This window comes from Myxocyprinus asiaticus, chromosome 1 (assembly GCF_019703515.2).
Source record: "Myxocyprinus asiaticus isolate MX2 ecotype Aquarium Trade chromosome 1, UBuf_Myxa_2, whole genome shotgun sequence".
NCBI lineage: Eukaryota > Metazoa > Chordata > Actinopteri > Cypriniformes > Catostomidae > Myxocyprinus > Myxocyprinus asiaticus.
Genome location: NC_059344.1, coordinates 48,530,029 through 48,602,117, shown reverse-complemented (window position 1 = coordinate 48,602,117; position 72,089 = coordinate 48,530,029). Strand labels below are relative to the sequence as shown.

The 72,089-nt window shown below is 38.2% G+C and overlaps 1 pseudogene; it reads left to right on the top strand.

The window, feature by feature from the left end:
- Positions 1 to 20,269: 20,269 nt before the first annotated feature.
- LOC127440035 (uncharacterized) lies at positions 20,270 to 36,719 on the top strand (annotated as a pseudogene).
- Positions 36,720 to 72,089: the final 35,370 nt, after the last annotated feature.

Sequence of the window (72,089 nt, the reverse complement as noted above, 5' to 3'; positions counted from 1 at the left end):
AAGTTTGTCACTAAATTAGACTTATTAAAGGGCTATTGGCAGGTGCCTTTGACTTCACATGCATGTGAAATCTCTGCATTTGTAACCACTGACAACTTCCTACAGTACAGGAGAGAGACAGGAGAGGAGAGCTCTTGGTTTGCCTGTAAGTTGTTGTTGTTGGGTGTGTATTTTTTTTTATATATAATATATTTTCGGTTCATAAGTTTCCTTGATGCCCTCTCCCCAACCCTAGACTGGGGAGGCATATAACATGTACGCAAAAACAAGAGCAGGAGAAATTGAGAGGCGATCAAATAAAATGCTAAATATTATTCTGGTTGCCCAACAAAACATGCGAGTATTTATCTAGATGCGTTACTTGAAGAGAACAAGCTTAAAGATGTTGAACTTTGACACAGTAACACTGAATTCAACATGTTTCTTATAGAAAACACCATGCCATGTGTTCCTCTACTAGACTATTCATAGTAGTTGACAAATTATAATTAATATAATAACATTATAATGAATGTTAATAAAAATATTTATTAAAATGGTTGTATTTATTCTTGTAGTGTTTACTACAAAGCAGGAAATAGGAAAATACATATTCTTTGGTGTATGAAATAGAAATTGCTAGAATTTAACTGAACATGAATATTAATAGTAATACAAGTATATCATTATCATTTCAAAACATGGTATGGATATGAGATTGATTATTTTGCACTCTCTATATTTTAGTTTCTGTACTTGTAAAACATGAAACAATTAAGTCAAGAATGTTTGAAGGTGAATTTAATTTGGTCAGTGCTAAGGGTTAGTCTCCATCTCAGACAGCATGAAATGGCCACAGGTGCACAATGAGCACCTCTGTGGAAGAACTGTAGCTGAAAACTACTTGACTTTTCATTAGATTTACCAAAGCTTGCAAAAAAAGAAAAAAAAGAAAAAAAAAAATAAAAGTTAAGAATACTGCTTTAAACAGAGTGTTAAAACAATTATTTGAATGAGCTACCACTTTGTATGTCATGCCACATTAAATAATAAAATAAAAACATTTGGGGTGCCTCCAAAAAAAAAAAATTGCCTAGGGCCCCTCAGTGTCTAGAACAAGCCCTAAATCACAGATTGCTGTGTAGATAGACATAGGCATAATAAAGTAGGGTGACCACAGTTTATTAAATTAATATGTAAGATGCAATTATTCCATTAATGATTTGCTGGAACATTTTTTTATTTTATTTAATATTGTATGGTGAAATCAGAGCCTTGTTTTATTCATTTATTTGCATTTCCTGAACTGTCAATATCTGCATATTAATGTCCAGTGCTGAAGTAAATAATTCCAAAAAACCAAGGACTTCTATGCAGTCGAGGATTTTTAAAATCAGAAATGTAATTGACAGACAATTTATTATTTTGTTTTTAATAAAAATTCAAATAATCTTATCTAGGCTAACAGTATATTAATTTCTAGCAGAGACATATCTGCCTATCTTCATTTGTAAAAGCCAAAGTTCAGTTTTCATCTTTCCTAATTTAGATTAAAATTTTTTTCCCTGGGATAGGATCCAGTACATTCACGACCTTACATAGAATAAGTGGGAATAAAATAATGTGTTTTATTTATTTATTTATTTATTTATTTTTACAAATATATATTTTTCATAGAGAACGCCTGTTTCCCAAAACAGCACTTAGAATGCTTGTTATAAAGTAGAACTTAAATGCTTTGTTACGGGAGCTGTCCGGTCCAATGCTGAAACCTTGGCAAATATGTCCAGGAGTTTGTCTTCTCAACATGACAAAAATAATGCAGAAATACTGACAAGCATGGAAATGATATGTAACCTTGTCGAGATGCCGAGAGTTAATGACGATCACAGCATTTAATTAAATAATGATGACTTTGGTAAGATGGGGTTTCAGATTGATGCTCAACTTTATAGAGATCAATGATAGAAATGTACACATGTGAATGCATGCAATGTGAATTATAATAAGGGTCTCTAATTTTGCCAAAAGTTTATTTATTTTGCTGGAAACTGAATGCACACGGTATTTTCATTTTTCTATTTCATAAAATGCATCACATTTATTTATTTTCCTAAAAGTTTTTGAATCGGTGAATGTAAAACCCGGTGTAGTACTTTTTGTCATTTAGTGCAAATTGTCCCTTCATTTACCTGTGCATTTGTCTTCTGGATTTCTGAAAATAATTATGTAACATTCTAAAATAATATGACTAAATATTAAGCCTAATATTTGGATATATTAACAGGCCTACCAACTCCATTGATAAAAGTGTCATTAATTTGTTTAGGCTAATAAATTCATTATAATGTATATAACGCAGGACTAAATAGAAAAGAATCACTAAAAAATCACTTTTGTGCTTCAGTTCTTGAACACAGTTGTCCCTTGGCACACCCAAAGCCTTGTTTCTGGCTATGGCTTTCCAATGATCCAAATATATCAAGAGTTATTAAACATTCCTTATTTTTTGATAAACTGTGAAAATGTGAGAAAGATACATTTAAGTTGGACTTATGACTTTAGTGCGGTTCAAAACCCTCTTTAATTTACGAAGTTTTAACTTTACTACTTTGATGCTTTTTGGGAAATGCGGCGAAGAGATTAAGTACTACTTTAGTGATACTAACCTTCTACTTTGTGCCACGGGAAACCCAGCCATTGACAAATAAGTGAAATGAGACAAAAAAAAGTTTCCAATTTGGGACTGGTCACCCTACTACATTATACATAATGCCTACCTACAATCAGCGCTTCAAACATCTGAGTTATGTAATAACCTGGACAATGTATCGGCAATCTTTTTATAAAAAAAATGTAAAAGCCAATGCATTCCACATACTGATCTGCGCTTCACTACAACGTAAATGCGTCCAATGGGTTGCGCTGCACGCAGCTTTGCCACACCTTTTGATAGAGATTTTGATAGCTGACAGCTAAATAAAACAAGCTGTGTGTCTAAGAAGTAGGCTAAGACATTTTGCATGCAGATGCGAGGGACATCAATAGGCTATTATTAAAACAGACAACTAATATTTCTCTGGCACACGTAGGTTGCAGAACCAATGCCTACGCAGAAGAAAGTTGGCATGAAGCCGTGTCTATAGACCCTTCCCTAACTAGTACGGTTTGTTTCACAGGCATTCCTTAGTCCGATTGCTTAATGAGGGAAAGATAATATGTAGTTGCATTAAAAGTTGAGCAGCGGTGTATAATTATTCCAAGGGCATAGGTTTGATTTTGACATTAGTGGGGACGTAAAAGCAGTCCGCAGAGATTTTTGCATTTATGACAGACTTTTGACCGCAATTTAATGTCATCTAATGCCTTTATTTATAGATATGGTAGCCAACACACTCATAAAGGGAGTTTTTATGTCAGTATGTTCCTGAGACAATAATTACACAATTTTGATTATGTAAACCAACAACATTACAATTTAGCTTTCTGTACTTCATGATAGAATATCTAAACAAGCATACAATCATAACTGAAAAAACATTGTTCAGGGATTGACATTAAGGTTTTTAGTCCGTATTGACTACAAGAATGTTAATTAGTAAATTTGGTAATGTTATATGTTAAAGGTAACTAATGATGACAAGGAGGCAGTTTAACAGAGACTTAACTTTAACTTTACTCTGTCCATAGTGCAATCGTCAACATCTCTCATACATCAGCATCAGAGTACATATACATAATGTATGGAGAGCACTTACAGGCATAACCTGGTATTGTAGTCCACGGAACCAATAACCAAGTACCGTAATCGCAGAACACAAGAAATTCTTTACTCAAATTTGACAGCTGAATGGAACCTTGAAGGACACATTTTAAGTACTCCTACCTTTTGAAACCAGTGATCTGTAAATATATATTTACATCTAAACATAAAAAATACTGTTATCTATATCCACACCCTAAATACACACAGCTCCGAGTCCACTGTCTTGTCCCTTGCTATTTGAAGAAGCCAGTCTTTAACAGACATGAACTGTTGGCATATTTGTTTCACATCAATATTGTCCAGTTTGTCCTGGTGGACATGGCACACAGCAATATCGTTCAGTCTCACTTGTATCGTTGTTCTGACCAAACAAATATCTACCTTTTACTCTTATCATGTTGTAAAAACAATTCAAGGGGGGTGGTGCTGTCAAAGATCATATTTATTTGGGGGGGGTGTCTTATACTTATGGGTCATTGACAAATAAGACTGTCCAAATAAGAAGTCTTTTAAAGATCTAGTTTAGAACATGTGTCAAATTCTTGGAAATCTAGTCTTTGTGTCTGATTTGGTTTCATACATTTCTAAAAAATTTACTTATTTACTTTTTTACAGAAATATTTAAAAATTTCAAATTGTCATATGGTGTAACCATCAAGTAAAAAATATAATAATACTTTCTTTGCACCTTGAATACATGAGTGTAAACTTAATCATTAATTTCCAAAAGGTTTTCAAACTAATTTTTCAAGGTACATTTCTATATATAAAAATATTATGAATTTGACTAAAAAAATATAAAGTTTTCTTAGGGTTACACCACATATTTTGAACAAAATGTGCCTTTTCATAAAAATATCAAAATAATATCAGATGATTTTTAAAACGTTGTGCTCAGTCTTGAGGGTCTAAAGGTGTCCACTCTGTTTTATGGTTTTTATGGTCCGCATAAACAACAAAATGGCTACCTACATTTTGGTTACACCACGACTTTGATTTGGTGGACAAAAAGCATTTTAAAATATGAATCATATTATAAAACACAATTGTTTCACTGCTTATTTTAAGAAATAATAATAAAAGATTATTCTCCACTAGTCATGCCAAACATTATTTTAAAAACATTTTTTTTTCTAGATTGCTCGCCCACTGTCACAAACACACATATTTTCTACTCCAGTAACTGAACTAGTAAAGGAAGTTTGGTCTGTTTCTATAAAGGATGCTTAAACAGTGGTGTAGAAAAGTTGTTCTACACACAAGCATTTTATGGGCGAAACCCTGAAAATTAAAACATGTACAAGTTGTAACTGCAAACTTGTCATCCCTTACATTCTGTTCTCTTTTTTTAAAAGAAAAACAATATATAATATATTATATAAATTGCGCAAAACTTTTGAAAACTTGCATTACCTTCAGCGGTGCAAGTTTCATGTGAACACAAGGAAGGACAAGTCAAACTCCGACATACCTGTTTGCCAGTGTTAAAGAAAACAAACAAACAAACAAACAAACAAACAAACAAACAAACAAAAAAAACTACGCCTTTTAGAATATATCCCAACTGTACAAGTGTCCAGATCTGATTGGGGAATTTCACCTATAGAAATCTGGCAACCCCAAACATGTTGAAATCTAATTTTGCCGGCAAATTGCCATTATTTAAAGTATGTTATTTATCAAATGTGGAACAATTTATATTTTACTTGCATAATTAGCAATACATAACACAATTGATCTAAAGGGGATGTAAGGGGGGGATGGTGGTTTTACAAGGGGGATGCTTTTTCATATTTATTGCAACAAGGAGGATGGCATTCCCTCGCATCCCCCTCAACTCGAGCCCTGGTTGTTACAAGCCTAGGCCTCACCTGTGACCCTGCCTCTCCACCTGCCTCTCTTCCTGCTCTGTCTGAGCTACTACCTGGCAGGACTACTGCTGTCACCTGATAAAATAACACATTGATGCATGCCATATGAACAATGAGACAACAACATGTGCCTATTCAAAGCTCTCATTTCAAACACACATTGATGAAGCATACAGTACATCATCAACCTAACATTTGTCACAATACTGAATCTTACTACTAACATATCACCATGCCATTGTTCGACCTCACCTGTGACCCTGCCTCTCCACCTGCCTCTCTTCCTGCTCTGTCTGTGGTACTACCTGGCAGGACTGCTTCTGTCACCTGACCTGACAAAATAACACATTGATGCATGCCATATGAACTGTGAGGAAAAACATTTATGGCTTAGTTAAGCATTATTATTACATTATTGTTGACTCTACACATTAGCAACTGAGAAAATATTTTAAGTTTACTTGCACTTTGACTTGTTGTGTAGTAGCTCCTTATGTCCACCTTTCTTTTTTTGGCTGCCATCCTGACTCAGCATATCACCAAATTAGCCTAATTGCCAAACACACACACACACACACACACACACACACACACACACACACACACACACACACACACACACACACAAACTAACATTTAGGCTTGCCACTCATCCTGTGATTGAAAAAATGCACTGTCCCTGAATCAATATGAGATGCGATTTGTCCCGTATTTTCATGCACAGAACTGCTGGTATAACGATGGTGTCTTCCTCACTTACCTGCCTGCATGATGATGTGCATCTAGTTGACGGAGCTTTGGCACTTCGTACAACCAGATGTAGCTACAGCCTCTCACACGTTAGCAAGAAATGGCAAAGCCAATCCTATTAGCGACGTGGGCTAGGGAGGTGGGACTCGTAGTAGAGAATGAGATCTGTTAACCGTTTGTGTGATGCTGCCTCTCTGGGCCAGGACACTCTTGTAAAAGAGATTCTTAATCTCAGTGAGATTTTTCCTGGTTAAATAAAATAAATAAATAAATAAAAACCACAAGACACTGACGGACAACAGTGGTTATACATTTTAATTGTTTGATCAAAATTATTGTTAGGGACAATTCAGTAGTTGCTGGATATTGGTAGGGACATGTCCCTAGCGTCCCTACTAAATTCTAAGCCCTTGAATTATTCTGTTGCACGGCACTGAGGAACTGATGATGACGTGGGTTGACCAATCAATGGAAAGGTGCGTTTCATGTCCACCCACAAGAGCAAATCAAATATGTATCTGTTTTCTACTCAAGAACAATTTTGAAAAAACAAATTATCAAAATGTACACGGCTGTTCTCTCTACCTGTAGCTTTGGTCTTCAGCTGTCAGCACCTGATCACACTGCACCACCTACTGGTGAGAACGAATAGCACCAGGTTGAGATTGTGCAACCAATTTGAACCACTGAATTTGAGGATGCATATTTTGTTAAGTGAAATAGAACGGGCTAAATTTTAAATGTCGAAAAATCAAGATGGTATTTTCAAATGAACTGAATATTTTGGAAAGAACTTTGGAAGGTGAATATTTATTTTTACATTTGTAATAATGAAATTTGTTGTGAAATGTTTCCAAATTAAATATTCAATGCTTAAAAATACAACCATTTGTAAAATTGGAGCCTCCCAAAATGCAAGCACTGTAAATGCAAGCATTGTAAATTCAATGCATTTAAATGCAAGCACTGATAATACAATGCATTTCTTTTTTCGATTAGAGCAATTCAACATGCTTTATTTGAATATTCAAAGACTTAAGTCATGAATTTAGCACAATAGAATTATGACTGAAAATGCTCCAATGCGCTTTCATTGCTTAGCGTACTTAAGGGACCGTCTGAAAATTCCACTCACTATTAAACACAGGCGGTGTCCAATCACTCATTCAGTTGACGTGCAAGTTAAACATAAAACATTAAAAGTACACTTTTACATTCCAAATGTTGTAGTAGGTTGCCAGTTAAAAGACTGAGCTACTACAAGTGAGATTTTTACTGTAAATCTGATTATATGAATACAGTATTAGATTATTTAAAATAAATAATAATTCACCAAAATGTTATTTTCACATTCCAAAGGTTGTAGTAATTTCCCAGTGGATAGACTGTCATCCTACAGATGAGCTGTTTACAGTAAGTCCAATAAAGAGTACAGTACAAGATTATTTTAGAAATTACTAGAATGTAGTAAATTCCCAGTACATAGACTGATAAATCTCACCTGTAGTAAGTCAGTCTGCCCACTGGAAACTTACTACAACTTTTGGAATGTGAAAATAATGTTTTTATTAATTTTAATGATTTTTTTATTTCATAATATAAGTGAATACTATACATTCATACAGGGCAGTAACCCCCAATAATCAGATATGGCCAGATTGTCCCCCCAATATCTGATGTCCTTGTTGCTGTTCTGCTGCACCGCTCGTCAATGTCATATGAGATCAATCAAATCGATGAAGGCAGGACTCAAGTTTAAGACGGTAAGTGGGAACCTCGTGGATTATCCCAGCACTGCGCATCAGCAAGCAGTTCAGGTTAAGAGTGTTTGTGTTGTGCAGTATTGGGTAAATTACTCTAAAAAAAAAAAAAGTAATTAATTACTAACTACTAATTGCATCTTCTACAGTGTAATTAGATTACTGTACTAATTACTCTTTCTGGAAAGTAATTGCATTACATATTACTAATTGTTATTAAATGAATTGAATTGAAGTGGATCTCCTCGCCCCTGGGTCGCCCGTCTTGGGGGCGCTTCAAAGTCTTCCTCGAGTTCTTAGCGGCCGGCCGCAAGACGGGTGGCGTCTGCTTCCTGTGGAGGGCTCCACGCCGGAGCCGGGCCATGGGGGTGGCTGCGGTGGAGCCGGTGTTGTTGCTGCAGGAGGACGCCCTTGGCGACAAGTAGACAGGGTGCGGGGTCTTAAGCCGCGCCGGGGCAGGATATGTTGTAAAACCTCCGTCTGCTTCTTCACCGCCGAGAACTGCTGGGAAAAGTCCTCGACGGTGTCGCCAAACAGGCCAACCAGGGAACATGGGGTGTCAAGGAACCGTGCCTTGTCCGCTTCTCCCATCTCAACCAATTTGAGCCAAAGGTGGCGCTCCTGGACCACCAGGGTGGACATCGCCTGTGAACTTCGTCGCCTGGAGAGCGAGGTCGGTCGCCGAGCGCAGTTCCTGCATCAATCCCGTGTCAGAACTACCCAGACTGACTGCGTCAGACTGGATGAGCCCGCTCTCTGATGCTGCGTTCGTTAACTCATTGTCTTCCGGAGCTCCGAACGAGAAGTCGAACTCGCGCTGAGATGAGCTGCCAGTCTCATGCGAGAGCCCGATCGGGGCAAGCGAGCGTGCTGGGGAATGGGAGGTCCGTGGGGGGATACCCGGCAGAGGTGGTCCCATTAATGTCCCCAAATTGCCCCCAGTGCTAACCGACGCGGCCTCAAACCCGTAGGTAGAAGGACCGGTTCGGGGAGCCGCTGGCGACCACAACGTTGCCTTGGTCATGTTCTCGCAATGAGGACATGACTCATCCACGAACGATGTCTCCGCATGGGCAGTGCCCAGACACGTAAGACAGCGTTCGTGGCCATCGGAAGCGGAGAGATAATGACCGCAACCAGGAATAACACACAAATGGAAAGGCATCTTTAAAAAGACGCATCTTTAAAAAGATGTTCCGTGTGTGCTGCTCTTTCAGAAAGAAAATATACTCATTTAGAATACTCTTGACACTTTTGTCTGTACCACGTGCAAATGCGAGATAACGGGGTGTAACTTAACTTCTCTGGTTAGTTTAATAGAAAGGCTTTGCAATGGCAAAAGAGGGGCTAGAACTTCCTGTTCAATACAAAACCAGGGAGGGGCTCTCTCAGGTGGAAGCGACCAATGAGCCAAATATCTGAGACCAAATGCATAATAATAAAACAAAATCTTGGGTAGGCCTAGCCCACCTTTGTCAATCGTACTATGTAATTTATTGAAATGTAATCTGGGATGTTTACCATTCCCAATGAAGGACTTCGCTATACTATCAAATTGCTTGAAATAAGAGAGGGGGACATCTACAGGGAGAGATTGTAGCAGGTAGTTGAATTTTGGAATACAATTCATTTTAATAACATTAACCTTCCCAATCATAGATAAATGTAATGAAGCCCACCTGCCCACAACGCTCAAACCTTTTTATTAAGGGGTCAAAATTAACTAACTAAATCACACAATTTTGCTGGGAATAAAATGCCCAAATACTTAATGCCCTGTTAAGGCCACTTGGAAGGCGCCCCGCTGAAAAGCCGTTACTGGGCAGTATGCTGTCAAAGCCAAAGCTTCGGATTTATATTTATCAATGGGATGCGGCACTACAGTCACTTCAAAATCATACAATCTTATTAAAAATACAAATAATATATAATAGACCAACTCCCAATCAGCAGATGGCCAAGTGATGTGGCTTGTGATCTCTCATGCCACATCATTAGAGGCAACACCTCGCAACAACACCATGATGTGCCAAGCATAATTTAATGAAAATTGAGACAAATTTGCAGAGCAATCCCAACTCTAATTCTGGTTTATAGGATTAAGGCAGTACAGAAGACTGGGTGGGTTCACCAATCAGATTAAAGGGGGGTTTACATGCCGCTCACATGTGCATATCAAATATTAAAGCCATAAATTATTTTTTAAACAATGAAAGAAAATGAAAATTGAGCCATTTCCACCTTTCTCATTATACCTTTTTAAATAAAAAATGAAATAGTCAACAGAAAATTAGTTTGTATCTGCTTATTCTATTCACCAGTGTTAAAACCAATAAAGAAGAAACTGCATTTTTCATTTTTCATTTTTGGATTTAAAAAGTAAAAAAGAATGGACGCAAAAGTACACAGATTCTTTATGGTCCGTGTAATGCTTTGCAGTTGATTTTTCAGACAATATCAATCCAACAACAAAAATAGAAAAACGGGTTGAAACTTTCATTATTCCTTTTTTCCGGTTACTTTATGAATGGATAACTGACTTTTTCCTCTTCTTTTCTCCAATATTACTTTTCTAAACTGTGACATAAGAAATTATTTTTTGAATATATGACTTGTCACCAATGTACTATTTTAAATTTTTTTGCATCTTGCAAGTTACGCTGTGGGCTGTACCATTACCACGGGGTTGGGGATGTGTGTGGGCTGGGGAACAGACTGCTTATTACTGCAAGGATATTCAGGAATAGCTTAAAAGGATGCAGGGGATGGAAACCTATTGGCACACGGGCGATAACGAGAAGCCGCCTGGCTGACAAAAGCCCCCACTGACGGATCATATGATTCAGTCCACCTTTTACAATAATAAGCATTCTTACAATAAACGGTGGTGATCTCTCCAGAATGGCTATTAATTTCCTTTTTTAATTTAGGATTATTGATAATTTCTTATGAATTAAGGCCTTTGTATTAAGCTTTCTTGCAAACTGATTTCTCCTTGTACGATATTCAATACTAACTGGAAGAAAACTGCCTCATGGTGGCTGGCCGATTAAAGAGCCCAGAATTCTGAAAATTCATTGCAGGTTCTTATAAAGTAGTTAACAGGCTATATAATAGATCCATTATAATAAATTAATGTATTTATTTTGGAACAATAAGTGCAAAAATCTGGGACTCTTTAATGCAATAGTGGCTGGCTGGACTAGCCAACCAAAACGGCAGTTCGGTAATTAATAGACTGCTGTAATGAAAACTTAATTCCATAAAAAAGTATTAATACACCAGAATAGATCCAAGGGAATAGATAAATGTAATTCTTTGGAGTGAGAGTGTAAGGAGGTTTGTCTGCTCTCTCGCTATTGCCCGTGTGCCAATAATTACTACATTGCGTGCCAATGGTGTCACGCTTGCCATAGGTCTCCGACACCTGCATCCTTTTAAGCTACTCCTGAACATCCCTGCAGTAATAAGCAGGGATGGTACAGCCCACAGTGCAAAAATTAAAAAATTTAAAATTGATGACAAGTCATATATTCAAAAAAATAATTTCTTAAGTCACAATTTAGAAAAAGTAAAATTGGAGAAAAGGAGAGGAAAAAGTCAGTTATCCTTTTGTAAAGTAACTGGAAAAAGGAATAATGAAAGTTTCAAACCATTTTTCTGTTTTTGTATTTGGATTGGTATGGTCTGAAAAATCAACAGCAAAGCATTACACACCCTTTATAATCACCTTTCCATTTTAAAATGGTATTTTATTATAGAACAAGTGGAGTGTGGAACTGATGTCTCACTCATGGGAAGAGCTCTCTGGTCATGGTCTGAAATAATTTCACTCTGTCTCGATATTTCCTGTGAAATTCTGGGAGAATGAAGCCTTTAGACAATTAGCTTCTGATAGGTGGTGTACTGAATTGGAGGTGCACCTGTGTACATATTTTAAGGCCTACCTTCAAACTCTGTGCCTCTTTGCTTGACATCATGGGAAAATCAAAAGAAATCAGTCAAGACCACAGAAAAGAAATTGTGGACCACCACAAGTCTGGTTCATCCTTAGGAGCAATTTCCAAATGCCTGAAGGTACCACATTCATCTGTACAGACAATAGTACGCAAGTATAAACACCATGGGTCCATGCAGCCATCACACCACTCATGAAGGAGATGCACTCTGTCTGCTAGAGATGAACATAGTTTGGTGCTAAAAGTGCAAATCAATCCCAGAACAACAGCAAAGGACCTTGTGAAGATGCTGGAGGAAACAGGTAGACATGTATCTATATCCACAGTAAAAAAGAGTCCTATATCGGCATAACCTGAAAGGCTGCTCAGCAAGGAAGAAGCCACTGCTCCAAAACCACCATAAAAAAGACAGGCTACAGTTTGCAAGTGCATATGGGGACAAAGATATTACTTTTTGGAGAAATGTCCTCTGGTCTTATGAAACAAAAATTTAACTGTTTGGCCATAATGACCTTGTTATGTTTCGAGGAAAAAGGGAGAGGCCTGCAAGCCGAAGGACACCATCCCAACAGTGAAGCATGGGGGTGGCAGCATCATGCTGTGGCCGTGCTTTGCTGCAGGAGTAATAAAATGAGGAGAAAGAAACAAACTACAAGCAATAGAAACTAATTAAAACAATCAAGTAATATAAGTAATACAAATTAAGAAAACTTAGCTTTAGGCTTAGTTTTTCACAGCAGTGTCAAGTATTCAAGTACATTTAGAATTCTAGTTAAATGTGATATACATCTACATATTCAGTATTATTGGTCTTTATGAATACTGAATACATGAATACTTTTTAAAGGCACTACATTAATCTAGCCAAGAGCAGTGAGTGGTTTCTTGTTGTTGTTTTTTTATTAATATTAACAACATTCTAGACAGCGGCAGATCCGGCTACAGAACCGAAGAAATAAAAAGTAAATTTTTAAGATTTTCTGTATTTATGTGGTTCCTCTCTCTAATCTCTTTTTCTTTTGACCTGTTATCGAGATCGACCAGTGGTTGTCTTGTGATCGACTGGTTGATTGATGTAATAAGCAGCCCTTCAGTACTGACTTTTCTTGAGATAAAGTTGGTCTGTACTTACTAGTGATGGGTCGTTCATGAACGATTCGTTCATTTTGAACGAGTCTTTTATGTGACTCAGAAGAACGAGTAGTCTCAGAGAGTGATTCGTTCATTTTGTGTTGGCCACGCATGTGCATTGTGCAACCTCCGTTTGTTTGTTACGTGAAAACCGCATAGGCGCTGTACAGGAAACAGAAATGACTAGTTCACCTCTCGAGTCTTCTGGTCCGAGTCGTTCGTTCTTTTGTCACATGACAGCCGTATACACAATGCATTGCTCACACAGGAAACAGAAATGATTAGTTCACCTCTCAAGTCTTCTGGTCCAAGTCGTTCGTTCATTTGTCATGTGACAGCCGTATATGCTATGTATTGCTCAACGTTTACGTAAGTAGACGTGTTGGGGGGATTTGACTATTGAAAATGTAACATTTTAATTTAATTCTGCTCAAATTAACGAAATTAACAAAATTACTTGAATAAAGATTTGTTCATTTTGCTGAACGAGACTCAAAGATTCAAGTCAGTAAAATGATCCGATCTTCCCATCACTAGTACTTACCAAAATTCAAAGCACTGCCCCCAGTGGCCAAAGTGGGAAGTGGTTTGCATGTAAGAGCACATGTGAGCTTCAGCTTCCGGGTGAGGGACACGTAAAGCAAGTTGTTTTACCTGTAAAGAATGCTATACAGTGAAAAGGAATGCATATTTTATTAACTCTACCCCCAAACCCAAAACCTAAAGCTTACCATCAGAGGAGTAAAAATGTATTATTAGAGGAAAAATGCACCATCCGAATCGCGTTCGTCAGTGATTCTGCGAACGAGATTACTTCCTAGTGTCAACATGGGACAAGAGCCTACAGTAGGTCTCCCACGTGGTTGATGCAACATGCTTCGGACACGCCACAGGAAAAGTTAAACACTTAATTCGATGCAAAATGTCTGATGGGAGATTGTCAGTAAGTCGGCATAATGGGGCCGATGCCAAAGTATTGGAACATTCGGAAGCAACATGACAACACAACAAGCCGTGTGATCATATTGTTTGAGCATGTGAAGAGAAAAAAAAAATGTATGTGAAAGAAAGAAAACACTGTACTCCCCAAACTTGTGCTGTGTGAATCGTGGAATAGTACAGTCTTTGGAATAATGTACCTGAATACTCTAGCTCTATAAAATGCCTTTGCTCTCTGAATATTGCTTTTTCATAAATAAATGACATTGCACTGCACTGCATTCTGCCCCAATCCCCATCTCCCCCATTCTCTTTCTCTCTCACTCGCTTGCTCTATTGACTCAAGAACACGCGAGGACACGAGGGGACAGTCTAGACTACAAATCAGATCTCTAGTCCATATATCCTGAAAATAACTAAGGCTTTCAGACTCTCATCCATGTTATCAATGAAAACAGACATTTCTTTTCTACCCTATTTGCAAAAAAAACATAAGTTCTAATTAGACTGTATAACTTCTGGACCCAAAGATAGGGGAACTTCCATGACAATTTTCAAATTTACACATGCTTTTGCTGTTTGGGGAGACTGATCTCACTTAGAATTCAGCAACAGAAGGTCAAAGCTCGAAAGTTGTTTTTAGCTAAACCCAGTCTGTGCTACCCAAAATTTAAACCACTGCCCCCAATGGCAGAATCGGGAAGTGTTTTAGAACATATGGGCACCTGTGAGCTTACGTTTCCAGGTTAAATATATCCACAGAGGGGTGCCAAAAGTGAGTTGTAAAGCAAGATGTTTTTAGTTGTAAATTATGTAATACTGTGAAGAGGAATGCAGATTTTATTAACCCAACCCCCAATCCAAAATCTAACCGTTAGTGGAGTAAAAATGTAATCTTGGAGGGAAAAACGGAACCTCAGTCGCGGTCGTAATTGTGTGATCGTGATTACTTGCTGGTTTCCACACAGGACCCGAACCCGTGTCCCTGAGGCTGCTGACACAATGCGCTATCAGTTGTGCCACAGGAAAAGGAAACACACTTGAACTGATGCAAAAATGTTTTATGGGACATGCCGCTTCTCAGTAACTCGTTATAATGGGGTCGATGTTAGGGTACTGGAACATTTGTTAGCAACACGTCGACTTCCCGCATTATCATGTTGGTGTGTTATTATTTTAAGTGTATGTGATTTATTTTTTCCATGTAACTCCTTTAATGGAATGTTCAAAATGTACAGTAATACACTGCCAATGTGATGAAGCTGTTTTGGTTTAAGAAGCAAGAGGATCTTGTACTCAGAGATGCTTAGAGAGCATTGTCCCATGCCCTAAACTGTTCCTCCTTCCTGAAAAATGCCTCTCAGCACAGACTGTCTGTCCTCAACAAACTACCACTTCAAGAATGTGGAAGTGGCCCATCAATGAATGGGAATCTGAGATAAAACTCTTATATGATTGCTCAGTATTTGAACTCCCTGGCCTTTACTTTGGCCTCTTTTGAAATAATAAGAATCCTTTGTGATGTGCTCATCCATCATAGGGTGGAGTGGCTGGAGGAGAGACTCCCTGGCTGATCTCAGCACTAGATGATGGATGTCCTCCTCCTTGGCCTCTTGAAAGCCCAGAGACTCAGTCAGGTCCTCCTACTGCCATCATGCCTAAATCAAAATGCAGGCACCCATTCTTCCTCCATTTCCCCTCAGTCTGGACAGGGAAGGACGGACTGGTGACAGAAGACACTTTCATCAGTTTAATCAGACCCAGTGGTGACACAGTTCCAGATACATGACATCGGCATAAACTGACAGCAGATTCAAATCCAGCCCAGCAGATTGGAAAGCAACAGAACTATAAGTTCTGTGGAGGCAAATATATCTATACAACTGAACACTTAGTGGTCCAATAGTGATTCTGAATCTTGTCTAAAATTTATACCATTTGTATCTTAACATCTTAACAAGACATATAAACATGGATGTCCAAGAGTCATGCTAAATCTAATAACTGTAGTATTTGTTTTTATCATTAAAGGAATAGTTCACCCAAAAATTAAAATTCTATCATAATTTACTCACCCTTTTTTTGTTCCAAACTTGAACTGTATGACTTTCTTTTTTAATGCGGAACACAAAAGGAGATGTTTTAATAAATATTACTATCCATCTTTTCAATACAAAGACAGTGATGTTGGAAGGGTCGAGGAGGTCGATTGCACCACCTTTAGTGAGCCGCTGGCACCCCCCTTTACATGGCGCCCCTATGCATTACATACCTTGCATATATGATTTTTGCGCCTCTGCATATGACTTGTGCATCATATTCCAAGTCTTCTGCAGGCATACAATATATTTTGGTGAAAAACCTGAAATTTAAATAATTTTTCAGTGAAAATCTTGACATCTGTTGGCTTTTATTTGCTCATTCACAGTGGTATGTGTGTGTCGGTTTTAGTGTGTGAACAAGCTACTCTGAGATGTCAAAATTTTCACTGTAAAATGACAAATTTCCATTTGTGTTTTGCATAAGATAGAAAGTCATACAGGTTTGGAACAAATTGAAGGTGAGTAAAATTTGACATAATTTTCATTTTTGGGTGAACTATTCCTTTAAGGTACTGAAAAACAACAAGGTACAGTACTATGCTAAAGCATCCACAGATGTGTGTAATCTTTTAAATGCATCATAATCAAATGTATTCTAAATACTCCAGAGAGCAAAATGATCTAGTGTGACCTATATTAGAGCAAGGAAATGCAAATTCTATAAGTAATTAATTTTAGGTTGTGAAAATGCACAATTTTATTGCAACTGTTATGGGAGCAGCACAGAGCTACAGACTGAATGAAATGCCCACAGAACAATACTGCCTTACCATTAAGCACACCACATAGACACCCGGACTATTCTAGCATCTTTTAGCATTTCATAGAGTCATAGCACAGTGCTCAATGACTATTTAATTTGGATGCACTCTTAGTAACCCATATGTCAAATGGCTCTAGAAGTCATTTTTAATTTTGCAAAATGAGGTGAAATGAAGTGACAAGCAGTAGTGGGTTTTAACCACCACACAAAACCATGCAATTGCGTGGGGCCCTGGAAATCGGGGAGGCCCCCGCCCCGGTAGGAGAGCTCTGTACAAGCCGCTTGAGGGGTGACATGATGGTCTGGGTTCACACACAAATACGCTGTTGTCAGCGTTCTTAGAGCGGTCCACGTTAGAGGTCCGCCCGGTTCGGGTCAGTTTTTCAAATAGGACTTTGTGTTCGGGTTTTAATTTATGTAAAAATATACAGGACTTCCGAACTTGTTTCGCCCATGAGTTAGGGCCGTTCACACCGAACGCGTTTTTGCGTGCATCTGCTCTGTTTTTCCATTGTTTTCCTATGTAAACACGCGCTTGACTGCTGCACCGTGTCACGCAGGGCCAGCACATTTTTAGACACAGTGTCAAGTTAAAAATAATTTAAGGTCTCAAAAATGCACGTTGAGACACCTGCGTTCTGTTTCATTCGTTGCGCTGTGTCTAGATTGTTTTTAGCGCAGATGTCACAAAGATTTAACAAGTTCAGGTTGCAAAGAGGTGACTGTTTACTGTTACAATGTTTAACATTATTCCAGATTATTCTGCACCAAGCAAAGTTTCAGCGCTTGATAAACGGAAATGTTTTTTTCCCCTTCTGCTTTAGTGTGTTGAGGGGCTGCCATGCCTTGTATGTTTACTGTTCCTGTTATGATGTTGCCTATGATGCTTACATAAAATACAGCCTTTTGCAACATGATGAACAACACACTGCAGCATTAGAATATAAGCTCCAGATGAAAGTAAATAAGACAGAAATATATTACTATTGTATACAACAAATCCTCAAAGTAATAATAATAATAATACTGTATCATACTGTATTATAATAAAAAACAGGAAAACAATTAATAATTGTTGGGTTATAATAATAATAAATTACAAATGAATTCCAAAATGTTAGTGAATGAAGTAGTAGGTTTTACACATCCTGTTCACAATATATATATATATATATATATATATATATATATATATATATATATATATATATATATATATATATATGTAGGTAAATACTGTTATTTTTAATACTATATTGTCGAAAAAAATGGAAAACATGCATTAATTATCTTGAACTAGAATTTTATTTAATTAAACATTTTGAATGTACTTGGCTACAACGGCTGATAGGATGAATGTAAAATTATGATTTAAAATCAATTTTATGTAATTTAAGCAACATTTTTAAAATGGGGTTCTGGGTTGGTAGGTTGCTTCGGGCCTCAGAAACTATAAACCCTCCCCTGCTGACAAGTCTTAAAGAGATGACATTTTCTAATTTTCTCATCCTCTCAACAGCAATAGAGATGTTCAGGTTGTTGCCCAAAAACCCAGAAGACAATTAGCATTTTCAAGCTATGGGTTTCCTCAGGAATTTCCTGTTTTTTTATTTTTATTTTTTTATTTTTTATTTTTTATATAATGTTAGTTTTGGATATATGTAAGGAATAATTGATGATGGACCGTTGAATTATTGAAAACTAATACACACCCTGAGGTGGTAATTCAACAGACCAGAGTCAATTATTCTGCTTATTCCATGGTTACCACACCTTAAGACATTGTTTGGGGTTTTATCAAGACATTTTCTGGTTTTGTCCCTAAAACGCTCTTATGAGTGGAACTACTTTCTTCCGCCACAGATTTAGCATGAAGTTTTGATACTGCCCAAGGCTTCATTGCTAGTTTGAAAACATCACTTTAGAACTAGTAATGGAGACTTGTGAGGCTTGCACTACTTTAGGCTTGTGCGTGTGAGCGAAAACGAGCAAAAGAAAGAAAGAAAACAAAGAGATTATGTGTTGGATTACCTGTGTTTGTGACTTGTCAGCAGAAACATCTCTTCAAAATCGCCAAGATGTAAGTTTTAGTATACTTCTCAGTGTCACTATTTACATTGTGCTTGCGCACACTACATTGAAACACCTGTGCATTTACATTGTGTTTGTGCATACACAAGGAACCTGTACAATCAGCACTGGTGCTCCCCAGGGATGTGTGCTCTCCCCACTACTCTTCTCCCTCTTCACCAACGACTGCATCGCCAAGGACCCCTCTGTCAAGCTCCTGAAGTTTGCAGATGACACCACTGTCATCGGCCTCATCTGAGATGATGATGTGTGTACATACAGAAGGGAGGTTAAACAGCTGGCTGTCTGGTGCAGTCAAAACAACCTTGAGCTGAACACGCTCAAAATGGTGGAGATAATTGTGGACTTTAGGAGGAACACCACAACACTGTCCCCCCTCACCATTCTAAACAGCACTGTGGCAGCAGTGGAGTCATTCAGGTTCCTGGGCACTATCATCTCACAGGACCTGAAGTGGGAGACCCAGCAGAGGTTGTACTCCCTTCGCCAGTTGAGGAAGTTCAACCTGCCACAGGTGCTGCTGATACAGTTTTACTCAGCAGTCATTGAGTCTGTCCTCTGCACTTCAGTAACTGTCTGGTTTGGTTCAGCTACTAAATCGGATATCAGAAGACTACAAAGGACAGTTCGGACTGCTGAGAGGATTATTGGTTGCCCCCTGCCCTCCCTTCAGGAACTATACATTTCCAGAGTGAGGAAAAAGTCTGGAAAAATCACTCTGGACCCCACTCACCCTACCTACTACCTTTTTGAACTGTTGCCTTCTGGCCGACGCTTCAGAGCTCTGAACACCAGAACCGTCAGGCACAGGAACAGTTTTTACCCTCAGGCTATCCTTCTCATGAACAGATAAAACTGCTCCATTGAGCAATAATTAATGTGCAATATACAGCTTAGTCTTTTTATATTATCCAACACATACAACTTCTTCTGCCATTACATTCCCTTGCACTGTATATAACAGATTTGTATTTAGATTTGCACTACATATTGGTATGTGTGTGTCTCTGTGTGTATGTATGTATGTATGTATGTATGTGTGTATGCACATACTAAATTATCACATTTAGAATAATAGTAAAATCATCAAAACTATGGAATAACATAAATGGAACTATGGGAATTATGTTGTGACTAAACAAAATCCAAAATAAATCAAAACTGTGTTATAATTTAGCATCTTCAAAGTAGTCACCCTTTCCCTAGAATTTGCAGACATGTACTCTTGACATTTTCTCAACCAGCTTCTTGAGGTATCACCCTGGGATGATTTTTAAACAGTACTGAAGGAGTTCCCATCTATGTTGGGCACTTATTGGCTACTTTTCTTTATTATTTGGTCCAAGTCATCAATTTCAAAAACTGTTTTTTTTAAATAAAATTTTAGTTTTATAATGAAATAAATTAATGTGGTGGCACAATTATATTTTTGTCTACAAAACTAATTTCAAACATTTAAGCATATATATATATATATATATTGTCTATTGTGTATTCTATATATACTTTATTTTCTTTTCAATATTAATTTCTTTTTTATTCTTTTTTAAATACTTTTTAAAAGTCTTGTTGCTGTTTTGTATTGTTGTGTACTGGAAGCTCCTGTCACCAGGACAAATTCGTTGTATGTGTAAGCATACTTGGCAATAAAGCTCGTTCTGATTCTGAACATGTGCGGTTATATAGATTATCCTTACACTGATACTACTTGTGAATATACAGCACTTTGACATATTCTGCTCTCATGTGCGCTTGAGTGTGTGTGTGTGAGAGAGAGAGAGGTGTGTGTGTGTTTGTGTTTGAGAGAGGTCAAGAGTTTCACAGTAAGGGTTCAGTGAAAAAACTGCATCTGGCAGGAGGAAGTGCCTGCCAATGACTTTTAGAAGAGTAGGAGGAACCTGCGGATTGGCATTTATGACAATTATTACCATCCAAACAGAGACAGCAGCCAATCAAAGAGTAACGGATGACAACAGCAAACAGGCGATTATTAGCCAGTGTCAGCAGTTGGGTTCGTTTTGTAAAATAATTATAACATATTTATTTAATCATATGTATTAAGATTCTACGCTATTATTAAAAGTCTTGTATTCTGAGTTAGATAATTTCATATTACAACTGCACTACACAATGTGAAACTGAACTTGAAATGTTCGCATTCAGCAATAAAATATTATAAGGTGAAATAAATGTCTTTGGACAACAAAATGCTGTCATCCTTCATTTAGACAACAGGTACAGTAGGCTATTCCTATTTAGTATGAAAAATGACTAAACTATATTACACAGGATTTCTGCCCAAAATTAATATGTTATGGTCTGAAAAAGACATGCAGTGGTGATGAGAGGCAAATGTCAAGATAATTAAAAACAATGTTTTTGTTTTATGTTTAGTTAACTATTTACTTAAGCTTAATTTTACTGCCCCCAGTAAATAAACTGGGGTTTACTGATCAGCGTGTGTGAGTGTTGGTGTGGATGAGATGAGAGTGGAGACTACAAGTACCATGAGCATGCAATCTACATGCTTTATGAAATGGACAACTGTTGTAGTTCTTATTTTGCAATGGGTTAGCAACATGAATTTTTAAAAGCCACAATTAAGTTTTGACTATGTGTTATTTATGTTCTAGAACAAAACCTAAACTTCAAGTTCACCACAGATCTCATTTTACTCGTAATTGAAACCAACTGTGAATGAGCCTTCCGGGTTTGCCTACAAATTGATGTCACAGTTGAACAGCTATATAACACATCATTTCATCAATGGGTTTGGGTCACCTGAGGGAGTCAGACACATTTATGATTACAAATCAACATAATCTGATTCCTAGATGCTCACCAGTTCCACCAGGTCCATAGCATCGTATCAACTGCAGAATCAAAGAAAGACTATTGTTTTGGGATTATTCAAACATGTCTTATTCATTATTTGCTTTGCTCAAGTGAAATTAGCAAGTGCTGCCTTGGAATGTAAACATCTCCATGAGTTCTCGCTAAACAGAATGCTTGATTTGGCAATAAACCTGTGGAATTATAATCTCAGAGGCTTTCTACACCTTTGGGACTTTCAATCACTCATGACTTAAATCATATGCGGTGCTACCTCATTTCCATTATCTCAGTCTTATGGTGGGCTATGCAAGCTGTCTACTACCCAGAGACAGAAATGGTCCCCACAGAGCAAAAACACCTTCCGAAGCTAATTGACAAACACATTGTTCTCTGCAAGAGGGAACAGACCCCAGGGTGAATGAGGGGAGAATGGAAATGATTGTTACACATCAAGCTCTCTGACGCATTGCTCGCAATAGGCGCCTCTGAGTAGACATCACTGTCTTTTATCAACATGCCGTTTAGAAATTTGCAATCTCTGTCTTTGAGATCAAATTTCAAATTTTGCAGAGTGTTGCCACGCAGTCAGGAAGAAGGGAAAAGCTAAACTGTTTCTCGATGATGAATTAAATGTTGTACTATTAACTTGACAAGAACTCTACAAGGGATTTGGCTGAATTCAGAACAGTGTTGGGTACGTTTTATTGAAACTGTAGCTTTCAAAGCTACAAGCTACTCGTAACATAAAAAATACTTTTTACTCTTTTAAAAAAGTAGTTGACTACATTGAAGCTATGTAAAGAAGAAAATATTTTAGATATATAACAATCAAATGATATTATTTCAAATTCAATAATATCACCTCATAGTTATAATATACTGTATTTAATTAGGGTGACATTCCCTTTATTTTACCAAGGTTTTATTACAATAACCATATACCATTGTATTTGTAGTAAAACAATATAACCACAAAATCATCAATGACTACTATATGGACACTATAGTAATACTGTAGTAAAACCATGATTAATTGTAGGGCCTAAAAAAAACATGGTTTCCGCCAAAATAAAACTTGGTTATGACAGTCATGGTTAATACCATCCTGGTTACTACAGTCATGGTTACTACAATAATACAATAATAAAAACATGGTTTCTGCCAAAAACAAACAAACAAATAAACAAACATGGTTACTACAGTCACAGTTTTAATGGTACTGTTATAATAAGAGTTAAACAAATAGGGTGACAACATTAAATTTAACATAATTTTATGCTTAGCCTAATTTACACTAATAAACTTGAAAACACAGTGCCGGTGCTAGCAACAGTATAGGCTGACTATGCAGTTGCCTAGGGCCTCCGCATTGCCAGGGGGCCTCCAACAGACATGTGAACTTGGTAATTAGCCTGGGCAGTGCTCGATAAGTTTAATTATTAGCGCTTGGAAAATCCACAAATGACGGCTATTATCAGCAAACAAATAACATTTCAAATGAGTCTGAGGTCTACTTTGCTAGAACAATTTCTCGAGTGCTCAAACTTTAGCGCATTGTCAAGGACATGTTTCAGGGTCGAGGTAATGTTCCCTCTGCGCTGCGTGTGCCACAAAACAAGAGCAGCAAAAATTGAGGCGAACAAATAAAAAGCTAGATATTATTCTGTTTGCCCACAATTCTGTGAGTATCTAGATGCTTGACTTATAGAGAACGAGCTTAAAGATGGTGAGCTTTTGGATCAGAAACACTGAGTCAGTGTTTTTCTAAGAAAAACACCATGTGATGCATTCCTCTAATAGACATTTCAGATTAGTGGTTGACAGATAAGGAGTTTTCAGTGAATGTTGAATAAATGTTAACTGAAACCTTTATGAAATGTTTTTATTTATGTAGCTTGTGGGTTCAAAATAATCACCACAGAGTACAAAAATATCTTTTGGGGTTTTATTCTGACGACTGTTTATTAAAAAGGAAAAAAACAGTGGTTGATGGGGCCGTATTAATATACATATAAAAAAAGAGTCAAATGGAAAATATGGTTCAACTAAATATGGTAGAGGCTAATGTCAAAAGAAAATACAATCAGGCCATTAGCCTACCTATATGCGTCAGCATACATCACCTTAATACATGCTATATTATTCACAGCATTTCATGCATTTAACACATGCTCAAATCACTCAAAGCACCTCACGCAGTTTTAACCAAGCTTTAAGGACATGTGTAACAGCTTAAAAATAAAATTCTCATTACACATATTTTCACATATAACACGAACCACGCCTGGAAAACACTCTGGGCTACAAATCACCAAACAAGACACAATAAATTCCAAATTCACACACCCCGTCCTTGCATGTGTACCAAAATGTGGTAAAACTCCTCAAAAACAACGCACAACAAACACCCAACCCCAACATATGACTCTTGAGAACACATATTTAATGCAATTTAACAACATTTTGTTCAGAATTCTACATCTACCCAAAGAATTCTCAACCGATGAACAAAATCAGGAGCTCTCTTGCACAATATATGTTTTCACACTTCTAACACGAGAAAGTGCCAGAAAGCAGGTGCCGCAAAACTCCGGTGTCACTAAAGCCTGGTTCTCAAAGGGGCCACGTCCAATCCATGACCAGAGTTAAATTACATATAATTTCTCCACTTTGCTAAATGTATTTATATTAGTGTTTATTACAAAGCAGGAAATAAGAAAATGCATTTTCTTTGGTGTGTTATAATTGGTTTGTAACAAGAATATGAATACAAATTCAAATATGTCATCACATCAAAATGTGTTATGGATATGGGATTGATTATTTTGCACTCCCTTATGTTTTAGTTGCTGTATTTGTAAAACACGAAATAGTCTCAGACAGCATGCCCGTGAAATACCCACACACCAAAGCAAGCAATGCATGATGCATTTAAGCAGGCTCGAGTAACCCTGCTGCTGAAGTAACCCACACTTCACCCCACACAAATAGAACACTACAGACCAGTCTCTTTCATCCCATTCATGGCAAAAACACTTGAAAGGGCAGTTTTCAATCAAATCTCTGCCTATCTCTCACAGAACAAGCTGCTGGATGACAATCAGTCAGGCTTCAAAAGTGGACACTCCACCAAGACTGCCCTGCTGTCTGTCACTGAGTCGCTGAGACAGGCGAAAGCTGAATCGAGATCATCCATCCTGATTCTGCTGGACCTTTCTGCAGCCTTTGACACAGTCAACCATCAGATCTTACTCTCTACCCTCTCCTCGCTGGGCATCACAGGAGCTGTGCTTGACTGGTTTAACTCCTATCTCTCAGGTAGGTCCTTCAAGGTAGCCTGGAGAGGTGAGGTATCCAAGCCACATCAGCTACTTACTGGGGTACCTCAGGGATCAGAGCTTGGGCCACTTCTCTTCTCTATATACACAACACTGGGACCCATCATTCAGGCAAATGGTTTCTCTTACCACTGCTACGCTGATGACACGCAACTCTACTTGTCTTTCCAGCTCAATGACACCACAGTGACTGATCGAATTTCAGCCTGCCTGGAAGATATCTCGGCCTGGATGAAGGAACACCACCTGCAACTCAACCCAGCCAAGACTGAACTCCTTGTCTTTCCAGCCAACCCTGCTGTTGAGCACAACATCACTGTGCAGCTGGGTGCAACTACATTAACGCCTTATAAATGGTCAGAAATCTAGGGGTAACCATCGACAGACTAAATTTCACAGACCACATCTCAAAGACCTCAAGATCATGTAGATTTACACTCTACAATATCAGGAAGATAAGACCCTTCCTCTCTGAACATGCCACACATATGCTTGTCCAGTCACTTGTCATAACTAGACTGGACTACTGTAATGGTCTCATTGCAGGCCTCCCTGCATGTGCAGTTAGACCCCTGCAAAGGATCCAGAATGCAGCAGCACATCTGGTCTTTAATGAACCAAAGAGAGAGCATGTTACACCACTCCTTGTCTCTCTCCACTGGCTGCCAGTTGATGCACGTATCAAATTCAAGGCTCTGATGCTGGCATACAGAACAGTCACTGGGTCTGCTCCAGCATACCTAAAATCATTTATGCAGAGCTACGCGCCCACTAGAAGCCTGCGGTCAGCTAAGGAATGTCGCCTTGTTGTACCAACACAGAGAGGCACAAAAACACTTTCCCGGACTTTCAGCTTCATCATACCATGATGGTGGAATGACCTTCCCAACTCCATCCGTGAAGCTGACTCACTCTCTATCTTCAAAAAACGACTAAAAACACATCTTTCCATGAGCACTTAACCAGTCATTAATAAAAAAATAAAAAATAAAATAAAATAAAAAATTCTTGTTGCACTTTTAATCTGTTTTGAATACTATTCTGATGCTAGTGAAACTTTGTAGTATGGCACTTTTCATATCACTGTCTCAAGATGATTCGCTTTTGTTTTCCTCTTTTGTAAGTTGCTTTGGATAAAAGCGTCTGCCAAATGAATAAATGTAAATGTAAATTATGCATATTGAAGCAAAAATGGCAAGAGCTGGAACAAAATCCATTTTGATTGGCTTGCTGCGATGCAAATCTTGTAAGCAGGTTTTTATCAGTTTATCAGGTAACAATTTGTTTAGAAGTTACCAGGCTGCTACAATGAGCACCTCTGAGGAAGAACAAGTCGAAAATTATTAATGTTTTTTTTTTTTTTTTTTTTTTTTTGATTTGCCAAAGCTTGCAAAGTTTATGGCATTGAATCTTTGAAAGAAATTATACTGTTTGAAACAGATTATGTGATTTAGTGATTATTTGAATGAACTACCACTTTCTTGCATGACACATCAATTTTTAATAATAATACTAAAACATTTGACCATTCGAAAAAATGTCTAACCAAAATGCATTACTTCTAGTCAGGCACCGATCAGTCTGTGAAGGCCTGCATAAAGCTGAACAAACCTACTGAAACATCAGTTAACTGTGTGAATGACTCTGAAGTAAAACTGATGTTTACATTACTGCTCTAACATAATGGATTTTATTTAGTTTCCAACATAAATTTTGCCTAGGGTCTCTTAGGGCTCTATTTTCATGAGCGCACAAAGCGCAGTGCTTACGCACAATGACCGTGTGCAACGTCTTATCCAATTATCGTGAGTTTTTGTGCCAGCGCAAAGCACAAGTGGGCGTAGGAGGGAGTGTTTGCGCTATTGTGGGTGTATGTGTGCAATGTAAATGAAGTTGCGCAAAGCGCAATTTGCTATTTTCCTGAGAAATTAGCGCAAAGTTTAAAGATTCTGCATTTGCAGTTTGGAGATTCCACCAGCAGGTGGTAATAAAGTTCATGTCCAAACTGAAATATAGTGGAACATCAAATTATGTCCCTGATGATCAGAGTTGTAGCCATCTTATATGAAACAAAAATGTATGAAATTGTGTTAAACAATAGGTCATGGTTTATTTTTCAATTATTATTATTATGTTTAAATTTACAACTGTTTGTATGGTCTAATGGTCTAAAGGTATTTTTCCACCTGTTGTCGTAGAGTGATTTTTAAGTAACTGCAAAACGGGCCGGTGGAAGATGTTGGAGTGAGTAAAATGTTTTTGAATTGGTATAATTTTTTGACCACTTCGTTATTTTGATTATATTTTCGTTTCATTTGAAGTGTAATTTAAATGTATAAATATTTTTGGTTCAATCTTTTCATGTTTCAATAAATTAATTACATTTTTCTAAATCGACTGGTAGAAGTGAAGTTCGTGCCAATACAATCACTGTTAATACTAGCCATGATTTGTGTGTCAGTATATGAAAATGATTAATAATACTTACATTCTCTATAATTTAACTGAGTCTATAATCAAATTCTGATGAGAATAACATTTTCCATGCATATAAAAGGAGCGTGTCACTGTCATAGAAATATGCCAGACAATCATCAACGACGCAGTTAATGCACAAAAGAACATAATTTTCAATTCTTCCAATTCTTTGCATACAGTCCATTTACACTACCAACTTCTTATGAATATGCTGTCTTGGTTTATATCACTGGTGCTTGAGGGAATTAACAGGACACAGACGGTGGAATAATAATCGGAGAAAACCTCATTTGCATGTTTCATGTGCGATTTCGCCAAACCTACTTGCGCCTAGACTTAGTGCATGCCTGCACAAATATACCAAAACTTCATGGCTATGCCCACTGACTTTGTGCTTATGACTTATGGCATAGCTAGCACTAGCACTCTTAAAATAGGGCCCGTAATGTCTAGAAATGGCCCTGAGAAACCCCCTATTTTATATAGCTAAATCAAAATATAGTGATAAACAGTAGCAATTAAATAATTTATTTCAAATAGAAAAAGTCCATTAAAGCCTGCACAGGGACTCAAGTGAATCAATGAACCATTTATGTGAGCTGTAGTTCATTTAGATGAATCATTAAAAAAAAAAAAAAAACCTCAAATGAATCAGAGATCCCAACACTAAATATTTTAACTGGTTCACATGAACTGTCTGAAAGAACCAATTCAATTCTATTAATTTTGGCTTTCCCAGCAATACATGAGAGAGAGAGGGCAGTTTCGGCTCCATTACATAAAATCTAGAGTTCTGACAAACTTGCCGCAAATGTCCCACTCATTATTTCCACATGCAAATGAGCTCATGATTCGTCGCAGATGTTTGCTGCTCTTCACCGGTAGTGGTGATCCTTTAGGAAACCTTTAGTTACAATGAAGGCATTTTGCAGCAAGTTTGCCAGAACCTTCGATTTTTGTAAGCTTCTTTCGCAATTCAATGTAACAAAGTTAAGACAGCGTTTTGTGATGCTGCAGTGCTACCCATTTAAAAATTTAATTTTGTTTCTGGACAAACTACACTATTATGAAAATAGCTGGGCTACCTTCACACTACTGAAAAATGTAGTTAAGTTTGTAGCATTATTGCACATTGTAAACATTTTGTTTAAGCCTGTTTTGTTTTTAAGGTACAATGTTATTCATGGGTACACAATTGGACTACCAAATCAGGCTGTGTATAATAAAAGCTAACGATAACTCTGAGCATAGTGAAATTATATTTAACTGCTTTTGAACCAAAAGCATATAGACATCACTGGTAAGATCTGATTTATTAAATCAAGGTGTCAACTATTATGTCGCCACAAAATTGCTACAATCATGTTTAGGAGTCTGACTCAACCTGACATCTGTAGACTTCTATAAATCTATTTAGTGCCATGTCTGCAGTGAACCATAACTATCTGTCATTGGATCTCCCTTCTACCATTTGCCTGGGGAACAAAATGCACCATTTACTTTTTTTTCCCCCTCCCCACAGATTCACAGAGAGGCTGCTATAAATCTAGCAAAAATGCATGTTCAAAACAGTACTAGCACAGATGGGCAAGTAGCAGAATGTGAGCTCACCAGACAGATCTCCCTGTCAGCTGTGGTAAAGTGATAGCACAGAGAGACAAGCAAATTTGGGTATTTATCATTTCCTTTCTCTTTCCTGATAAATGTCTTTATGACAGACTGCAGGAGACGACAGACATGACGGTGATTGGTGAGTGTCAATGCTGAGAGGCAGAATGTGTCATCATAACATCAATATGTGTGCACATCATTAAGATTCGTGTATACATACTGTCCCCTTTTGTTTTTTAATGATTTATAAGGTAATATATGGTGACTGCTTGTCCAAGATGATAGCTAGTCTAAAGATTTATTTCAAACTGCTGAAATTAAATACTATTAATTATGTTAACATGACATTGATTTATGTAAGAAATATTCTTAAAGGTGCACCTTCTTTGTTTTTTTGTTTTTTTTTTTGTTTTTTTGTTTTGTTTTTTTGTTCATGTCATCTTGGACTTACACTGACACCTAGGGGCATGCAGCATGATTTTATACATATGTTTCAAATTTGCTATTCATTTCTTTATAAGTAAAACTTTTTTAATGATGAAAAAATGCGTACACCTTAAAAGAAAAAACAAACAGAAAAAACACTCATGTAATGTGGTCCAATATGATCATTCATTAATCTAACTATTTACACAAATTACTCAAATTATTTTAATGGAATATGGAAAACTAGTGTGTCTTTTAATATGCCTGGACATAATATTGTACTTACTTTATACTGTATATTCAGAGTCACATTGCATACTGTTATTCAGAAGTGAATGTATCTGTCTGTTTGTCTATCTGTAAGGAATACAGTTCCCTTCATGGGCATGAAATGCTGAGTTTAAATAATTTTATTAAATAAGATGAAAGAGTGATACCAGGGGCGGATCTAGAATTTTTTTTTTTTATGGGGTGGCATGCAGACTATGAGAGGTGGCAACACTAAAGCAAGTGCCCATGCGTAGTTCTTATGGATTAAGGTACCAAGCTTCATTGCGACAAGTACTAGTTCATTAATTGGAGTCACTATCAAATTATAAATGTCCATTAATTTGTGATACAACTGCATTTCCACAGGAACCACATAATAACCATTTTGATACTGATTTGCCAACATTAAAATAAATTATATTTTTGCATAATAAAATAAGTAACAAAATGTATATCCCCAGAGCACCAACACATAAACACATCAACAAATACTTGGTTAGACAACAAAAAATTCACATATAGAACCAGCAATTTGGACTAAATGTCTCCACCTGTGTTAAGTGTACCCCTGGATGGAAAATGCATGCATATCCCATGTTATTCTGCAAAAAAAGTCCTGATGGTATATCACCTTTGTAACAGCTGGAATAATCAATTTAAAATCAAAGATTAACACAAAGTTAGGTCTAAATAAAAATAAACTGTATAGAAAATTGTACTGCAAATATTCTTTTAAATTACCTGTTTTGATCAACAGTCATACGTAATGACCAAATCAAGCACCCAAATAAATATTTCACATAATATGGTAATTTCATTTCTACATTTGCCAGTCTTGGGATTTTGTTAATCAGTAGATGAATACATAGATTAGCATTTTGATTAAGAACATGACTGATTGATCTAGTGGCAACTTTTTGCCTTTAGTTTTTAGAGGTTTTGGATTCTAATTCAGCCAAATATAACTTATTTTAATAAAACAAAATTGCAAGATGCAGTAAAAGATACAGGAAGATGAGAGTAGTGGAAACACAGACACATATATTGACAGTTCTGCATATGAAAGAACAGCGAACTCCAAAATTCAGACAGCAACAACCAGAAACTCTCCTTGTTTCTCCAATGACTTGTTAGAGACAGCCCAAGCCGTTTGTTTCTAGTCCTAAAGTGAAGTTTTCAAATTAGTAAATGGGGCTTATGCGCTTTTTTTTGAACTAGCAATGGCAGATCCTGTTCCATGTCGTAAGAAAGTGTTATTTTTATGATATTTCTTAGTTTTTCCTTATTTTTTTATTCAGTTTTTTTGTTGAACTTCTGTATATAAAACATATATCACACTCGCAGTCGTGCTCTATGGCCCTACATCAGCACAGCTGTGAATACCTGCGGCACTTGGCCTGCGACCGAACAACAGCCATGCTGTTGTAGGGCCATATCGCACTCTTGCTCATGTGATATTGCTTATGTATAGCGTTTTTCACAACACACATCATTTCATGCAGCTTTACAGAAAATGATGCTGTAACAAAAGAAAATGATGCTAATAAAGTCCCCATTGTGCAATTATAATGAATAACAATATTAAAAAGTGTGCCTTAAAAATTATAGACTGTGGCAAGAAACACAAATCTCCATAAGATGTAGATAATGTAGAAAAATAATCTTGGGGGAAACCAGGCTCACCGGAGCGTCAGTTTCCCTCTGGCTAAACAGCATGAATATAATGCCAATATTAGTAATCTATTTGTAAGTCTTGTTTTAAGCAAGTAAACTTAGTAGATGTTGGTGGCCAGTGTTTAAATTAAAGGATTTTGTACAAACTAGAAGATTAATTATTAAGTGTCAATGAATTCCATCCCAAATTGTTGCAGAAGAACATGTAGATGCAGTGTCCATTTATTTGGCTGATTAAGGCTTTAGTTGGTATTAATTTATTGTCTATGTATTCTATTATAAGAGAGTATAGTCCATCCAATGACTAAGATGATGCTGGTGGAGGTCAGTGAAGTGTGCCTCATGGTCCAGCTTGAAGCTTGGCAGTTCATTTCCAGCCTGATCTCATGAAATTTATGTGAACATGACAAAATGTTTGCAATTCAAAATGTATGTGCATAACACGTTTGGCTGCAGTTTTCCAGTTAAATGCAGTTAAATGCAGTCAACAAGAGAGAAACGTGATCGATTCAAGGAATGCAAGAAACTTTTACATCACTGGAAGGTTGCTTTTGCACTGATATTCCCGGCCAAATTGAGAATAGATGCTAAGGATGGCCGCAAAACATTCACATGCCCACATCAAGCGATGTCCTTCATAAAGTCAATGGAGTGAGTGGGTTGTGTTGTGGTGCTCACGTTGCGTCTGGATGGACCGGCTCACTGAACAGTCGCTTGACTGTTTGAAGATTCTGTACGCTCTTTTTGTGCTGGTTCCACCTAGCGGCTGGAGTTTATTTTGTAGAGTAACACACCTTCGGGATGGTTTTGTGGATGAATCTACACATTCTTTGTGCTTATTCCGCCTATCGGCTGGAGTTTATTTTGTGGACATTTTCTTGCAAAGTCATTGGAGTAAGTAATTTGCTTACACTCATGTTGCAGCTGAATGGGCCGGCTCACTGAACATTCGTTTGACTGTTTAAAGAATCTACGTGTTCTTTTTGTGCTGGTTCCGCCTAGAGGCAGGAGTTTATTTTGTAGAATAACACACCTTCAGGACAGTTTTATGGATGAATCTACATGCTCTTTGTGTTTATTCTGCCTATTGGTTTGAGTTTGTTTTATAGATTATCTTTTGCTGTGTAATTGTCTCACAAAATGTGTATAGAAACACCAGACTTGAGCAAACCGATGGCAAAGTTGTCGCGGGGGTTCTAGTAGGCGTACATGGACTGTTTGAGTTTGGAGGGATGGACACCAGTTGGCACTATCGTGCGTGGGGTTAATGCGCACATTTTTCTTTTTTCTTTTTTTTTTGTTCTAAGGGATGTTCGGGGCTTGATTGTTACACTAATGTTGGAATGTGGTCTTTATAATCCTGTTTTTGACACACAATCTATTTTTTGTTATATGTCAAAAAGTCAAATGTTAATATGAGTGAACTGTCTCTCTCCACGTGGAATGTGAATGGGTTGGGGCACCCCATAAAAAGAAGGAAGGTTATTTCTCTTAAGCATAAGAAATATGATAATAGTGTTTCTTCAAGAAATGCACCTTTCTCTGCAGGAAGCTGAAACATTTTGAAAGATATGAGGTGGGAATTTTTTTATAGTGCTGGCTTGAGTAAGAACAGGGGAGTCATTACACTGATAAGTAAACATCTACCATTCAAATGTCTCAAACAGAGTAAAGATAAATTAGGAAGAGTCTTTGTTTTAGTTGAAATTCAGGGACAAAGTCTTATTTTGGCAAATATTTATGCACCTAACGTCAATGATCAGTGCTTTTTTATAGATCTTGAAGGGATGTTGCAAGCTGCTGGCACCCCTCATGATATAATATTGGGAGGAGACTTTAATCTTTTGATGGACTCAGTCCTTGATCATAGTGAAGCAAAGATGTGCAAGCCCCCTAGATCAACATTGACGCTTCACAGGATGTGTAAAAATCTTACAAAGTCTTACAAATATTTGGAGGCTTTTGAACCCATCTGCTAGGGACTATACTTATATTTTCATCAGTCCATATGATTTACTCTAGAATAGTTTTTTTTATATCTAAGTCCCTTATTTCAACTGTCGTTGATTGCTCAGTCAGAAACATTTTAGTCTCAGATCACACACTGGTGTGTTTAGAGGTGTTGCCACATATGGAGAAAAGGAAATCATATAGTTGGTGCTTTAATGTATCCCTTTTACAAAAGGCTGAAATCAATGTCTATTTGGAGACCAACTGGTCCTCGGTATCCTCTGTGGGCGTGACTTGGGAGGCACTTAAGGTGGTTCTTAGGGGCTGGATTATACAGTATGCTGTTTCACCAAAAAATCCAAGGCACAAGAACTCGTGGATTTGGAAGGGAATATTAAAAGTGCAGAGGCAGAGCTGAAGCGCCAAATGTCATCTAATGGCCTCAGAGAATTGACCCGATTGAAAGCAGAGTCGCGGAAGGCAGAGTTTTGGCTATTCAGGGCAAGACAGTCATACTATGAATCGGGGGACAAAGCAGGAAAACTTCTGGCTAAATATATAAAACAGAGAGAATTTTTTCTATCATTCCCTCAGTGAAATCTGCTAGTGGTGAAATATTTACCTCAGCCACTGATATTAATAAGGCTTTTAAAGAATTCTATCTTGATCTTTATAGTTCCACGTCCTTGTCTACTGATGAAGATATCAGAAACTTTGTGGAACCATTAGAACTTCCTAAACTGTTGGCTGAGCAAAACAATTATCGATTCTGAGATAACCTTGGAGGAGCTTGGTGAGGTAATTAATGCAAGGCTCCGTGGCCTTTTTAGATCTTATGCTAAAGAACTGGCTCCACTTTTGCTAGAAGTTTATACGGAATCATTAAACAATGGAAAGCTTCCGCCAACCATGACACGAGCCCGGATCAGTCTGATTCTTAAAAAGGACAAAGATCCAAGCGAGTGTAAGAGTTACAGTCTAATTTCCATGATCCAGCTAGAGGTTAAAATATTGTCAAAGCTTTTGGCTAACCGATTAAGTAAAGTTATGACATCTCTTATACATATAGATCATAGTTTATTCAGAGCTGTAGCTCTTCTGATAACATTAGGCGTTTCATCAATATCATGTGGTCAGTGGCAAATGATCAGACTCCAGTCGCTGCCATCTCACTTGGCACCGAAAAAGCGTTTGATATGGTAGAATGGGATTATCTTTTTAAGATCTGGGAAATTTACAGGTACGGGAATACTTTATTGGATGGATTATGTTACTTTATAGACACTCGGTAGTGGTGGTACAAACAAATTGATTCATTTCAGATTATTTTACTCTGGATAGTGGCACCCGGCAGGGTTGCCCTTTTTCCCCATTATTGTTCTGTCTTGCCCTGGAACCATTAGCAGCCGCAATAAGAAAGGAGGATGATTTTCCAGGGGCGATGGTGGGAGGTGTGGCGCATAAGCTTTTGCTTTATGCAGATAATATTTTATTAGTCTCCAACCCTACTAGATCTATGCCTTGCCTCCACAGAATTAGTAATTCCTTTTCTAAATTCACAGGATACAGAGTTAATTGGTCTAAATTCGAAGCTTTGTTGCTGACAGCGTACTGCCCGGTAACGGCTTTTCAGCCAGGCGCCTTTCAGTGGCCCAAACAGGGCATTAAGTATTTGGGTATTTTATTCCCAGGAAATATTTAATAAATTTTTACCCTTTAGTAAAATGGTTTTCGAGCGATGTGGGCAGGTGGGCTTCATTACATTTATCTATGTCTGGGAAGGTTAATGTAATTAAAATTAATTGTATTCCAAAATTCAACGACATGCTACAACCTCTCCCTGTAGATGTCCCCCTCTCTTATTTCAAGCAATTTGATAGCATAGCGAAGTCCTTCATTTGGAATGGTAAACGTCCCAGATTACACTTTAAGTAAATTACATAGGCCGATTGACAAAAGTGGGCTACGCCTACCCAGGATTTTGTTTTAAAATTATGCATTCGGTCTCAGACATTTGGCTCATTGGTTGCTTCCACCTGAGAGAGCCCCTCCCTGGTTTTGTATTGAACAGGAATTTCTTGCCCCTATCTCGCCATTGCAAAGCCTTTCTATCAAACTAACCAGAGAAGTTAAGTTACACCCCTTTATCTCGCGTTTGCATGCGGTATGGACAAAAGTGTCCAGAGTGTTTAATTCAGACATTTATTTAAATATTACCTCGAGCACATGGCTGAACCCAAAATTATGTATTAATAAGTCCCCTTTCTGCTGGACAGAGTGGATTGTGAGGGAGGTTAATATGTTTGGTGACCTATATGAGAGTACACTTCTGGTAGAGTTAACGCTGGTGTATTTGTCTGCTGCTGCTCTCCGGCTTCTTTTCAATATTTTTAAATGCTTTTGTTTTAGTGGCCTTTTGTATGAGCGACCTCAGGAAATCGAGTTTTATACATCTCTTTTATGGACAATCTTATGGACTAGTGACTTTTTAGTTTGTTTGAAATCTACGCTACAGCTTATGTCTGACTGGATTTCTTCAAGGAAATTAACACCGCTGCACTCACCGATGGTCTTCACCGGGACTGCTACGCTATATGGGGAAAGAGGCCGCTTGATTCCCTGTCCATCGTTGATGTCCAGTGGGGCTGGAGTGCGAGGACTTTGAATTCGAGTTGTGTTGGTGGATGCATTGAGGATGTTCTGCCTTCTGTTGCCCATCTTGTCCTACTGGAGTTTTACTGTTTGCCCTTGCCAGTTTCAGTGGAGAGCTCCCTGCTTGTTTGCAAGTTCATGCAATCATCTCTCTTCTGATAAGGTTTTATTCTGCTCATCTCTGGATTTATGGTGTTTGAATTCCTCAGACCACCTGTCAGACGGAGTATAAAATTATTGCGCTGCACTTGGAATTGTGCGTCACCACCGGTATGTCCATCAAGGGTCACCACGACATCCCTGCAGATTACCGGCTGATTCCCCTGACAACCACCACATACCAGCCATCTGGTCTTCACGCCGTCGCCCTCTGACTGGTGAAAGTGATATGAAGTGGGGTGTCAATTTTGATAATCTCAGCTTGCTGAAACGCTCATCTTTATTTCACCGCAAAACACAGATGTCACCACTATTAAGGTGGCCCTCATTAATGCACGTTCAATATCGAACAAGTCTTTTATTCTGAAAGACTTTTTTATATCACAATCATTGGACTTTTTATTCATCACTGAGACCTGGCTGAATCCTGGCAAACAAATGGCCCTGGGGGATCTAACACTTCCAGGCTGTGACTTTTTAAATTCTCCATGGACTGTTTTTAAAAACTCTTTTAAATGCAGAATGCTGCCTATGGACATGTATTCCAGTTTTGAGGTCCAATTGTTAAAGACTGACATCTTGAGTCCTGTTTTCTGTTCACCTGTGTACAGACCTCCCATATTTAATAAGTACTTCATCCAACAATTTTCAGACTTTCTCTCTGGACTGGTGTCTTGTTGTGATAGACTCCTGATTCTTGGGGATTTTAATATTCATGTATGCTGTCCATCGAAACCGCTGGTAAATGAATTTATCTCCCTCACTGAGTCTTTAAATTTTGTACAACATGTCACTGGTCCTACTCACAATATTGGTCATACATTAGACCTGGTGTTATCGTATGGTCTTTCTGTGTCCGCCTTAGAGGTCTTAGATATTGGCATTTCTGACCATTATTCAATAATATTTGGGTCTGTGTCTGCATGTTCTCTCCCTACTTTTTCTCAGCCCTTATGTCACTCCTGGTCCATTCACCCGTCACTCGTCTTTTTTCAGAATTGTATCTAACGCATTTCACAGATGATGTCTTAGCTGGACTCGACACTGAATCATTGGTTGAAGCTCTTAATAAATCTTGTACTTTTACACTTGATAATGTCTCTCCGCTCAAGCCAAGGAGAATTAAGGGTGTTTCACAGCCTTGGTTATATGACATCACCCGCACTCTCAGACAAGAGTGCAGAAAAGCTGAGCGCAAGTGGAAACGAGACAAGCTTCAGGTCTCTTATGATATATTAAAGGAGTGTTTAACAAACTATCAGAGAGCTGTAAAGGAGCTAAAGCCAAGTTTTTCTCTACATTATTCTCTGATAATGCAAATCGACCAAAAGTTTTGTTCAAAACAATTGATTCTGTTTTAAACTCAACTAAAAATGCTTTTCTGTACGCCACCCAAGAGAAATTTGAAACATTTTTTAAATTCTTTACTCACAAAATTGAGCAGATTAAAGGTGTGTTTGTACCTTCACAATTTGATCAACCACTAATTCCTTCCCCGTCCAGCTCCCTGACTCACTTTGAACCAGTTACATCAGAACAGTTAGCAGATGTAGTCTCTAACATGAAGTGTTCCAGTTACAAGCTGGATACTCTTTCTCCACGCCTTAAAGAAGTTTTCATGACTATCAGTTCCAGTGTGACAGCTATAATTAACAGCTCATTAGCAAGTGGAGTTGTTCCAAGTAGTTTTAAACATTAAATTCTACATCCTTTGTTTAATTTTTTTTTTTTTTTTTTTGGATCCGGCAATACACAACAATTATAGACCAATCTCCAAATTGCCTTTTATATCCAAGATTTTGGAGAGAGTTGTTTATTCGCAGCTCTACTCCTATCTAAATACATTTAACATTTTAGATACATTTCAGTCTGGTTTCAGTCTGACACTTGCACAGCACTGAATCTGCATTGTTAAAGGTCACTAATGATATTTTACTCTCCATGGATTCAGGGTTACCTGTCGTCTTAGTTTTATTAGATCTCAGTGTTCGACACAATCGACCATAATATTCTCCTCAATCGTCTAGAATGTATGGTTGGCATCCAGGGGATGACCCTCCAGTGGTTTTCCTCCTATCTAAAAGAAAGTACGTTCTTTGTGAATTTAGGTAATTTTTCTTCTACTTCGGCTCAATTACAGTGTGGTGTCCCTCAAGGTTCAATCTTAGGACCCTTGTTATTTTCACTGTATATGCTTCCTCTGAGCTTTATTTTTAAGTACAGCATATCTTATCACTGTTATGCTGACGATTCCCAATTTTATTTCCCAGTGAGTGTAGACAAGAACTGTTCATCTGAGAACACCCTAAATTGCTTCAAAGATATTAAACATTGGCTGGCAAACAATTTCTTACAATTAAAAGGAAAGCAACACCGAAGTTCTGATTTTAGGTTCCTCCATGTCCTACTTACCTGGTCTGGTTGCCCAGATAGGTCCTCTGTCGTTGAATGTACAAGATCATGTGAGGAGTCTTGGAGTTATTTTAGACACATCATTACTTTTCAATAAGTAGATCAGTGCTGTTGTCAAGGGTAGCTTTTCCCACCTTAGATCTATCGCTAAAATAAAACATTTTCTTTCCCCTAAAGACTTGGAAATTGTGATCCACTCACTTATTTCATCAAGGTTAGACTACTGCAACTCATTGTACCTTGGTGTGCCCCAAACTGCATTATCCCACCAACAGCTTGTTCAAAACATGGCAGCTAGGCTTTTAACAGGGTCAAGAAAGAGGAATCACATTTCCCCGGTTTTAGCATCTCTACACTGGCTTCCGGTGAAATTTAGGGTCGATTTTAGAATTCAGATTTTGGTCTACAAGGCACTATCTGGTCTCGCGCCCTAATATATCAGTGACCTTCTACACCCTTACACCCCAACTAGAATGCTCAGGTCTTCTGATCAACTTCTATTGAAGGTTCCTCGTTGCCGCTATAGATATAAGGGTGACCGTGCCTTTTCTGTGATAGGTCCTAATCTATGGAATAGTCTCCCTTTCCATGTGAGGTCAGCTTCATCATGAGCCATTTTTAAATCTTCTTTAAAAACAAAGTTTTATTCTGTGGCATTTGAATAGATCATTGAATAGGTTGAAATGGATTAATACACAATGTTGTATTTAAATGTTTTTATTTATTTTATTATGTTTTATATTTAACTTTAAATCAATCTGTTTTTATATATTTTGTTTGTTTGATCTGTAAAGCACTTTGGGTCAACTTCTGTTGTTTTTAAATGTGCTCTATAAATAAAGGTTGACTTGACTTGACTTGACTTGACTTGGAGTGTTGAGATCCTTTGAAAATATGGTTCAACATTTTGGGATTCCCAGGTCTCAATTCTTTAGATATTTACAACTGCGCCACCTGCTCTGTACCATTTTTGGGAGCAGCGTACACCCCTCTAAAGTGGCAGACACTCTAGGAGTGGTGATTACTGCCTTTGGAAAAGGTCATGAGGCGTATTACTCAGTGTATTACTCCCTGCTAATTCAGAGTCTAGGGGACGGAGCTTCAACTTCTCTAAAAAGATTATGGGAGAAAGATTTAAACTTGGTATTGGAGGAGGGAGTGTGGGCTAAGATTCTAAAAAACGTCAAGTCTGCATCTAGAGATGCAAGGGTGCGCCTTATGCAAATTAAGATTTTACATTGATTCTGTTGGACCCCCTCTAGATTATATAGACTTGGTGTTAAAGAAACGCCCACCTGCTGGCAATGCCAATCAGAAGATGGGGACACAACCCATGTTTTTTGACCCATGTGTGTTAAGATTCAAGATTTTTGGTTGAGGGTTCAGAGTTTTATGTGTGACGTATTGAGAACTCAAATTTCATTTTGCCCCAGACTATGTATTTTAGGTGATGGGGTGGTCATTAATATAGGGGATAAATACATACAAATTGGGTCTGAGCCAGTGTTATGATTGGCAGACAAATTATTCTTAGGGGATGGAGGTCGGCTGGAGGGCCCTCATTTCAAAAGTGCTACACAGAGATGGGGAGGGTGGCGGCATTTGAGGGAATATCATATAGAAGGCTAGGTAGCATAGATGTGTTTAATAAAAAAAATGAGGCAACTATTTGGCCTTTTTGGAGGGTTCTCGGGGAGGGGCAGTGGAGGGAGATTTGTAGTTTTAAATGTATTATTTTTATTTTTTTATCTATTCTTAAGTGTTTGCTCTTGTCTGTTTTTTAAAATGATTATTTATTATTTTGTATTTGTATTTGTATGTGTGTATACTTTCATTTTGTGTTAGACCACTGAATGTTTGTAGTGGGTGTCACGTTCTTCTCCCTCATGTTTCCCTAGGACTCTTATTTTGAAGTTTTCTCCTGGACTACATCTCCCATATTGCACTGCCCTCATCACTTCCAGCTCATCATCCTCACCTGTCTTCCATCCCCTCGTTAGTTCCTTTGTGTATAAATACCCTCCAGTTTTGTTAATTGATTGTCAGTTCTCGTCCATGTAGCACTTGTGTTAATTTGTTGATTTGGTTTATTGTACTCTGCTTTGTTCTATATCTTCATCATCTTCATTAAAGCCTGCAAATAGATCCATCGCCTCTCACCTCTTCATCATAACTACCACAAGTTGTGACAGAAGAACTGACCCACAAATATGGATCTACCAGCTCTAAAAATCCTCCTCCTCGAGCAAGGTGATCATCCAGTTAAGGATCATGTTCGTGAGTTTCTCCAGCTGGTGAATTTGGTGCACTATGATGACCATGTTCCACCTTCCATGGCTCTGCCTCCCTTGACTCAGTCTCTGCTGTCCCTGCTCTGTGGCCTCCCTACCCTGTTCCTGCCCTGAGACCGCCTCCCGACCCTGTCATTGCCCTGTGGCCGCCCCCAGGCCTCCCGATCCATACCCAGCCCTAAGGCTGCCCCCCCAGGCCTCCTGACTCTACCTCTATCCTATGGTCACCTGTTTCCTCCTGCCCTTCTCCATATTTAGGCACCAGGAGTCGCCTTGTAAAGGGGAAATAATGTCACATTCTTCTCCATGTCCCTAGGACACTATTTTGAAGTTTTCTCCCGGACTACATCTCCCATAGTGCACTGCCCTCATCACTTCCAGCTATTCCTCATCCAAACCTGTCTTACATCCCCTTATTAGTTCCATTGTGTATAAATACCCTCCAGTTTTGTTCATTGATTGTTAGTTCTCGTCCGTGTAGCACTTGTGTTAGCTTGTTGATTTGGTTTGTGGTACTCCACGTTGTTCTATATCTTCATTAAAGCCTGCAAATAGATCCCTCACCTCTTCATCACTGTCGTGACGGTGGGTGGGGGATATATAATTTGATTCTGTGTGTTCTGTTTCTTCAATCCTGTTTTGTGAATCAATAAAATGTTCATATGAAAAGCACCTATTCTGAAGCAACCACATTATTCTGTGTACCTGCTATGACTCTGTCGTGTCGCACGTCAGCTTGAGTTCATGACTGGTCTTGAACTGCGGTCCTCTGACTCAAGTGCAATGTTCTATCAGGTGAGCTAACGTGCAAGCTAATCATGTTGGAATAAGTGTGTATATATGTAGGGAAGTTCATAATACAAGCAAAATTAAAATTGATAGTTTTTCCAAAGATGCATTACAGTAAAAGTGTGTCGATATCATAAAATAGCAGGGTCTGAGTAATAGAGGAAAAATAAGTATTTATAATGTCATAATCAACCATTAAAGTCATGATTTGAGTGAAAGTGAATAAAACACACAGTTGTTGTAGCACCTCTAGTGTTAATTTCACCTGGAAACTGCAGGAAATTGTTCCTGGAGACACGTGTAACAAGTTTTGCAAAAATGTATATAGAGTCCCGTTTTCACTATGAGACCAGGTTGTTCATTTCAGTGCAGTCATACCTAAGCCCGAGGTGCAGGCAGCAGACAGTGAAGTATTCCAGGTCTTACTTTTAGAGTTAGTAGCAGTTCATGGTCTGTGAAGTCCATCGTAGAAGACTGAAATTCAGTCAGTGATCATTGAAGCGCCCCTCACTGTAAGGTTGGCACAGGCTGGAATTAATAGTCATCACTCAGCAACACACACATAGCAGTGGGAGTGGGACATCGGGCAGGACCGAAGCTGGATCTAGTAGACTCTGGTAACCTTGAGATATGTATTATTACACACACTATTATTCTTCTGAACTTTTTGGCATACTGAATATTTTTGACAGATTTAGAAGATTATTGGTGAAGCTATCTTTAGTGGTTGAAAGAATAGTTCTACCCAAAACGATAACGTGTTTTTGATTGAGTGACCATAGCTAAGCGTAACATTCAAGAGACGAGGTAATGATCTGAGATGTCATCGCTCTGCAGCAAAATTGCTACATTATCAACATCAACTCCATATAATATGATTATGGTGATGAGTTGGTCCTGTCACATTTTGTCTGACACCAACAGAGTTGAGAATATCAATAAATGCTAATCCCAGTGTATCATTTTCATTATCTATTTGAATGTTGAAGTCACTAACAATTAAAGCTCTATCTACACTATAACTTCTAGATCTGATAGAAAATCTGCAAATTCATTTCAGGAAATCAGAATATGGCCCTGGTGGTCTATATTCTGTAGTAAGAGTAAAAGACAACAGCAATTTTATTTTATATTATTTTATATCAGACGATGTTATATTAAGCATTATTTCTTCAAAAGAATTAAACTTGTATCCTGACCTTTGAGTAACATTAAAAACATCACTGTAAATTGTAGCAACACCTCCTCCTCGACCCTGAAGGGACTCATGTTTATAACAATAACCTGGGGGAGTAGATTCATTTAAAATAATATACTCATCCGGTTTAAGCCAGGTTTCTGTCTAACAAATAGCATCCAGACTATGATCTGTAATAATTTCATTTACAATTAGTGCTTTAGATGAAAGAGGTCTAATGTTTAGTAGCCCAAATTTTATTAGATGTTCATCTTCAAAAAAAATTTTTATTTTGTATATATATTCAGGGTTGGGAGGGTTACTTTTGAAATGTACATGCTGTAAAATGTAATTTGTAACGTATTTCGTTAGATTACTCAATGTCAGTAACGTATTCTAAATACTTTGGATTACTTCTTCAGCACTGGTAGATTTTTTCACTTGTTTTGACTATAAAAACTCTGCCAGAACTGTAAGACAAAATACACATTAAAAATACATTCTCTGAAAAACATAAATATCTTATGCAGTGTTGTTTCTAAAGCAAGATAAATCAAATTGATCTTTTTTAAAGGATTTTTAGATATTTTTACAGGAAAACAATACAAAAATTATTGTCAAGAATATAATTTTTGCCCTTATATCAAAGGTCTTACTAGAAAAAAGAAATTATGATCTAACGTGAATCTGCTCGTATGAATGTAACACATCATAAGAAAGTGTTTCACCACTGCTCAGACGCTCTTTGGATCGCATCATTTATATGTATAAATGTTTTCCATCTGAAAGGAATAAATATTAAATTAAACAAATGACAATAAAATGCAAAGTAATCTCTTCAGTAATAAAAATACTTTTTGAATGTAACTGTTTTCTAATTACCAATGATTTAAATTGTAGCTGTAGTAGAATACAGTTACTTATATTTTGTATTTTAAATACGTAATCCCGTTACATGTATTCCGTTACTCCCTAACCCTGTATATATATGTTTATCTCTCATTACCTCAGCATGGCACTGCTCCCTCTTGATTGAACGAGCGTTGTGACAGCGCAAGCACTTGTCTGCTTGTGTCTTTCAGCATTTATGCACGTAATGATGAGCGAAAGAAGAAATAGTTCCCATCCTGCACAAGTATTTGCTAATATAGCCTAATTATTTTTATTTCACTTTGAAGTTTATGATATATGTTCATGGTAACCAAATAATAATATCTATAAAATAATAATAATAATAATAATAATAATAATAATAATAAAAAAATGATAGAATCAATATTTTTGTTGTGAGGATTGATATTTAAGATACAACATCAGTATCGGAAGTATCGATACTTTAGGATCAATCTGCCCATCCCTACTAAACAGTGCTGTTATCTCCTGCCTGCACCATATGATGGCTATATGGTTTTCTATGAAAAGCCATTCAAAGAGCCTCACCCTAGAGTCTGTGCTTTTTGCTAACCTAATTCATACATTTAAATGCTTAAATCATATATTTAAACATGTATACTTGTATATTAAATATACTAAACATATATATATATATATATATATATATATATATATATATATATATATATATATATATATATATATTAGTAAGGAATATTATTGTTTAGTTAGTCTGTTAAAGTATAGCAGTATGTACTGCAAGCTGCCTTGAGATGCCATACAGGTCACATATGAGTCTGTATCACCTAGCTATCATATTATAGAGACTGTTCACCCGAACAACCAAACACAAGACCCTTAAGTCATTCAGATGAAATTTGATTGATGTCAAACTAGAATATATATATATATATATATGTTTAGTATATTTAATATACAAGTATACATGTTTAAATTTATGATTTAAGCATTTAAATGTATGAATTAGGTTAGCAAAAAGCACAGACTCTAGGGTGAGGCTCTTTGAATGGCTTTTCATAGAAAACCATATAGCCATCATATGGTGCAGGCAGGAGATAACAGCACTGTTTAGTAGGGATGGGCAGATTGATCCTAAAGTATCGATACTTCCGATACTGATGTTGTATCTTAAACATCAATCCTCACAACAAAAATATTGATTCTATCATTTTTTTTATTATTATTATATTATTATTATTATTATTATTTTATAGATATTATTATTTGGTTACCATGAACACATATCATAAACTTCAAAGTGAAATAAAAATAATTAGGCTATATTAGCAAATACTTGTGCAGGATGGGAACTATTTCTTCTTTCGCTCATCATTACGTGCATAAATGCTGAAAGACACAAGCAGACAAGTGCTTGCGCTGTCACAACGCTCGTTCAATCAAGAGGGAGCAGTGCCATGCTGAGGTAATGAGAGATAAACAGAGATACTGCTTCTGGAGTAAATTCGCACTAAATAAAAACATATCTAAAGGTGAAATTTATTATAATGTGTTTGTGTGACGTTTTTACAAGTTTATTTAAAAGTTGTTAGAACTTTGATAATGTTCTGTAGTTGTTGTTAATAAATAATAATAATAATAAATTAAAATTAATCTGAGCATCACACCCATTGCTCAGCAGCCACCTTTATTTATGCAGATGATCTGAAAATCCTATCGAAATATGGATAGCCTATTTTGGCTGTTAGAGTTTTGTAAAAAGCTTGAAAGGAAGTTATTGTTGTGAGGTGATCTTAATGAACTTTGCAGAGTATCTATTTGTTTAACTTTGTCATTACAGAGAGGACAACTGGAACATTTTCAAGAAGGCTTTTACCTGTATTTTGGCATACTTCTAAATGCTAAAGGTGTGCCCATAAATATCTGTCACGTTATTACATTCTATCCTTTGCATATAAATGAATTTTTAAACGTGTCTGGATTTGGCCAGTTAGCCTCTGCTGGTAGATGCTGTTATCACATTATTCAGGGGCAAAAATTATCTTTCTCCATTGACGCCGATTCAAAAGTAGCTGTGTATTCTAAAGAATTTTTTTTGAGCAACATAGACATTTTTTGACAGTGACATTTTTTTGGAGGGCATTTTGTTGGCATGAACCCTCAGATGTAGGCAAGATATAGAGGCTGCCATGTTCATCGGCAGTCAGTTCTGGAAACATTTGTCATGTGACTGATCACTTGTCCAAGGAAGCAAATGGGGAAAAATATAAGTCCATGCTTTTAAGTGTCCTCTAAAAATAATCTGTCACTGGTACAAAATGTACAATAGCCCGTGGCTGATGGGACTGAAGGCCCCAACACACACACGCACAGAGAAGTTCTTCTTTGTTCTTTGCTCAGAGCCAAATAGAAGTTTGTCATCAACTAATATGACATTAAAATGTGTTATCAGTGACTTCATGCTTCATTCTATGAGTAGAATTCACACAAGATCAGCAAAAGATGCTTTTTTTTAACCACTCAGTGATGATTTAAAGTAATATAGTGTACATTTATTAGAAAATGCATATCCTTACAAAAAATCTAGGGTTGTCACAAACTTGCTGTAAACTTGATGTAATCTCTCTGCAGATGTTTGCCAGAAGTTTGCAGGTCTTCACCTGTAGTGAACTTTGGCGACAAAGAAGAGTTTGCTGCAAAGCTCATTTGCATGTGACAATTTGTGGTAAGTTTGCCGCAACTCTAGATTTTTTATAAGGGCAATTTGTCTTGTTACATTTTGAATTCATGGAGCTAATGCGCTAACACGCTATATGGGGCCATAACATGTGCCGGTCTTTCTGTAAAAATGGGTGTATAAAAGAGTGTTAATGGGTAGAATACAGACAAAAGAATGATGATAGGCACATCTTACTGTGGGCAGATGTGTAAATGGATTTTGCTGCAAAAGGCACATAATTGAAGCAGTATATCAAACAACAGAGTTAACAACAGAGCACTTAAGATAATTTAAATAGATATTATTCCTTTTGTAGACTATTTATAAAAAAAAAAAAATTATGATATTTTCTTGGAAAATGTCTCTACATGAACTGTCGTACAGATATGTAGGTAATGTGTGCACCAGCAGATCATGTCAGCTGGTAAGAACTTTTCCTGACAGTTCGCCATGACGATCTGTTACGAACCACCGATGTGAACACAAAAACACCTTCATTTTAGCCATATATATATACTGTATATATACTGTGTATATATATATATATATATATATATATATATATATATATATATATATATATATATATATGTCTAATTTTTATTTTATTTTACATAACTTGTTTTACGCACATGCTCTCACTCACAGTGAAGAAATGAGTAAGAGACTGTTCTCGCTGAAAGTATTTTTGTATGTGTCTGCACTGTTTCTCACTTGTTTTTCTATGTAAACACAAGCTGGATGTATTCAGCACTTGCTAAAAAGTTAAACAATGGTTTTCCCATTCCCTTTGGTGTGTTGACAGGCGGCCATGCCTTGTTAAAACTCTGTATGCTTACTGTTATGCTACAAATGTTGATTACAATGCTGAAATAAAACACAGTCCATTGCAATAAATTTACTTGCTTGTAGAACAAATTATAAAGACAGTGAGCAATTTAGGTCGGGATCAGCTTAAAAATTTGATGGTACTGGTCAGGTCACACAATCTCACGTACGGGTTGGGTTCAGGCTTCAACTTTATGCCAGTGCAGACCTCCAATGTACACTAATAAAAGTAAATACTGTGTATTTCATCGTACTACAGTTACAGTATTTTTTATTGTCATCAATTGGGAAACATGATTTTTGCCATCAAAATGGTGCAACTACAATCTAATTCCTGACGCATGTTGGGACTGTGCACATATTCATGTCATTTTCAGCTCAGGTTATTGGCTCAAAAACTTCTGAAGTTGCCCAGAACTGAGGGCCCATGAGAAAAGAGGGATCTGCCTTTGAGATGAATAAGAATGCTAACAGATAGCTTTCTCAAGATGTTACTGACCTCATTGGTATGTGACCACATAAAGGCAAAAATGGATAATGGAAACTTTTGTGTGAATAAATCTTGCATCAGCACAGAGTTTTTAAAATCTTTATGTCCTGCACCATCCTTTTTCTCAACAAGTGCATGCTGAGCATAAATAATAAAAAATCATGTAAAGGCAAAAAACATGCAGTAGTTTGTTCCAAACAATAAATTCAGCAGAGCGATTCACAGTGCCACTCGTCAGTGACATACAGACCCATGAGGACATGCATGACACAGTGAGTGACAAGATTTTTGAACAACATATCCATGCTGTAGATCCCTTCTTTCATAATAGCTGAGGGAGTACCCTCCAAAACTTACTGTGGTGGCATGCAACCAGACAGCACACAGATGTTACTGTACTGTGATAGTTACAGGTGTGACTGAGTACTTAATTGAAGTATAAAAATGAATGTTGTAGATTTGTAGATAGATTAGTAATTATTTTATCATAGGGAGCACAGAGGGTAGCGTTATAGCTGTAATTTGTCACAAAATAGGAGGCTCCATGCATTTTTCAGCATGGTGGGGAGCATGTTTCTTTGTTTCACTGTAAACTGTATAAAAGTTGTTCCCAAAACTGCAAGCATGTCATGTGTATTGTGTTGATTCATGTCTTTTATTTTGAAATTCTAGTTCCTGGTTCATGTCATGTGTTCCTGTTTCCCTTGTCATGTGATTTCTGTTTTCCCTCCATGTTCCTGTGTCATGTTTTCATTGGGTTATTGTTTAATTAGCTTGTTATGAGTTTGTTCATTGGTTTATGTTCTCCCATGTCTTGTATTTAAGCCCTCATGTTTTCATTGTCTAGTTGTGAAGTATTGAATGTGATGGTATGTGTTTGGTATGCTGTAGCCATAGTCACGCCATAGTCACGCCATAGTCACGCCATAGTCACGCCATAGTCACGCGTTGCCAAAGTCACGCGTTGCCATAGTCACGCCATAGTCTAGTTTATGTCAAGTTCATGTTTTTGTTAAATCACGTTTATAGTTAGGGTTTTGGATTCACTTTTGTAAATAAACTGCACTTGGGTTCTCATCTTCATTATCGTCATTGCCATCATTGTCAGCAGTTCCAGTATACGTTACAGAATACTTGACCAACCATGAACCCAGCAGTTTTACTTCTGTGCCTACATCAGGGGAATCGTCCCCTGGAGGACTATGTTGAGGACTTCTGCGGTCTAGCCAGCCAGGTGGACTTTAATGAGGTTGCCGTCAAAGACTGTTTTAGATTTGGACTGAATGAGTCCATTTCTTTTTTGATGACTGGCAGTCGCAGTTCCCTCAGCCTGGCTCAATATATCGACCTCGCCCTATGGATCATTGGTTCCACGTTCACTGTGGGGGAGGCGGATGCTGAGCCAGAGTTCCACGACATGGCCGTCGCCGAGCCAGAGTTCCACGTCATGGCCGCCGCCGAGCCAGAGTTCCACGTCATGGCCGCCGCCGAGCCAGAGTTCCACGTCACAGCAACGCCTCAGCCTGCTCCAAGCCACGTCACAGCAACGCCTCAGCCTGCTCCATGCCACATCACAGCAACGCCTCAGCCTGCTCCACGCCACGTCACAGCAACGCCTCAGCCTGCTCCACGCCACATCACAGCAACACCTCAGCCTGCTGCACGCCACGTCACAGCAACGCCTCAGCCTGCTGCACGCCACGTCACAGCAACGCCTCAGCCTGCTCCACGCCACGTCACAGCAACACCTCAGCCTGCTCCACGCCACGTCACAGCAACGCCTCAGCCTGCTCCACGCCACGTCACAGCAACGCCTCAGCCTGCTCCATGCCACGTCACAGCAACGCCTCAGCCTGTTCCATGCCACATCACCGCAACGCCTCAGCCTGCTCCATGCCATGCCATGTCACAGCCACACCTGAGCAGTGGGACCTGGAGATGGTTCCCACCCTTATACCCACCCTTAGTTCTCCTGAGCAGGCAAGGGGAACTTTCGGCCCTCTGATCCCGCCTGGACCCTCTGAGCCCTGGACTTCACCTTGGCCTGTCAGTCCCTCGACATTGCCTCAGCTCGGCGTTCCCTCAGCTCCACTACAGTCCTTCAGCCTGTCGGCTGTGCTGGGGTCCCTCGTCCCTCCGGCTCCTCCTTGGTCTGTCGGTCACCTGGCTCCGCTTTGGCTCTCTGATCCTCTGGCTGCACCTCGTCCCTCCGATCTGTCAGCTTCACTGGGGACCTCCTTCTCTACGGCTCCACCTTGGTCCTCAGTCCCACCGGCTCCACCTCAGTCTTCCGATCCCTCAGCTCCGCCTTGCTCCTCCAAGCCTCCAGCACCGCCTTGGTCCTCCCTGCCATCGGCTCCACCTTGGCCCTTCGAGTCTTCGGCTACTCTCCGGGCACCATGTTCCATGGCTTCGCCCCTCGAGCCTCTCACGGCTCCACCTTCCATGGCTCCGCCCTTCGAGCCTCTCATGGCTTCACCCCCCACGGACTTTGCCCTGGTCCCATGCCCCTCGCCCTTTCTCACCACGCCACGCCCCATGCCTCAAGACACCCCCCCCCCCCCCCCGCTCCCTACAGAACTTTGAATTTATGTCATGTTTAACGTGTTTTGTTTATGTGCTGGGGTGTCGGGAGCCACCCCTTAGTGGGGGGAGATGTCATGTGTATTGTGTTGATTCATGTCTTTTATTTTGAAATTCTAGTTCCTGGTTCATGTTCCTGTTTCCCTTGTCATGTGATTTCTGTTTTCCCTCCATGTTCTTGTGTCCTGTTTTCATTGGGTTAATGTTTAATTAGCTTGTTATGAGTTCTGTTTGTTCATTGGTTTATGTTCTCCCAAGTCTTGTACTTAAGCCCTCATGTTTTCATTGTCTAGTTGTGAAGTATTGAATGTGACGGTATGTGTTTGGTATGCTGTAGTCAAGTCAAGCCATAGTCAAATCTAGTCTAGTTTATGTCAAGTTCATGTTTTTGTTAAATCACGTTTATAGTTAGGGTTTTGGATTCACTTTTGTAAATAAACTGCACTTGGGTTCTTATCTTCATCATCATCTTCATCGTTGCCGCAGCCAACAACGTTACAAAGCACTTAATATAAAAAATGTAAGCTTAGTTAGTATATCTGTTGCAGTCAATTTAGTTTGCTGAAACAGTGCATGTATATGAAAATTTATCGCTAATGACCTCGAGCAAAAGGTCAAGCTAAGTGTCTGAGTTTTTTATTAAGTACTATTTTCTGTTAACAGGTCCAATTCATCTAGCCATTGTTCAGAGACTCACAATAGTGTGAAAAGAGGTTTGACTGTGTGTCAAAGATAGATGGCATGGCTCTCAAGACACTTAGACTTTCATAGCCACTTATACTCTTTCTTCACATGCAAACCTGTCAAAGAAAGTCCCCTTGGTCCTGTCCTGTTTGCTTAACTTCCTGTGAACACGTTTGCTAGCTTGACCTCGACTCCACCTTGACTGATGGATTATGCTTTTGACAGCATGCAATCGACAGCATGTCAGAGAGCTTACTCCTCAACATGTCTGCCACAATGCACCAGTATCTTCACTATACCCCAGACTACAGTCATCCTCACAATGGTACTTAGGAACTTGTTACATTTAAGCAATTGGATATTCATTTAAGACAAATCTGGGCTTTTAGGGAAATGAAATGCAAAATCAAACATTAAACATTAAAGGGAGATCATCTCTGAGACAATGCTGCACTATATGTCTACTTCATAAGATATATGCAATATGTTTGTGCTATCTCAGCTCATTTCCCATTACCAGCCCCGTGTATAAAGCATAAATGTGTTTCACTGAGAGCTTGCGGCTCTGCTTGCAGGATTTTAAATGCAGACGTTTTCTGTTTTCTACCAACATTTGCTCATTATGCTTATCTTTTAGAGCACCATTCTTCAAGTGAAAATAATTACCATTAAAACCAATGGAGAATGCATCAGACAATTACTCTGTCAAATGTAACATCACTACTTCAAGTATCTCTGAAAAACACAGCCTCATTGTTGTGGCTAGAAAACAGAACACATGAAATATTCATGATAACTTGTTTGACAAAGCAGAGCAATAAAAACAGGCAACGTAGGATAAAATTATGTATAAAAACAACTTTATATGAGACAAGAGATTAAATCAGCAACCACTAGTCACTTAGTTCTGTTAATACTCACTGCATTATTTTCATGTTTTCAAAATTCTACCAAATCATTCACCAATGTTTTTTTTTAACATGAAATTTCATTATTTCCAAGTTTGTCCAGATAAGGCAGATTCAAACCTGCATCCCCACTGAAGCACCACAGTTGAACCACATGTTTCTACATGAAATAAATTATTTAATCTTAATCTTAAAATAATCTTAAATAAAAAGAATCGCTATTTTAATAAATAATCTATTGCAAGAAAACACCATTTTATAGGTTGAGGGAAAAAAACTTGCGGCTGAGTAAAACAGACATTTGCCTGAAAGACAACATGTCCCTACGATGGGGATGCAGAGATTTATCTTTCACCCTATGTCTCTATCTTTGTCTCTGTCTCTGTTTTCCCAAAAGCAGTGATAAAACTTTTGTCTAAATAAGGTGATGCAAGTGCCTTCACTTGAGAGGTAAATCAAGATTTAAACTGAAAGACAAATTTACTGTTAAGCTTGAGCCGAACCAGATTGCTGATAACAGACAGCTATCATATGAGTGTCTGCACACTTCAGAGAAATGCTGAACATCATGTCATTTAATATTCTATAATTCTCCAAATAATTTTGCCTCATTTGCTCAGACTCTTTGCTTACTCCCAAAAAATTACACATTGTTTGCATTTGCAATGCAATAAAAAGGCCTTAATTTGGTTACAGTACAACAGCTGCAACAAAACTTAAACAAATTTCTAGATCTCAATGGGATCTCAATGTCAGATATTTAGATATAAACCGATGCAATAACACATTTAACTAACTCTCAATTCAGTGCAAGTAGAATAGTTCCAGTGGCTATATTTTATCTAAAGTATGTCCAGTTGTGTTCTTTTTCGTGATTTCTTATTTATGGCAACACATTTGATGGAAAAAGCTGTACAATACAGTATAGAGATATAATTTGTCTAATCATAAGGGTATAACCATTTTTGTTTGGAAAAAAAAATGATAATAATTGAGAATACACCAACAATTGTGGTAAAAATAATAATAAATAAATAAATAAAATTTGAAAAGAGGCAAAATGGTGTTCTTGAACAGGAGAAGAGGAGAGACAAAGAGACAACTTGTGTCACTGAGAGGTGGATGTGCACTAAAGCACAGATCAGGATGTGGATGCAACTGTGCCTCTGTGACTGAATTACGATGTGACTGCATCTTACAGCTGTGACAAGACCCTTTTGTCTTTTAGAAAACAATTGTGTCAAGAGCTGGGTTGAAGTCAAAGCTGTGGCAGACTAGAGATTTTACACTTCCAAAGTAACAAGAAAATAATTTTCACCAAATTAACATTGACAGACCTCAGTGACAAAGACAACAGAGTTTTGATCCCTACCTGGCAAAAACCATACAAAGATTGACAGTAATGGATTTTGTGTGCTGCCTCTGAATCCACATTACAGTTATAGTTCTCATTTCAAGTTTGACTGTTTGTGTCAAGATGTCTTGAAACATTCTCATAATGATGGGAGATGTTCTCAGAACAAAATTCTTTAAACGTCCTCTTTATGTTGTTTTTAGTATTTAATTCTTATAATGCTGGAAGAAAACATTCTTTGAACACCATTTTTCCATTAAATATTACAATGATAACTAACTTCTCAAGTGGCTTAAAGGTTCTGCAGGTGTAACCCAGATAAACCATCTGGATTCAATGTATCTGGTTTCATGTATATTAGATTGAGTTATATGTGAATGTGTGCAGTTCTTTAAGATTCTGACATTTGTTAACCAATCAAAGAGGTTACTGTCTAAGCTGCGGACTTATTGCATCAGTAGCTCAGTGGAGAGGGACAGAGTGGAGTCTCAAGGGAAATACTGAGAGATAAAAATTATATTTACTTAAAAGAGTGTAAAAAGAGAGTTTATTCTAATTCTCCGAGTTTCAATCATTATATCATTGTTTTCATAGTTGGAAACACTGTTTTTGTTGTTTTCATCCTTTAAATGGTGAGTTATTACCATTGTGATAGTAGACTAAATGTTAAGAACATGGTGGATGTTAATGGAGTTGATGTTAATGTTTTAAATGCTTTAAAATGGCTGTAAAAGTGAGTTGAGGATTGATTTCAACTTCAAAGAAATTAATATGTATTACCTAAATGGTCATTTTAGGTGACTGAATGCAGATGTTTGATTTAAACCTGATGAAAGTTGATTTAGTGAGTTAGAAAATTCCAGAAGTTGTCATTTGCATATTTGTGATATGAATGTTTTTATGTTCTGTCTTTTGTTATTTTTAATGCCTTTAAAGTTATTTTGGTGAAATATCAATTCAAAAGGAAAGAAATGTGAAATAATATTGTGTTTAAAATGATTTAAGTTGTTTTAGTCACTTTAAGAACTTTATTAGATATGTTGTACAACACAAATTAGGAAAAGTATGCATGCAGTGTGGAATTAACACTGATGAAAATGTCATGGTAAATGTGCATTTTAATCTTGCTGAATCTGTTTGAAATATATATGTACTGTATATATACAGGTCAGGTCTTTTGGTATCCCCTTAATGCATGAATGGAGTTTGATTTATTCTGTTAATCGAATGGCGAGTCAACCCATCAAGAGAACCTAAGGAAGCTTCTGGTCTCAACACAAGGAAAGAGACTAAATAGAAAGGATCATAGTTTGAGACAAACCCAACCAGCGTGGTAGGATTAATCTTGACTTGGTTAACCAATTGAGGACTGAACACTCTTAAACGAAGTCTTAAATGATTTGACAAATAATTTTCTCATACCGACTGAAGTGACAACAAGAGACTGTGTTTATTTCATTTTGTTTATTAAAATGGTGATATGTACAAAGTGTTCATTGTTCTATATTTCATTCATTTTCAGTAAAGCCTGCATAAATATTTTCTAGAACAGTAGTCTGAGTGGTTTCTGACACACATGTATGTATGTATGTATGTATGTATGTATGTGTGTGTGTGTGTATATATATATATATATATATATATATATATATATAAACACACACACACACACACACACACACACACACACACACACCCCCTGGCGGCCAAAAGTTTGTAATAATGTACATATTTTACTGTTTTGGAAGGAAATTTGTAATTTAATTCACCAAAGTGACATTCAACTGATCACAAAGTATAGTCAGGACATTAATGATGTAAAAAAACAGCACCATCACTATTTGAAAAAAGTCATTCTTGACAGGCTCCATTTCCAGCAGCTATCACTCCAACACCTTATCCTTGAGTAATCATGCTAAATTGCTAATTTGGTACTAGAAAATCACTTGCCATTATATCAAACACAGTTGAAAGCTGTTTGTTTGTTAAATGAAGCTTAACATTGTCTTTGTGTTTGTTTTTGAGTTGCCACATTATGCAATAGACAGGCATGTCTTAAGGTCAATACTAGGTCAAAAATGGCAAAAAAGAAATAGCTTTCTCTAGAAACTCAGTCAATCATTGTTTTGAGGAATGAAAGCTATACAATGCTTGAAATTGACCAGATGTACAACTAAACAAGAGGATAAGTACATCAGAGTCTCTAGTTTGAGAAATAGACACCTCACATGTCCTCAGCTGACAGCTTCTACCCGCTCAACACCAGTTTCATGTACAACAGTAAAGAGAAGACTCAGGAGTGCAGGCCTTATGGGAAGAATTGCAAAGAAAAAGCCACTTTTGAAACAGAAAAACAAAAAGAAAAGGTTAGAGTGGGCAAAGAAACGCAGACATTGGACAACAGATAATTGGAAAAGAGTGTTATGGATCTTAACTCCATTGAGCTTTTTGGGATCAGCTAGACTGTAAGGTGCGTGAGAAGTGCCCGACAAGACAGCCACATCTATGACAAGTGCTACAGGAAGTGTGGGGTGAAATGTCACCTGAGTATCTGGACAAATGGACAGCAAGAATGCCAAGGATCTGCAAAGCTGTCATTGCTGCACGTGGAGGATTTTTTGACGAGAACTCTTTGAAGTAGTTTAAGAAGTTCTGAACATTTATTTATTTATAGCAATTTTTCAGGTTATTAATGTCCTGACTATACTTTGTGATCAGTTGAATGCCACTTTGGTGAATAAAAGTAATAATTTCTTTCCATAAGAGCTAAATCTGTACATTATTCCAAAAGTTTGGCTGCCAGTGTGTGTGTGTGTGTGTGTGTATGTATATATATATATATTAATGAATTAATTATAATTGTTGATATAGTATTGATATTGAATATTTTCATGAACTGAACTGAATTGTCCTGAACTTTAAGAAGACATATTTTTAAATTATTCAAATGAGGAATTCATCAATTAAAGTGAATCGTTTTCCACATTGAGTCTAATTTTCAGGGTTTACATAGATTGTTAGAGCACTTTGAAAACTGTTCTTGATAAACATCCAATTCAACCTATTTATCCAAAGGCTGATAGGCTGGACAGAGGGCTAATTTTAGGAGCTTGTCTGAGTAATCCATTCAGTATGCCAGCAGAGAGGAGCACAGCCTATCTTTATTACAGGGCTAAGCATGTGTCATGCAGTCTAGGACGGTCACTTGTGGACTATGACCATGTTATGATTTGATCCCAAATATATCTGACAAAGCATTTGTCACATTAACTGGTAATTAAAAGAGAGGGCCAGCAGAGAGGATAATGAGACTAATGCTCTGATGTATGTCTGTGAGTGACAGGCTTTCACAGCAGAGTGTAATGAGAGTATCATTCCCCAGCTGGGATCTTCTTTTTTTTTTTTTTTTTTTTTTTATGACATTATTGGCTTTAAGACTTTTGAAGTGTGAATGTCATTTGATGTATGGCAGTGTGGCTATGATTTATGATAGTTTATACCTTGATAAAACTGGGTAAGCTTTTGTATCCACTGTATACACAGTAGATGTTAACTCTTCCCTAACTGTCTACTGATAAAACAGATTCCTTCTAATTGTTAAACTTGATAAGAGCTCTGTCATATCGAGAAATGTTTATAGCTGTACCGCTTAAAGCTGCTTCCAGTTTATAGTCATGTATGTTGTTTACTTGTTGACCAACTTCCACCTCTAAATAGTAAATTTGTTCTGGTATGTACAGTGCAGCCGGTCTGAGCTAAATTTTGACAAAAGAAGGTAGTGTAAAGTCTTGGAGCAGGATAAATTGGTTTCTTGTTTGATAAATGTTCACTGAATTAAGGGACACCCAGCTATTGTTCCTGGATTCCCTTTGTTCATTTCACATGACAGCAGGCTTGTTTTCACTCCCAGTTTGCCAGCATCTGCTTCAACAAAAGTTGTCATTAGAGTCTAGCTAAAAAGTTTCTTTGTAATTTTGGATTAACACGAATACATATTTAGCCATTTGGCCTGTCAAGATGCTTTTAGTCAGCCTCATGATCATAACATATTGAGTTGTTTATCAGTGCTCTGTTAAATAAAAATCCCCATGGATAATTTATTTTCTTCTGTTGTCATTTAATATAGTTGTTAAATTAGAATCCATGTGATTTACACCTTAGTTATTACAAAAGAAAAGACACCTTTTTTTCAGATATACTGAGCGAGTGAATCTGAATAGAGGTTTGCACTAAGAAAATATGTTCAAATTCAATCCATAATGAATGAAGTGTGAGTTAATAGAAAACATGGCAAAATGAAACATTTATTCATGGTGTTTGATAATGGCTTAATCATAACAGGTGAAAAACTCGCTTGAATTAATAATTGATCTGGAAAAGAGACAGAGGGTAAACAAAAAATAGGTCAGACATTCTTTGCCAGGATATCTGTGTCTCAGCAAGGCTCATAGCACATGCTTTTTAAACACCCCAAAGATACTGCTTTTATGGTTATTTCCTAGTCTCACTATGTTCCATGTCAGACTCTGTTGCTGTAAATCTAGTACAACTGAGTAGATGCTGCACTGCAGATATTGCCATAATGTTTGATGTGTTTGCATGGCAACTGTACAAACGGTGGAGCTGCTATTTTTTTACACTTCTCTTGGCCAATAAAATATTTTGAAATCTGGTTTATCATCATATGTATGTTTCTATATAATTATACTTTTAATTATATGTATCTGCTAAAGCAGTTCTTTACCCAATGTACCCCACCATTACAGAAGCAAATTGAAGTTAATATGATGTTGCGTTTTTGCTATACATTTACGTTTACTAAATATTCCCTCTGACATAATACATAATTATGTTTTGGTTAGGGTTGTATGAATATTCATGAGGGCCCTCACTTTCAATCTTTTTTGTGTCAGTCATATGTGAAGCACAATGAGTCACCGCTCAGAGTATGATAATATCACAGGAATGAATATTCATGAGGGAGGAGTGTGTGGCGAACACGCATGTGTATTAAGAGCGGAGGAACCGTGTCAGCTATAATTAGAAAGCCTAAGCTTCTTTTATGCAGGTAGCCCAATTCCTAAATCATTAATACTAAACCAGGTCCTTCATGTTCTTGAATATTGTGGAAAAAGAATTTGCAAGGCTTGTCTCTAGCTTGTCATGCTAAGTTCACTGCCCCTTCATCTACAAATGACACTAATTCATTTCCACAAGTGTAACTAAGCACATACTGCTGGAGACAATTTTCTATTCCTTTTAAATGTTCCTCCCCCACAACAGATTTTCTCATTGAAAACTTGACTCAGCTAGCCAGTCAGCAATGTTATGCACCTCTGGTTCCTAATAAGGCCAGACTTACCTCAGTAACACATCTGCGATGGAGTTACAATGGAAAAGAAGCTCTATGACTATGATGTTGGTGCATCAGTCGGGTTCTGGAAGTAAAAATTCCTTTCATTTTCTCCAAAGACTAATTTATTTTTAACGATAACTTTAATCCTTTAAAGACAGATCATGTAAGCTATGAGGTTGTTAATCAGTGGTCTATGTTATTGCTGTTGAAGCCAATAGTCTGCATTGTTTCAACTTATTCTTTTTTTTAAATCGTGCTCAGTAGCAGAATTCCTGGTGACGACCTTCACTACCTGTGAATCCTGAAGAAAAAGATTCACCAATCGGACAGTCCATTCCACCAATAAATAATCCATGGCAAAAAAAAGTTCTGCAGCAACTGCCCACTTTCATAATGCAAAAGAGTCTCCCTACACTCTAAAACTACTTTTATATTCGCAAGTATCTGACTATTTTGCAAAAAAAATAATTAATATATTTCTTTTTTTAATCAACAATTTAAAATAAAAGAAAAATTTATATTACAGTTGTTTTTAATTCGATTACGTCATTCGCAATCTGTGGCTACCCGTGCATTTTAAGTCTAGGCCTTAATGGTCATACCATTTAAGAAAACACTGCTTCACAATTAAAAAGACACCCTATACCTATGTGTAACTGGTCCTGCTTGACCTGCTCAGAGCGGGATTTCTGGGGTCTCCAGCATGTGAGGCGGGCACGCAAACAAGAAGCCTAAAGGTTACAGCCTCTAGCGTCAGTCGCTAGCGTGCTTCTTGAGGCCAGGGAAGGGAGGTTTACACATGCCGCACAGCTATCACGTACCAGCTGGAACTGCCGTTATAGCTACAGGCATTGCTCCAAAAAGGGGTGGAAGCTCCATTAAAGATATAGGGAGCCCCTAACCTAACCCTTTCCCTAATCTTAACCATGAGTGGAAGTGATGCCCCCTTTTGAAGTTGGCGCAACCCCCTTTTGGAGTAACCACACACCCCTCTGGAGTAACCCTGCCCTCTGTTGGAGATTCCACTCCCATTTCGAGGTCTCCCGCCTGCAGCTATACCTACTTGGGCATGGGAGGTGGGCATGCTAATGAGGCGGCAAAAGGCTACAGCCTCTAGCCCCAGTCACTAGTGCACCTCTTGAGACCAGGGGAGTGAGGTTTACACATACCTCACAGCTATCACATACCAGCTGGTTTCCTTTAAATATGGACATCATACATTACATCACCAACTGACATTTTAAAAACACATCCATGCACGAAAGTAAAAACCAAGGAGGTCTATAATACCAGGAAGAAGCTATCTAATAATATTTACGATTTAAATGTTGCTTGCAATAAATTTTGCTTCGTAAGAGTACATGGTTACTTTTCAAAACTTGAACCGACACTGAATACTCAAGCCTGCCTAATTTACACTAACAAAACTCCTGATGTTGCTATAACAATGCAAAAAGCACTTACCAATTTACTTGAAGTGAAAATCAGCCCTCCTTTCCTGTTTACATCTAGGTTATTAAATCCATAAGGATCTCTTTCTCAATGCCGATAGCAGCAGTGATGACAGACAACATCAGCTCAATCTCACGCTCTTCGCTTTCAAATAACGTACATCACTTAAAGCTTGATTGCGTCACTCAAGGCCAGATAGAAGGCCTTGACCAGGACATATCCTAAAGATCAAACCCACCAAGAACAAATAAATCAATCTGATTGGCTGATTAATCTGACAATCTGACTTTAGAAGAACTGTTGAAGGATTCTGTAGAAATTTTGAAGGCCATGGTGGAGCTCAGACTCACGTGCTGCTTCAGCATGCAATTTGTGAAACAGGCATCATGCTTCACTTGTAAGCAACAAGGAATAAATTCTGATTGGATAAACTTTTAGTTTTTTGCCATACATGTGTAGATGAATTAGGAGTGGAAAGCGATTGCAAATACATAGGCAAAAAGGTGAATGAGAATGAAATGATGAAAAAAAAAAAAATTTTATTAGGCATGTTAGACCAGCAGAGAAGGCTTTTCTGGCCCTGAGAATTTGCCACTGTGCGTAGTGCTTCATGGGATTGTAGTTCATCCCCTCATGAAAGCGTTGAGTACACAGTCTTTTACCTTAGTATTTTTGTCCTACTTTCAAATACTTTTGTGCTTTAAATCAAAGTTTGTCATGTTGTGATTCACCTCGGAGCTAGTTGGCTCATGGCTTAAAATGCTTTTATGAAGGATTTTATTAAATCCCTATGGACAGATGAAAAAGTGGATGGGCACTGTTGTGGTCTATTGCATTGAATTGGCATAACCTTATGAACTCTTACAGTTATGTACTGGTTTCAATATAATATTTCAAGTCATCTTGAAAAAAAAATACTGTCATAACATAAATAGAAGTAAGGAATTCAGAATCATTGATAATCACTGACCAAGTTGACAGAGGTTATGTCTATAAACCATTTTGACTACAAGGTCTGTTATGGACCTACTTTCAATTGCTTCACCTGCATGCTTAAGACAACAGAAGGTTGCAGAAAGTTATGAGGAACATAACATGGGTCTCTATATGTATTACACTGTAGGGCTTTACTGGTTGTTTAGATCAGTTTTACTATCAGAAATAATTAATAATTATTTTTTTAGTTATTAATTAATATTTAAATTAATTAATTGAATCTAACTCATTAAAACCTCATATGGGGCTCTAGTAAATGTAGTGCGCTACGTTTAGGAGCGGGTTTGGTTATTAGCAATAATTCATAATTATCAAAGATAATTATCAATTATCAAAAATCAACAGAATATTAATAAGGATTAACACTGACGGGGCACCACCCTGGAATCAGGGACTAATAACCAGACAGTATAACAGTCGCAATATTAGATTGTTTTCTTAGGAAAAACGACATCCGAAGAATATCGATTTTCGGAAAAAAAAAACAATGAATGAAGGCTTGAATCCGAGCACTGACATCCCGTCAGCATGACACAGGCGTATGCAAAACAAACCAAAACACTTCTCTTTGTAATATAAACAAAATTTATTTATGCAGCAATATCAATTAATAATTAATACAATGCAGTCAATAAACTTCCGACTTACAACTACAAACTAAACAGTGATATGATTAGATATGGAAATCAAAATAATCCTATAACACATGAGGGTGTGTGTGTGAGAGTGAGTGTGTGTGTGTGTGTGTGTGGTTAGTACGAGAGAGAGCGAGAATAAAGTGATGGCCCTAAAGCCGATTTCGCGATCGTGGGAGAGAAAGCAGCTGTTAGTTTATCACTCAGAGATGCGGTGGACGGCTCGTAGAAGTCCCACGTTCTTTGACTCTTTAATGGATAAACTCAGTTTGCCGGTCTCGCCTGCGATGGCGAAAATGCACAACAGTCCAATTTGGTTGGACCACAATATAGCAAAACAAATTTGTGATAATTAATACCCTGAGTATTAATAATGAGCGGACATGGCGGTCCGTAAACTGTACAAGCAAAAACCTTGAAACACAAGAATAACACACTATAATATTCTATCTCTGCCCAGACGTATACCTCTTATTTGAATCGCATGAGGATGCAGAATGTGTGTTCATCCGTCCTTTAACTCCGACCCGGTTCCTTGAGGCTCGGGTGATGACGGGAGGCCGTTTCCTCGCTCTATTGGCGGGCACGGCTGTTGATTCTCGGCGGGCTGGCGGAGAACTCAGAAATGTCGACTTGATTGAAGATGGAAGAGAAATCTTTAATCTCTTCACTTCTGCAGGCAAACAGATGAAGATGCGGATTGCTTGGAGTGTTCAGTGGAACACAGAGTAATCTCAACTCGTCCAGCGAGATGGAGATTTTATGGCCACAGTTTCAATTCGGACGTTACTTCCTTGTGCCATGAGGTTGCACCTGAGAGCAGCGATGAGCTGCGTCTACACACTGCAAAAAAAGTTGCTGGAAGCCAATCCTGGAAGCATTTCAGAGGTATTTCTACTCCTGATGATGTCATTGTTTGAGGGACGTTCTGTTGTGTGCCTCATCCAATAGGAGTTGAGAGTTCGGTCCTTTAGTGAGCAAGGCTTCATGGGATTTGTAGTCTGTTTTGGACTCCCTTTGTTTGATTTTGGCGCGATTTTTATCAGTAAGATTTACGACTTGGTATGTGGGGGCTTGAGTTAGGTTTTTACAACTGTGTCAGGCCTGCCTTTGTCTTCTGTCTGAATACATGAGGCCCAACAACACTAACTTTGCTGGAGATGGAAAATGTGTGGTCACTGACCTTGTGTACATCAATGTGCTGGTCTGTATATTGGTAGGACTTATTGGATGATTTCCTAGTCAGAAGATTGCTTTTATTTGGATATCTCAGCACTATGTTTTAGTATCTCATATTCTGTGGGGAAAGAAAGAGGTGTGGCAATCTACTGTAATACTGTAAGATGTAATTACAGGCATTAGAAATATCCTCTATCGTTCCTACAAGAAAGGGCTCGTCCCAGTTTGATAGTCATTTTAGTCCAGGCAATTGCTCAATTGCCTGACATCAAAACCAGATAAAAATGTCAAACATTATTAAATCAGTACTGTTAGAGGTTTAAATGATAATAAGAGCTAAAACTGCTTATCTTTAAAGAGCCTGTCTCTGAGTCACATATCATCCTTCTACAGCACACATTTCCTCTCATGACTCCATCCTTATTTATTAATTCTCCTTCTTACTCTGCACCTTTTGATCTGTTCTCCATAAATTGGAACAAATTGAATCCAATTCATTATCTGAAACAGAGAATATGTCACATGCCCGGGGATGGCACCAGTGCCAAATCCACAAGCTATTTTCATGCGGCTGGTCTCATCTCACTGAATGGGAAGGACACTAACAGCAGTGCAGGCCAGTGACCCTGCAGCGTGCACAGCGTGCATTTACAGGAAGGCACACTGTTTGGTGATTAATGAGAGTGATTTGTCAGCTTCTCTGTATTAATATTTTTCTTTCTTTCTTTTTTTTTTTTTTTTTTACACTGTTTTCCCCTTTTCAATATTTTGACAGAATCTTGCTGAATATGCAGTTGTGATTAAATTCCTCTCAAGCCTGCTCTGATAATGACAAACTGTCCTCATTTCCCCTCCTACAGAGAGAGCTACCCAACCACTGCAAACATGAGACGCTGGTCGAGCACACAGTGAAAAAGGAGCATGGGTTCAAAATTCAAAGACGAAACAGTCAATGTTCATGTGCCAGTGTCAAGAACAATATGCCTGTCATTAGCCAAATGAGAGGCTGTGTGGACAGCTAATCAAGTGTTGTTTATCATCATTTGGGGTGTTTAGCAAGCTGAGATAGCAAATGCATATGGAACAGTCATTTTTATTCATTTCACTAGATGTTAGCGGCTCCGTTGTTCTCCTTTGTATTGCAACTTTCTAAATATGTGCCTGAGCATCATTATTTACGACAGATGAAGTAACTGAAAAGCTCACTGGCTTATCAAGGAAAATAAATGGATTCATGTGAATTATCTTATCCGTATTCTCCTCTCCAGCTTTAAGATTAGAGAGTCCTAAGAACTGAGTCGGAACAGAGGAAGAACAGAACAGATGGTAGGATGGTTACAAGCATCGGTGTCGCCAGGTAATTTTTCCGGGGCTTCAGCACCGAATGTTTAGACTGTAGCCCCGAATGTAATTTTAAATGAAGGCTATGCAATAATATTGCTACATTTTGTTTGAAGTTCATGTGACGTGCCCCCCCCCCCACCCCCAGCTATGCACCGAATCTCCTCAAGTCCTAGAAGCGCCCCTGGTTACAAGTACCAAGCCCAGAAATCAATGTGCCAAGTTGCATCATGAATCAACAAAATACAGAAGTGTGCTTCTGATACACTCAGCCTAGTTTCTCCATATTTAATTTAACTAAATGGCATTAAAAGACATTTTATCTTGGTAGCTGCAAACCACAGCTGGGGCATTTTTAAAGTACAGATAAGAAAATCGGACTCAAGATGGCGCCGAGTATGGCTGCTGCGTTGCGAGCTCCGACACAACATAATACTGTTTTGTTTGTTTTGTTCACAATTCTTATGTTTTTTTGTCTTGGATGTTGTCTGCCTTATTGTCTATGACAGACAAACACTTTTGGACATTGGTTCAGCAATTTCACACCGTAAACCGGACTTCACATTTCTCAATGCTGACCCTCTGTTTACAAACATGCAAGCGGAGCCCTTTGTCTGGGCAGCACGGCCGCGGAAACGCAAAAGGAAAAGGGGAAACAGAGCCGGCGTTCTCATCAGAGTAAGACGCCGCGCAAATCGACCCCCGCTACCCACTATTCTACTGGCAAATGTTCAGTCTCTGGATAACAAGCTCTGTGAGCTGAAAGTGCAGATCTCTTTCCAACATGATACAAGGGACTGCTGCATTATCTGCCTTACGGAAACTTGGATGTCTGAGAAGATTCCAGACTCAGCCATTGAACCCGCAAGGTTCTCTGTGCACCGAGCGGACAGAGCGAAAGACCTCTCAGGTAAAAGTAGAGGTGGTGGTGTATGTTTTATGATCAACAAATCCTGGTGTGATCAGAGGAACGTACATTCTATCAAGTCTTTCTGCTCTCCTGATCTGGAATTTCTCATGCTTCTGTGTCGACCATTCTGGCTACCGAGGGAATTCACAGCGGTCTTCATCACAGCTGTGTACATTCCCCCACAAGCCGACACAGACCGGGCACTCAAGGAACTGTATGGGAGTATAAGTGAGCAGGAAACCGCGCACCCTGAGGCCGCGTTCATCGTGACCGGGGACTTTAATAAAGCCAGTTTAAAATCAGTCGCACCAAAATACCACCAGCACATTAGTTTCAACACACGAGGGGACCGGGTTTTGGACCATTGCTACTCTCCCTTCCGGGATGGCTACAAATCCCTCCCCCGCCCACCATTTGGCAAATCGGACCATTCTTCCATTCTGCTTCTGCCTGCTTACAGGCAGAAATTGAAACAGGAACCACCCAGCCTCAGAACGATCCAGTGCTGGTCGGACCAATCAGACTCTATGCTACAAGACTGTTTTGATCACACGGACTGGGAGATGTTCCGGTCCGCCTCTGATGATGACATCGAGCTTTACGCTGATAGCGTAATGTGTTTCATCAGAACGTGCGTAGAGGACGTGGTTCCGACCAGAACAATACGGATCTATCCGAACCAGAAACCTTGGATTAATAGTGATGTTCGCGCGGCACTTAATGTGCGGACCTCTGCTTTTAATTCCGGGAACGCGGAGGAGCATAAACAAGCCAGTTATCAGAACCGCAAAACGCCAGTACAGGAGCAAGATTGAAGGACAGTTTAACACCACCAACTCTAGAAGCATGTGGCAGGGAATTAACATCATCACGGACTTTAAAGGGAATAAAAACTCCACCATGAACACCGCTGCCTCTCTCCCGGATGAGCTAAATACATTTTATGCTTCTTTTGAGGGAAATAACACCACCCTCGCAGAAAGAGCTCTTGCGGCTGAAGCTACAGAGGTTAGTTCACTCTCCGTCTCTGTAGCGGATGTAACCCGATCATTCAGACGGGTGAATATCCGCAAAGCCGCGGGCCCAGACGGCATTCCGGACCACGTCATCAGAGCGTGCGCGAACCAGCTGGCTGGTGTTTTTACTGACATTTTCAACCTTTCCCTCTCTTTGTCTGTAGTCCCCACATGCTTTAAAACATCCACCATTGTGCCTGTTCCAAAACAATCAAAAATAACTTGCTTAAATGACTGGCATCCTGTTGCTCTGACCCCCATCATCAGCAAATGCTTTGAGAGACTAATCAGAGATTACATCTGCTCTGTATTGCCTCTCCCTCTTGACCCGCTGCAGTTTGCTTACCGCAACAACTGCTCCACTGATGATGCCATTGCATCTACAATACACACTGCTCTCTCCCACCTGGAAAAAAAGAACACTTATGTGAGAATGCTGTTTGTAGACTACAGCTCAGCATTCAACACCATAGTGCCCTCCAAGCTAGATGAGAAACTCCGGGCTCTGGGCTTAAACAGCTCGCTGTGCAGCTGGATCCTGGACTTCCTGTCAAGCAGACGCCAGGTGGTTAGAATAGGCAGCAACATCTCCTCCTCACTGACCCTCAACACTGGAATCCCACAGGGCTGTGTTCTCAGCCCACTCCTGTATTCCCTGTACACACATGACTGTGTGGCAACACATAGCTCCAGTGCCATCATTAAGTTTGCTGATGACACGACGGTGGTAGGTCTGATCACTGACAATGATGAAACAGCCTACAGAGAGGAGGTGCACACTTTGACACACTGGTGTCAGGAGCACAACCTCTCCCTCAACGTCAGTAAGACAAAGGAGCTTGTGGTGGACTTCAGAAGAAAAGACAGAGAACACAGTCCCATCACCATCAATGAAGCACCAATGGAGAGAGTCTGCAGCTTCAAGTTCCTGGGTGTCCACATCACTGAGGAACTCACATGGTCCATCCACACTGAAGTCGTTGTGAAGAAGGCTCATCAGCGCCTCTTCTTCCTGAGACGGCTGAGGAAGTTTGGAATGAACCGCCACATCCTCACACGGTTCTACACCTGCACTGTAGAGAGCATCCTGACTGGCTGCATCTCCGCCTGGTACGGCAATAGCACCGCCCACAACCGCAAAGCACTGCAAAGGGTGGTGCGAACTGCCAGACACATCATCGGAGGTGAGCTTCCCTCCCTCCAGGAAATATATACAAGGCGGTGTGTGAAAAAAGCTTGGAGGATCATCAGAGACTCCAGCCACCCGAGCCATGGGCTGTTCTCACTACTACCATCAGGTAGGCGGTATCGCAGCATCAGGACCCGCACCAGCCGACTCCATGATAGCTTCTTCCCCCAAGCAATCAGACTTCTGAACTCTTGATCTCCCACGATCAAATACATCAGCACTGCACTTTATTACCCTTACTATTATATCTCACACCGGACTGTCATAAATTATATTATTATTATATTATATTCTCTCTTAGCAACTTACTATCAGCCGACAGCCTGAATGTCAATACAGTACAATACTGTACATTCTATATATACTATATATGCTTTTTTATATATTTTTATTTTTTATTTTTATTGAATAATGTGTATCTATATAGTGCGTATTGTATACTGTACAGTGTATGTTATTATTTGTATATTGTTGAGTGTAATTATGTGTACATCAGATGTTTAAATTGTGTTGTGTTAATTTGATGTTATTGTAAATTGGTACTGTCTCATCACTGTCACGACTGCTGTTGATCGGAACTGCACCCAAGAATTTCACACACCATTGCACTTGTGTATATGGCTGTGTGACAATAAAGTGATTTGATTTGATATGAAGAAGCGCTACATATCGTTGAGTAAAGGATGCAGTAGAAAATTGTATTTGCTCTGCCAATTTCTGGGTAAGATTAAATGAATGAGTCCCATGGTAAGCAAAAACAAAAATAACTACACATGAAGTGGACATAACAATAACAATAAGTACAAAAACCCCTTTATACTGTCAGCCACAGCTATCTCAGGGGGCTTGAGGAGAAAAATGATCTGGGCTTGTAATTCATCTTGAGGAGACGTTTATTTTCGTTTACGCTCTCTTTTTAAACCTTCGAAAACACATGTAACGGATTGTCTCTTGGGCTTGAACCAAAGTCAAGGAAGTCATCCTATCGGATATTTAACTACCCTATATATCTAAAGGTTCACTTTGCTCAATCTGCCCATGATAAAAATGAGACGCAGTAGTTCATTGATTTAAAAGTTTAGTCATCTCCTTTCTCAGCTAGAACATGCATATTGTGTTATTTAAAATAAATGCATATACTGTATATACTATGCATATACACCGATTGCCCACAACATTAAAACCACCTGCCTAATATTGTGTAGGTCCCCTGAGATGCATTCTGAGATGCTATTCTTCTCACTACAATTGTACAGAGTGGTTATCTGAGTTACCGTAGATTTTGTCAGTTTGAACCAGTCTGGCCATTTCTGTCCACAGAACTGCCCCTCACTGGATGTTTTTTGTTTTTGGCACCATTCAAAGTAAATTCTAGGGACTGTTGTGTGTGAAAATCCCAGGAGATCAGCAATTACAGAAATATTCAAACCAGCCCATCTGGCACCAACAAGTGGCTGTTCTGTGGATGGAAATGCCTTGTTGATGAAAGAGGCCAGCAGAGAATGGCCAGACTGGTTCAAACTAGCATAGTCTATGGTAACTCAGATAACCGCTCTGTACAATTGTGGTGAGAAGAATATAACCTCAGAATGTTATTCTGAGATGTGGGTTGTCGCTGTTTTGACAGCACGAGGAGGACCTACACAATATTAGGAAGGTGGTTTTAATGTTGTGGCTGATCGGTGTATATACTCTAATCCTCTATCTTCCTACAGTTAAGTCATTTTAGAAATTAAAACCAGAATAAAATTTCAAACATTACTATAATCAGTACTAGGGGTGTAACGATTCATCGATCTGGATCGATGCATCAATCCAGTAACCAATGATCCAGTGTTATTGATACAACGCGTAAATATCGGTATAGAATTTTTTTTTAAGATGTATCTTTATTTAAAGAGCACCTATTATGGTTTTTCAAATATTACCTTTCATGCAGTGTGTTATATAGCTGTTTGCGAATATAAAAAAGTCTGCAAAGTTTCAATAATCAAAGTGCACGACAAATGGAGTTACTGACTTCCAAAAGAAAGAAATGATTCTGAACACCTGAAACGAGTTGTTAGTAATTCCAGACTTACTTCCTGTACTAACCTACATAATTTGGCAACAAAAAACCCACCTCTGGTCTTCATTGGCTGCTCACGAACAGCTTTGACCCACCCACAAACATTACACCTCAGCGGTAGACCATTCACAACAGACTGGGACATCTGACCAATCAGAGCAGTGTAGGCTCTCTGAAAGGAGTTTAGAATGAATCCTTTAGAACAGATCACTGAACGAGTCGTTTTTGACACTGGGGGAAAAAAGGTAATGCTGCAATTTAAATTATGAGCAAATTAAAGCAAATCTATTGCATGAGAACTTTAAAATAAAATTAGGCATGTTTAAAAACCATAATAGGTGCTCTTTAAATTGAACAAATAAATTCATTCTAAAACAACTTAATTTACACTTATACAAAGTAAACTTAATAAAACATGTGCATAAACAGTGATAAATAGCTGAAATTGAAAAATATTTTATGTTTTGTGAAGCACTTTGTGCAACATTTCTAAAAGGAGCTTTAAAAATAAAGTTATTATTATTATTAGCCTATTATTATTATTATACTGTAGTGGCTTTTATGCAGGGGCTCAAGTGAATCAGTGAATCATCTGAAGGAACCAATTCATTCAAATGAATTGTACTTCCCAACGCTAGATCTAAGTGAATTGTTTATCATTTAAATGGACTATCTGAACAAACTGATTCAATGTTTTGGACTTCCTGTGTGTGAGAGAGAGAGAGGACAGAGTAGGTAAGCAAGTTTGTTTACTGCCTTGGTTTGCTTGCTGCATGTCCAATACAATAAGACAAAAAGTAATGTAGTGTTTTGTCATGTTACACCATTAAAGGTTGAAAAAAGTTGCTACACTGTTGTAAAAACAGTTGAACTACTGTCATGCAACTGCATAATGCAATTAAGTTAGTAGCTGCCTTTAGTTATTACTTCCCAACACTGATAATATCGGGGCTAGGCTTGGCTCATTGGGGTGCCTCAGACAATGCTACCACCCTATAGGCGACTATTTTGCCTGTGCCAAGATCCACCACTGCTGATCAGAGCACCCTAGAAAAAACACCCCATTTCATCTTTAAAGGAATACTTCCCCCAATAATGAAAATTATGTAATCATTGACTCACATACATGTTCTTCTAAACCCACACGAATGTTAGCCTCATTCACCATTAACTTTCATTGCATCTATTTTCCATACAATGAAAGTGAATGGTGACTAAAGCTAACATTCTGACTAACATTTCCTTTGTGTTCCATGAAAGAAAGAAAACCATGTGGATTTGGAACAATATGAGAGTGAGTGAGGGATGACAGAACTATGGGTGAACTATGCCTTTGTGACTATATGTGTACATGAATCTAAGCATCATCTTGCAATCAAGAAGTCGTGTAAAATAATGGCCCAGATCCCCCTTAAAAATTTCAAATATGTGTCAGTGTGGTCAAAGGTTAGTCACAGTCAGAGATTATCTCACTGCTCCGTGACACTTCCACTGAATTGTCTTATTTGCAAGGCTGAATTGAAGAGCTCTCTGCAGGAGCTTTGCCCATGAAGCCATTCCTTCATGTCCTCTCAAAAAATAGAAGGGTAATGACTTCCCAAGGCATCTCTGTTTAGTCTGATTAAGACTTAGTAGGACAATCTATCCTTCTGTTTTACTTCAAATATTGCATAAAGGAGAAAGTCTTTTGCCACAGATAAAAGGGACCGGTAACATCACGCTGTATCTGCTTAGCATAGTGAATTAATCTCTCTATCGCCTGACTTCCCACACAAGATAGCTTTGCCTCTTGAAACAAGAACAAACCGAACCATCAGAAGACTTACGGCACTATATGGAATGTTGTTAAAAATAAGGAGCTCTGGTCGCAGCTCCCAAAAGAATAACAAATTGACTTCACCCTGCTATCACTCAATGAGCTCTCCATCTTCACAACCTGCTGGTGCTGTGTGCCGCAGGCAATGACTATATTTGGCAAACATTGTTACTAGGAGCAAATTCACAATGCCTTCATCTCTGTCGCTACAGAGTTCTCAGTAATCCAGTAGTTGTATAATGATTTGATTTTGTGGTATGTTGTCAGAATCCCATAATTAGCAATAAAGTAGTGGTACGAGATGGAGAGTTTGCATCTGTCCCCTTGAGTTTTCCTCCGGAGAGGTTGCTTTGAAGTGAATAAAATTCAAAACATTAGTATGCAGCTTTCAAATCAATAAATTACCAGACCTTTAAAATCCTCTAAATTCCAGGATTAAGTCCAAATACACATAAGAAACTAGGCTTAATCACACAAGCCCATCACTAACTAGAAGACTTAACCAGGTCTACACCAGAC